Raw genomic sequence first — 72,089 nt, 5'->3', positions numbered from 1 at the left:
AGTAGACAAGTCACTGACCAGTTTTCATGATCACCATGAAGACAGCAATTGTTGTTGTTTTCTAATGGGTGAATCCCCAGTCACCACAGCTTGTCTGAGTCTAGCATCTGCATTCTCTTCTTCTGGAGGAACCTCCTTAGTACAAAAGGAATGATTAGCTTTCTCTACCTACCTGTCTAAGGGCTTTTTCTTTTCCTTTACACCTTGGTCCCCTCCCATCATGAGACTGGTATCCTGAACTGAATGATCTAGGTGGCCAGTTTAGAGAGGTGAACCTGCTCTCCAATGTCCCTTTAGAATGCCTCTTTATAAATAATTCCATCCATTCTCTGCTTCTTTGTATGTATATAACTTACCCTTTGTTATAGTATCTTTTGTACCCTTTTACATCAGATTAAATATTTATGAAAGACACACGTACACTGACTAACCTTAACTTTTTTAAATTATATGTAACTCTTCCATAAAGCATTTAGGTGACATGGACACAGGGGTGACATTTTCAGGCAACCTCAAGCTGGCCTTAATTTTATAAACCTATCTTCATGCTTAACTGACTGCATTGACAAAAGGGCCCATGCACAATACCTACACTGATGCCTGCAAATTAGATTGTTGGGTATCCTGCCACGTATTAGTGTACAAATGACTTTTTGAAATGACACATACAGTTTTGCTGGTGCATGTAGTCAGTTCAGTCAGTCAGAGGTTGGTTCTGAAAATTCTGCCCTCATATAATTTCTCCCTCTTGTATGTGTTCATTAGGTATCCACTAGGGAAAAGATTAAGAACAAAGTGAACAAAAGAAGCTAGATGACACATTGTATTTTAGACAATAGGTGAAATCCAGGCCTCATTGAAGTCACTGGCAAAACTCCCATTGACTTCACTAGGGCCAGGATTTTACCTATTAGCTTGCCACCTCTGTTTGTTGAAGACATAAATGAAACTAGGTGTGGTTATCTCTCAGCATAGATTCTAGTGTTTGGCATTTGTTCTTCATATTTCACTATATACACCTCAGATGCAGATGAAAGTATATGGATAATCTGCAGCTTTCTGAGACCCTAAAACAAAGGTTACCCCAAAAAGACTGAAAAATACCCTGTAAGATACTGAGGAATTCCCACTAATCACATCTCTGTGGGAATAAATGACACAAGAGAGGGAAGATTCAGCTGAATTAGTGATGACTTCATGGTCCCAAGAAGAGACACAAAACAAGTTTTACAGAGATGATTTTCTTGGACTACCTTTGGGTCCAAGCATGAATGTCTGGGTCAATCCAAGCATAGTGATTTGCCAAATTTTAAACAATGATTAAAATGCCCATTCCAGAAGATCTAGGAATCCTAACAACTACTTAAACCATGATGTCCACACTGCAGCATCACATATTCATTACAGATAGCATGTTAATTCAGCCTAAACAACAGCATTAAATAATCATATATAGGTAGCACATTAACTCAGCTAGCCAATAAATGAAAGCAGCAGCAAAGCCCCCTTCCCCTGCAAGAACGTACCTCAACAACCTTTCCCAAAACCCTGTCAAATTAATGGCATTTTCAGTGTGCCATTTAATGTCATACAGTTTCTGCCATGATACATCATTAAAATATCTTACTAAATACAGAACGTGAAAACCACAGAACACATCCCACAAGGAAATCTGTCCTATATATTTGGGCAAAAATGAAGAGAGGGGCACTTTCACTTAAATAATTTAGGATGTATTTCCAGCAATCAAAAATAAGATGTCAAATGGAATTCATTTACATCAAAAGATGAAAGGTAAGAAAGGCACTATTAATATACTAATATAACTAGACAAAAACACAGGCATAGGAAATAAGCAAGGAGAGCTAGATTGCTACTGAAAATTGGAGAGTGAAATGTCCTAGCTGTTACTGACTCCTGCTGGGATACATTTCATAACTGGAATGTCAGTATAGGTGAGTAGAAATCTGCTCTCTCTAGGAGTATATAGAAAAGGGTGAGAAAGGAGAAGGAGGTATTGTGGAATAGATTTTCTGCTGAGCCGGGGCTTAGCTTACTATTTTGTGGGTGCAAGTACATTTTCCAAATGTATCAGCATACAATGAATTGTGGGTGTAGATCTGATTACTTGCCCCTTGCTGATTGCAAATGCACATGACACAAGTAATCAGGCTTGTGCCCATAACTGAATTGTGGATGCATAACATGGGTGCAAACTTCATCCGAAAGAGAGAAATAACCTGACCAAAACTAGTGCCTTACATCCAGAGCATTCGCAGGGTTACTGCAATATCATCTGAGGAGGAAGAGCGTGATGAGAAATCATTTGGGGAATGAGAGCAGAAATGAAAAACAAAGACGTACCACTGGGCATCTGCTACAAAATATCAAGTCAGGAGCTATGGTAGGAATGAAAAATTCATGGCTCCGCTCTCAAAATGCTTGAAACTAGACTGGTACTGACTTTCCAGGGCTACTTTTCCGATCCAGATATTTAGGGGTCCTGTCATGAGCCTGGTGCATGGCTGCAGAGAGGAGTTCAGGAGATGTAAGGAGCCCTTTTTCTCCCTTGTGTAGGTTACCTGCCTTGTCAACCCCTGCATGGGAGAAGAGAGCAGGTGCTGTCAGGCTGCAGCTCTCCCTTCCATGTAAGTGGGCAAGGAGTGGATGGAGCTCTGGCCCCACCCCCATGCACCCAGCAACGCAGCTGAGCCAGTGCAAATGGAAAAGTGAGCTGTGCTAGAAAAAGGGCTAACACAGGGGACACTGGAGGGTTCTCAACAACTAAAACAGTCTGGGATAGAGAGTTCTCTGCACGGAAATCCTAGGAACAGACATGGCTAGAAAGGAAGCTTCAGCTGAGTTTGTATTTTTGTTATTTGAGTTAGCAGTAAAGCCAGCCTAAGGAGGGTAAGCTTGAGCTAAGTACAGTGGTCGAGATCTTTGGTCCTGCTCTGACTACTCTGTGCCCCTCCAGAATCACCAAGCAAGCAACTATACAGCTGCCAGATCCATCTCCCTGAGGTTTCCCCTTCCAAGGGAGTCTCTAGGTGGTGTAGCTGCTACAGTGAACACACATCTGCTCTCAAGCCAGGCACACAGTGCAGGGATGTGACTTGGGTGTCCTAGAGCCCTGGTAATTCCCAGCTGCCAGAACGTCCTTTCAGATCTGTTGTCTTTGGCCTTACTCTTAGAGGATCTGGACCAGTAGGTCAAAGAAGGGTGGGAAGACTGTCTATTTAGAAATGGTACAAGAAGCAGGATTTCTGGTCACCTTTTGTACAAAGTGAGGAGACTGAAGAAGCTTTAAAATAAATGATGCAACACTGATAGCAGCAGCAGCAAGCCTTGCTGCAATTTATAAAGGAGAGTGTTTATTGGACAATTTTTAACTAGAAATGTAATTAATCAAAGAACGATACTAATAAAAACAGATTTTTCAAACAATGTCTTTCAAATTTGAGGTGAGTCCTAATACTCTGAGTTGGCATCATGGAAATAAAACAAACTTCTACACAGAAAAATATCGTATCTCTAAACACTTGGGACCCTCCAGGGCTAAAAGCATGCATTCTTCTCTGGGACTCTGGGAACTACCGGTTATTACTGGTGGAGCTATGCGTGTACAATGCTTATTTTCTATGTCAGGGGTAGCCAACAGGTGGACCGCAGGCCAAATCCAGACCACTAGACATTTTTTAATGGACCTCAAAATCTTTTTATTTACTTATTATTATCATCATTGTTATTTTTTTAATTATTTTCTCTGGCTCTTGACTTTACCTTGACCAAGAAATTTGGACCTTGACAAAAAATAATTGACTACTCCCTATTGGGAAGCCACTTCAAAATTGCTCAGTTTAAACTAGGCCCCTGGTGGGCACAGAGATATGTAAATAGGAGTCTGAGTGTGTATGTCATGCTGTCTCGCTCTCTTTATTCCTTATTCATACAAAAATGTTGTTCACCTCAATGGTTATTTCCTCTGAGTGAAGAGGATCAGGCCTGTTTTTGACAGTGTTTCTGATACAAAAATGCCACATCAGGCAGGTCTACAAACACAGATCTGCAGACTTCAGAAAGCAGGATTTTGTATAACATAGCGGTAACATAAATGTTGCAAGTTAGATATGTGGCTATTGAAAAGCATTGAATTTAGGTCTCCAGGCCAGATCTTGGCCCCTGCGTGCTGCCTGAATAAACAAACTCTGTGCAGAACAGCTACATTGGGGATTGAGAAACAGAAGCCTTAGTCCAACCCAAGGATTATAGTAACATCTTCAGCCATCTGTACATACCTACATGTGTGTTTTGGCCAGTTACCTCCACAGCTGGTGACGTTCTGGCAGTATACCTGTTGCTCCTTAAAAAAAAGAAAAAAGAAAAAACTCTGTGAATCCAGTGTGGCAGCTGCTACATAGATGTGTTCCATGGTAGGCATGATTTGTATATAAGCAGTTTTCCTGCTCCACCTCTGTCATTATGTCTCTGGGCTGAATATACAGGATGGAAAAACTGAAAAATGTTGCTTTCAAAAAATTTGGGTGGATATAGTTTTAAACAGGTAAATTCAACGTCTGCCCTTGTTTGCATTTATATGACTTATTGACTTCACATATCCAAGGTAAACATTTAATCTAAAATTACTTTATTAGTCATTTGTGCTAATTTTTATTTTCTGTATTTTGTAAGATATTTTAAAAAATCGTAAGGTAATACATTGGAGACCATCTCCATGTAAGATAAAACCTGTTCAACATGAGAATCTTTATGAGCTTCCAAGGATTTTCAGTGCATGTTCACATTCCGCCAGAAAGGCTAGCCTACCCTACCTCACTTTCAGATGCAGAAGTCAAGACAACAACCACCTGGGGGGAGTGGAAAAGGGGTGAGAGAGAGAGGAGGTGAGGATCAAAAATAGTAAAGACTTTGAGCAGCATTCTTTTCTCTCTTCGTTGGGTGATCCAAATTATTCGTTTTTGTTTTCCTGGGGGGCTCACAGACTTCTGACTTTAGGAGGACTTCAAGAAGTCACAATGAAATGAGCCTTATTATTTCTTTCCTTGGCCATGTTCCAAATAAGTATCACAGCTTCAGTGTGAGTAAACCCAGTATCCTTGTATCCACTGGCATTTTTTTCTGAAGCAATTTCACCATATTTAAATCACACATCACGGGCAGGATAAGGTGAATTGCTTATACATTTGCATCTAGATTTAGGCCAACATTTTTAAATGTGGGTGCCTGAATTTAGACACCTAAATCCATATTTAAACACCTACATAAACAACAGCTTGGTTTTCAGAGATGCTAAGTACCCACAGCTCCTATAGAAATCAGTGGAAGTTTGCATGTAAGGAACTGGACCTATAGTACAATAAACTTCTCTGGAATTGATTGATTGATTCCTGGAGGAATCTTTTGCTTAATTCCAAATGTACTCAAACATATCCTACATGAGTATATACTCACTGTACATAGGCCCATTCACACAGGTGTTCCACACATAGAAGTCAAGATGAGTTTTGCTGGTGGAAAGACTGCAGGATCAGTCCTGTTATTCTAGAGCAACAGGCACCATGTGATCTGTTTTAGATTTTGAAAAGTATTTCCTGTGTTTTAGATCTCATGTTATTTCCAATCATTTGACTGGATGTGATTTATGTTTCTGTCTACATCTCAGGGAAAAGTCGGAGCTGGTGTCAGTAGTGGTAGGTCCATTGAAGCCAGGTCTGAATTCCACCCAATATAATTTTAAATATACATATTAAACTGCTCATTTGTACTCAGAGGACATCTTTAGAGCTCAAAGAATGTCTTTTAGGATTTGTTAGAAATTCAGTTATAGTGATCATCTATTTTACTTCAGGAAAGAAGTAAAACCTCCCAAATTTTACACTGCAAAGGCAATACAACTGTGATTTCCACCACTTCTTGTTTCAGTGGACAATTTCAATGTTGATGCAGATACACGTTAAAGCCTCCTTTAATTTTGCAATGCAGCAACTACATTCAGTGAAGTGACTTTCATGTGGAAAAAGCATTCAGTTATGAATCTGTTCCAGAACCGCTACAGTGAAATGGGGTTCTGCCTTTTACTTTGCTAAGAATAGGGGGCCCTAAGTCAATGTGCTATCTGGCTACATTTTAGATGAACCTGTTTAACACGAAAAGAAGACCTGAATAAAACAAATAGTATTTGTTCTGTGAATCTGTTCTGATTCAATATTTGGAATTCATATAAATCCAGACCTAGTTAATTCACTAATACCACGAATTCCTGACTCCCAATACTGGGCATCTCTGCAAAAATGTATTAGCATATATCATCAGGAAATCAGAACTTACTGGTCCCAAAGAATTAAGTCCCATTGATTTTAACAGCTCTGCCATTTCAAACCAGCTGAGGATCAGGCCCTGTGTTTTCAATTTTCCTGCTTTTTCTTTAGAAAAAAATGTGCAGAACTCACAACATTCCACAACTTCTCACATCAAATGAAATGTTAAAACATGGGGAAATATACTACTATGTGTCTTCCCTCTTCAATAAAACATCAAATATATAAAAGTAACTATGTTCCACACAGAGCATTTCCTAACAAAGAAGTTCTACCATACCTATATAGTAACAGACATCCCATGTGAGAGAGAATATCATGGTGAGATTCAATTTGCATTGAACAACAGCATAAATAAGTCTGTAACACCCACATAACTTGTTACACTAAACTTCAAAATATTGCTACCACAGGTCCATGTTTATGTCCTCTGTGATTTCAGAACACTTTGGAAACTGCATTGTTCTTGGAGTTTTTAGTATGCGGGTGAGTATATAGAAATAATCTGCCTCCGAGGCGTAACTGGCAAGTGTCAATTCTCACATGCAACAAAGAGTTAAAGTAAACCAAACATCCTAAATAACCAGACTGTGCATGGTAAAGGACATGCAAAGAACTGAAGTATGTGAGCTTCACAAGAAAATAGGGCAAAACATTCCCTATATTCCCTTAAATAAGGAAAACTAAAGGCCATATTCTGCCTTCCTTACTCAGCATTGAAATCAGTGAAGCTATTTGCAGAATAAGGTGCTACTCAACTCAAGTGTGGCAGAATCTGACCCTAGATTAGTGTGTATGTCTGTGAGAATACAATTGATATTTGTAAATGTTCTCTATGTGTAAGAGAGTTGCTTGGTATCTGTTATAATCCACAAGACTGAGAATTTGTCACTTTATCATGAATACCTGTTTGTATTGCCAATTTGGAAAATTATAAAGAAAGGGTTAGCTCTAGAAAGAATAGAATCCTAGAATCTTAGAACTGGTAGGGACCTCAAGAGATCATCTAGTTCAGTCTCCTGCACTTGTGGCAGGACTAAGTATTATCTAGACCATCCCTGACAGGTGTTTTCCTAACCTGCTCTTAAAAATCACCAAGGATGGAGATTTCACAACCTCCCCAGGCAATTTATTCCTGTGCTTAAACACCCTGACAGTTAGGATTTTTTTCCTAATGTCCAGCCTAAACCTCCCTTGCTACAATTTAAGCCCATTGCTTCTTGGCCTACAGTCAGAGGTTAAGAAAAATAATTTTTCTTCCTCCTCCTTGTACCAACCTTTTACATACTTGAAAACTGTTATCATGAATATCCCTTCTCTGTCTTCTCTTTTCCAGACTAAACAAGCCTACTTTTTTAAATCTTCCCTCATAGGTTATGTTTTCTAGACCTTTGCCATTTTTGTTGCTTTTCTCTGGATTCTCTCCCATTTGTCCACATTCTTCCTGAAATGTGGCACCCAGAACTGGACACAATACTCCACTTGAGGCCTAATTAGCATGAAATAGAGCAAAAGAATTACTTCTCATTTTTTGCTTACAACACTCCTGCTAATGCATCCCAAAACAATGTTTGCTTTTTTTGCAACGGCGTTACTCTGTTGACTCATATTTAGCTTGAGGTCCACTATGACCCCCAAATCCCTTTCCACAGTACTCCTCCCTAGGCAGTCATATCCCATTTTGTATGTGTGCAACTGATTGTTCCTTACTAAGTGAAAAACTTTGCATTTGTCATTATTGAATTTCATCCTATTTACTTCAGACCATTTCTCCAGTTTGTCCAGATCATTTTGAATTTTAATCCTACCCTCCAAAGCACTTGCAACCCCTCCCAGCTTGGCATTGTCCACAGACTTTATAAGTGTACTCACTATGCCATTATCTAAATCATTGGTGAAGATATTGAACAAAACTGGACCCAGAACTGATCCCTGCAGGACCCCGCTCATTATGCCCTTCCAGCATGACTGTGAACCACTGATAACTAGTCTCTGGGAACCAACCAGTTTTGCACCCACCTGATAGTAGCCCCATCTAGGTTGCATTTCCCTAGTTTATTTATGAGAAGGTCATGCGAGACAGTATCAAAAGCTTTACTAAAGTCAAGATATATAAAGTTGCTTCTCAGCTTTTGTGGGCTAAGATCAAGTGTGGACTGGAGGTTCATTCACAGGGCCCGGCTCAGCTGTGTCCCACTGAACAGAGCTGTCCGCCACAGGAATCGGGATAAGCGATGCAGGAAGTGTGGCTGTGCCAACGAGATGCTATCCAATGTCCTGTGCAGCTGCAAGCCCCATTGAGGGCTTGGTAGCTGCGACACAACACCATCCAAGATCGCCTGGCAGAGCCATTCTGCCACCCGTGGGGAAGGTTGCTGTAAACTCCGCCATCCCTGGAACCGAGAGCCAGCTGCGACCAGACATTGTCATCACCAAGAGGACCAGGAGAAGTGCCTTTCAAAAACAGAACCCCAGCCTTCGATGATGCCCAAGCTCAAAAGGTAGAGGAATACACCCCTCTGGCCGATACCTTGAGAGCAAAGGGTTACCAGGCCCAGACACATGCACTGATCATCGGAGCCTTAGGTGCATCGGAGCCCAGTAATGAGCAAGTGCTGAGAGAATGCAGAATCAGTCAATGCTATGCTTGGCTGATGTGGCAACTCATGGTGTCGGACACTATCAGGTAGTCAAGGGACATCTACATAGAGCACATCAGCGAACATCAGCTATACCAAGAGGGATGAGCTGAAGTGGCGAAGAGAAGCGCAGTCAGGAAAGTAACTGAAATACTTTCCTCATGGATTGTAATTTCTAAACTGACAACCTACCCTAATTCTCAATTACTGAGGGACAATCTCCACTCATTGATATATTTTCTTTCCACAACCAAATCTCTGTACAACTTTTCATCAGTGATGTACCTAAATACTTGAATGCTAATTTCTAAACTGTATTCTTAAATTTATTTTCCTAAATTTGGGTTATTGCTGATTATGTACTCTATGTATCATATGACTTTTAAAAACAAACTTTGTATTTGTGGATAATCTAAGCACTATGCCCAGATGTACAGACACTCTTTTCTCAACCTATGTATTACATATTTTTTTCTTTTGACATTAGCTTTAATACAATTTTAAATATGTTCTTATCAGTTTAATTACTGAGGCAGAAACTACACCTTCTAGAAGACTCAACTTGCTATCCTGAAGAAGACTACTGCTTCGAAGAGGATTCTGCTGCTGCTGCTTCAAAAAAAGATCTGCATGCTGCTTCGGAGACTCCAGGATAGACTGAGAAGACAAGCTCTCCCTTGGTGATCCCACAGAAACCTTTAACTGCCGCTCAAACCTCTGCTGCTCCACAAAATGCCCAACGGGAAACAGCCTCTAAGAAGACCCTCAGTTCTTCCAGGACTTTCCAGATGAATAGCCTCAATGGGAAAACCAGCACTTCCGGGACATCACTGCCAGGACAAACATCGTCTTCCCAGCTCTTCAGGCAAAGCATGATACAAGAAGAACTTCTTCCACTTCCTCTACTGCCCAGGATCCTGTCGCTGGTCATTGTCCTGCTGTACAAAAAGGTACCTCAGCCGGTGGGACCAGCCTTTCCTCAGAAACTGCCCAGTGGGACCTCAACACCTCACTAGATGCTTGCCTCACTAGATGAAGTTCTGAGATTCCAAATATCTTTGATTTAGTGCTCAATCAAGGTTAGCCTCGTTGTTGTTCAGAGTGGTGCTTATGTAATTAGGGACACTGGGATCACTCTTACAAAAGAAACTCTGCTGGGAAGAAAAACTCACATGAAACATCAATACCCATTTATACAAAATACCTCTGGGGCATCTTGCAAACAATAAGTTATATATTAATAGAACTTTTTCCCTACTAAATCATATTGCTACAGTTAAAAGAAATATCCTCCCTTATATCTCTAAAAGGGAACCTCAGTTTTAGTGGTATGCATTCAGCTAATACATTTAATACCACTACTTATGAACTTAATCGCTTTACCATATCAAACACAGACATTAAACAGAATTGTGCAATAGCTGTATGTTCATGCTAATCAAACCATGGAAAACAGACAATATCAAATTATTCCTTGTAGACAATTCGTGGCTTGCTTTAGATTTTTCCAAACGTTAAACATGCAGCATGTGGATTTGTCCAAACTTGCTGAGGCTTTATGGTGATCCTTCTAACATGCAGGCTTCTAGAGAGGACATTGTCTTTTTTTGCTGTTACAGAAAAAGCAACAGCAAAAATGTTCTTATAAAATGAATATTTGTATGGAAAGTCTGAACAACAGATTTTGGTAGTTTGTTTATCTGGGTAAACTTATTACCTCAGTCCTGATTCCCAGAAGTGTTGAGCACCAGCAGCTTTCATTGACTTCAGATGGAGTTTGAACGTTCAGCACTTCTGGAAATCAGTCCCTTAATGGAAACAAAGACTTTGGGCCAGAATCTTCGTTTGGATGTACTTGTATGGGTTCAATCAATTTTACCCTTTCACAGGGCCTGATCCAGACTGAATTTGCCTCTGCAGCACAGAACCCATGGAAATTATGGTGCTATCTCATCTACACCTATGAACAAATCCACAAAAGGGAAAAGACATGTAGGCTATATTGAAGGTTAACACTTCATAATTCCCAACTCATCATCCCTACACATACAATAAATTTGTGGGATTCATGGAGTATCATGGCTGTTTGATCAAGTGCATATCTAAAGGTCTGAGGGGACATTTATATGCAGGCCAAGCCTTCCATAAGCCCCCTTTCACTCATGACAGCACAGCTCCTTTCAGAGGGGCTGGTCCCAGCCATCTTCCCCTCCACAAACCCACAAGGTAAGGGTTCAGTGGTGGAGAAGGGACAGCTGGGGCTTTTGGACACCAAGGAAGTATCAGAAGGCAGTTTGGATTTTCTGGCACCCAGGAAATGGTTAAAACTTTTGCTTCTTGTTTGTATCTCTGCATTCCCTCCCCTTACTGTGGTGCCAAGATTTTGTGCAGTGTCACTTGACATTTCTTGCCAGTGAGAACAGTCAGCTGATTTCCCCTTCAGGATGCCCCCTGAACAGTGGGAAGGGTGTGGCGGGTAGAAGGAAGATGCCTATCCCTCATGCCTTGCAGAGGCAGGGAGTTGGAGGGGTAGGTTGTAAGTGGAGGGAGCTGAGGTGACTTGGGACTCTGGAGAAGCTAGTAGGAACCAGAGCCAGTTAACAGCAAAGGGAAACCAAGGGCTTTTTTTTTTCTTTTTTTTCTGAGGATGGTAGAGGACCCTTCTCCATCCTAGCCCCTCCTTCCCATTACTATATTTGTCCCATCCTAGTAGTCTGGTGGTACCCCAGACTGTCACGGTCCTCTCTGTTCTTGTTCTTCCTCAGCCTCTGACTCCTCCACCCTTCCCTGGCTCCTCTCTGCTTCCGTTTGGCCCTTGCCACTGTTCCTTTCCCTCTGTGTTTGATTCAGGATTTTACTGATCCTCTTTCCTACAGCAGGCAGCTCCATGTTGCCAGGGTGCCATCAGGAGGAGCAGTGAAAACACAGGTGAGACACCCTGTTCTTAGTGTAGCACACAGCATGACAGTAACTGCAGTAAACGACTAACAGAGGGAACACATGAGGAGACGGCTAAATGTGTGACTGGCATGCCTAATGCATGACACTTGGCAGGTCTATTTTTATAGGCAGGGTCAAAGGTGACTTGAAATTTTGGGATGTATTTGCACTCATTTCACAATGTAACTACCCTTGATAGCACCATCTTCCCCACTGAACTGCTACTTCAATATCTATCTTAGCATTTAACAAGGTGAATAAGCATAGTTAATGGGTGAGTCTGTTAAAAGGATCAGCAGAAAAATAGTTTTTAAAATACCATTTAAATTGTCACTATTAGATGTTAGAGTCAACACCTCATTGAGATGAGTGGGGCAATTTACACCTCTGTTGTAGTTTCTTGTATCAGGTTCTTTCTCTGCAATTACTGCATTGATTTACAGGCCGTTCACTTTTGGAAGATTATCTTAAGCTACGATAAGGGCTAAAACTTTGTTGCATAAAATGTTAGATTATGCCACACAATTTTGTGATGAGGTGGATTCACTTGGAAATCTTGCAGACAGAATCATAGAGCTCTGTTTTTAGGCAGGTTTGTAAAAGGAACCTAGATTTTTTTGTTCAAACTTTATCAAGTGTGTTTTAAAAAAAAAATTTACTGTTCCTAATACAACAAATTAGGTTTGAAAAACTTACTAGATTTTTAGTAGAGAGCCTTAAAATCAATAAGTAAAAAGTCTTAATAACTTCTTCAACCCTTGTTTTCATCCTGGCATGAAATGGGCTCATTACAAGTACACATTAGTTTGCTCTCTATGAATAACGAAGTGAACATCAACACAACTGGGGAATTTACAAAACTGTTCCATTTAATGCAATATAAAACAAGAGGTTTAGGAAGATGCTACATTAACATGTGGGAGATGTGATGAGGAAAATGCAGATTTCTTTGTAAGAACAAGGAGGATATTTGAATTTGTAATTAGGCTTTGAAAAAAAATGTAACATATTGCAGTTTTCAAAAACCTCAAGGCTCTTAATTTGGTAATATAGTTCATGCACTCCAATTTTCCATATAATTTAAGCATACTGAATATTTGGTTTCACACTTTAGGTTTGTCTGATTTTCTGACAAACAAATGTAACTGCACAGTTGTTATGAGAAACTTAATCACTTTTTTCAGCACTTCAGAGACATAAGGTGGAGCCACCTTTTTATAATGTTTTAACATATAAGGAACTCCAGAATGTATCTATTTTTCCTAGCCAAAAAAATAAGTCCTTTATCATCACAAAAGGCAAATGCTGGCCCTTACTCACCTACGGACATGCCCATGGAAGGCCCCAAAGCCCTTGCAGGAAGCTAGACATTGGTACATCCAGGACTTTTCCCTCTCCCCAGCATGTCACAGAGTTCCATAGTGGTTCTTTGTGTTGGAATGTGTAAGGGACAACAACTGTGGGCTCAGGGCATGACGGGGCTAGCAAGTCAATTCATTCTGAGGGTCCACTTGTCGGCAACTTCGCCGACAGCAAAGGGTGTGTAGCAAAGCCATATCAACTACTACTCTGCATTCCCTGTACCAGTGGTGCTGGAACTAGGAGTGCTGGGGGTGCTGCTGCACAACCAGGTTTGAAGTAGTAATAACAAACACCAAATACATGGTTTCCATGTTTTCCATTTTGAGCACCTCCACTACAAAAATTGTTCCAGCCCCCCTGCCCAGTCATAGTGGGCACAGCCCAGCTATCTAAACATCCTGACTGGATAAGGCTGAGGATTCTGATTCTCTGGCCCACAGTCTAGGTCCACTTCATGCAACAGAACTGGAATGAAATGGCACAGTTTGCTCTATGTCTTTTAAAGAGTGTTGGACCATCTTGTGCTAGCAGGGCCATATCGTACTCATTGTTCCACCAGCAGAAAGCGTGAGAGGTCTAGAAGAGTCTGACCTAAAAAGTGCGGAAAGATTAATCTTCCTCTTTTTACTCAGGCTCCCTGGAAGCCCCTCCACAGAGGCTCCTTGGGGCTCAGGTTCTTTGACAGGGAAAGGAGAAGGAGGCAATGAATCTGATAGAACAGACATTGTCTGTGCTGTCCAAACCCAGAAGTCTTTTGTGTGTAATGTAATGATGACCAGGTCTTAATTTACCCAGATTCCTCCACTGTAGGTATGAATTTCATCCCCCTTAGGGACCAACAGACTAGTCTCTGACAGAGCAGCTCTTAGCCACACTTTCAGGGAGCTGCAGGGAGCCAGCATGAAGTAATGAGACCTCTATGAAGATGGCTCTGGACCTCCACAGATCCCTCAGCTTCCACACAGATATCAGGGTTTTACTCCCTCATTCTCCGATGGAAGAATTCCAGGGAAATTCTCAAAGTACAAATATAGAAATCCCTAGCTTTTGTGCAGAAGGGAATAAGGGGGCATGGTCTGGCTCTTCGTTACACTGGTACAAATCTCAAGTAATCCCACAAACTTCAGTGGAGTCACTCCAGATTAACATTGCTACGACTGAAAACAGAATTTGAATCATAGTATTTGGGGGGTGGAGGAGTAGTATTCTAATCATTTAAAATTGTTGCACTGCTATCATTTCAACAAGAAATGCTTTAGCCAATTCAATTCACATAAAATCTGAGCAGCATTTGATCAATTAAGAGATCTGACTGTATACAGAGATTTGGTTTTTGCATGCTGTCTTGGTTAGGAAAAAATCTAGTAATATTATGTATAAAAACATTTTTGAAGCAAATACTACATTAGTTGGGAGCTGTCAGTGATCTCATTTTTCAGGGCACAATTATGCTGGTGAATTTTACCACTCAGATGGATATTCATATCAGAATGCAGCCTGAGAATGTTCAGCTAGTTCCGCTCAAAGGAAACAATGGAGCTTGTAGACATGGTAGGCTACCATTCTAGTTGGCAAGCTTCCCGTTACAAATATTCCCTCCTTTGAATATCTCTTGCCATCCAAGCCCCACATGATGCATATAATTTAAGCATTCTTATTAATGAATTTCAAATGAAGAGCAATGTTTACAAGGAAATTTCAAGTAAAGTATGGGCTTTATCCTGTGACATGCTGAGGAAGCACTTCCACAGAAGTCAGTGAGAGTCGAAGGCCTGATCCCTGATCCAAAGCCCATTGAAGTCAACATGGAAACTTTAATGCTGACTGCAAAAGGCTACGGATCCAGCCTGGAGGGCACTCAGCGCTTCTCAGTTGGCACTCAGGTGGAGGGCACTATCTGAACACATAAAGATTAGTGGTCTGTTAAGTATTTTTTCTACGCTTAGGGTGTAGTCCTGCAGTTCTTTCCTAGGCAGAACTCCCATTGGATTGGCTACATGTTTTGTCTGAGTAAAGGCTATATAGGGCAGGGCCCTAAATTACTGAAAATAAAATGTATATTGTTATATGTTGCTACTATATGTTTTGTAAAGTTTGTATGTGAAAAAGAAAGTATGATTAAAAGTCGATGAGAGACTGTTTATAAATTTTGATTGCTTCATAATTTTAACTTTGAGCAACATTTTTATCATAATTATAGGCTTTCTTAAAGCGTTTATGCAGATTGTTTTACTCAAAAGGGGTTTATTCCATTTTTGTATAAACTACACTCTTTTATCTCTTCATAAAATCAGTGTGGGAATTTCCAGCACCCAGTGCTCAACTAGACAGGCACAACACAAATAACCGAGGAACTTTCCTTAAATGCAAGAGGTATTCTGTCCCTTCTTCCTCACCTTCCCTGTCCAAGATTAGTAGTAGGCCTAGTAATGATAATATTATAATAATATTTAGCATGCATATAATCTTGTTGCTCTCAGTGCACTTTAGACCCATTAGTTTGCTAATTCTTGTACACCCCTAAATGGTATCACACCCATTTTACAAGTGGTTCAACTAAGACTCAGAGAGGTTAAGTCTGAGACTTTTCAAAGCCATCTAAAGGGATTTAGATGTACAACTTCTGTTAATTTCAATGGGAATTCTGTGTCTAAATCCCTTAGGCATATTTGAAAATCTCAGCGAAAGTGACTTGCCCAAGAGCACCAGGACATTTCCTAATCACTTTACTCATTCAAGTAATTCCGTTGACTTCAGTGACTGTTTTTGTGATGTGAATAGTATTTAGCCTACTGGAAGAATAGGTAGCTGATCTAGGAACAGAACACCGGAGTCCTATAAAATTATTATTCCTTCTTGGAAGAGCCGCAATAGGATAGGAAGAGCCTTGTAGCAACTGCATCACCATGTGACACAATCCTGGAGCCTTAGTGTGATTACCTGTAGGTTGCTTCTTTAGTACTACAACACCCATCACTGTGAGTGTAACAGGACAAAATATGAACACTCAATTTAGATATAAATAGGCCTGAAGAACACCTAGTGAGGAAAGTGTCATCACATTACTAAGAAATATAAATAAATGAAACATACTTTGATAAATATATAAACTGGTTTACATGTATTTTTGTTTCTTGTGTTTAACAGTCAAAATTAGACCTTTCAAAGCTTTTTTAAACTTTGAAATAAAATGATCATTGTAAAGCTATAGCTTATTCAAACTAATTGATGTAAGACTATGATGATGAAGTCTATATATTATATCCTCCTCCTCCAACTCTTTGAATGGTAATCACAGGGCCTGATGCTAAACCATTCAAAATGTTCTGTTCACAACAGCTGAGTCTTTAGTGAATTCCTCCGACAATTGGACCAGGTTCAGTCATGGAGCCTGATTCACTGCTGTATTTCTTCAGTCCTGCGCAGTGTCAAACCATTTTAAACAATGGACTTACACCAACATAAGACTGGAATCTAACGTTACAATTATATAGCTGTACAATTGTAAAGTGATAGTACCCAATCCTGCAGGCCTTGTTCAAGAAAATTTCTAAATATTCCTAATAAATATAATATGATAAAATAATGAATGTATGGTGTACCATGTGTGCTGCTATTAAATTAAGTGTGATGGTTGTCACTTTTTACTGACCCTGTTGATTTTAGAACAATCAGGTTTTCTCCTCATTTCTCTTTTCAATGACATGTTATAGCCTCATTCTGATCTCTCTTATAGTGGTGTAAATCAGGAATAATTCCTTTGAAGTCAATGGAATTAAGCTGATACACCAGAGTCAGACTCTATAGTTCTATCTCCTTCCTACAGACTGACACAGGCTTCCTCCCCTAAGCTGTAAAAAAACAGTCTCCTTCATTTCAGTTCCCAATGTTATTGTACAGTCATTCACCACATCTATTGATTATAAAAGTGCCATAATACTTCCAGCTGAAAAACATGCTAATATTAATGCTTGAAATACAGGAATAAATATAAATTGAGTGCTCTGTTTTTCAGATGACATTTCAGTTACAGAGGGTGCTGATGTATATTTTAAAGCAATTTTAAGATACTCAGACTGTCACTGGATTTCATTTCTAGACTTCATAAAACTGCAGCAGTTGATTAAAAACTACATAACTAGGGTCAATTACACTTGGCAATCTGGGGATTAGAACTACTTCATGCCAGTGTACTGGAAGACATGGAATCATGCTTATATGGAAATGTAATAATATACTTACTTCTGAATAGCAAGAAAATAGTATCAATGGCCATAATAGTTAAAGGATAAAATTATTTCTTTTGGGATGACAATAGCAGTCACTGTCTATCAAAGACTATTTGTATCAAATATTAATATTTTCCCAGAAGAGCTGATCACTTCCTTGAGTGAAAATAATGATCACAGAGGTATAGTTTTACAGTGGCACTGCATTTTGTATACCTTCATTGGATTTTGGGAGTATATTATTTTTCTGCATAAGAAAACTAAATAGAGAATTCCAGGGCACACATTCTAGTTCCATGGAAAAATTTTTGGTCCATTCTGTATATTTTAACAAGTTGCTGAACAAGCTGTAGCTATAACTGACTTTTAAAGTTGGTTTCTCGTTTGTATAAACTTTAATGTAAACATGCAAAAATAAAGCAAATTGATTCACTTAATATTTTGCCAAATACAAAGTTTGTATTTTTATTTATAATGGCATGGACATAATTATTCTGCATGCTAGATGCCACTGTGAGTTCTGCTATTGACTCCAGCGGCTCAGGATCAGCCCCAAGAGGGCTTTGAGTAGTCTGATAAATTCATTTTATAGACTCATAGATGTTCATTATCTCTTACACATTTTCCAAAGTCTACATTTTATTATCAGAAATGGAAATGAAGTGCAGGGCAACTTTCAGGTGAATTTCAATTGAATTGGGTCTGCTTCATTGACAGAGGAGTCCATACTCTGATTATGAGCAATTGCTCTGAAAGCGCTATGAGTCCATATTTGCAGTGCAAAGTCAGAATTTTAAGATAACGTACTAAAAACAATATACTTACTAAGGAGGGAAAGATTTTCCTTTCCCCCGAGCCTTAAAAAAATCTGAAGGATAAAGTATATTCCCTTCACCAAGTTTTGTGAGTAGTCAAAATCTTGTAATCTAATGTTCCTGGTACAAATTACACTTCTAAAAATGAAGAATTGATAAGTTATACCACGAGGAAAGCATTGTAATCAAAACACTAATTGATACTAATTTCTATGAGTAATCAAAGCCAAATATGGCATAAAGTTAACAGTAACTATATATTATCAATAATAATTTCATATAAATTACTCTATGAAGTCAGTGTAAAATATGATCATGTAAATGTGCCAGTTAAGTGCACAAGGCTATGTATAAAGTGATCAGAGTGTGTTTAATTTATGGTTAATGATTAATATGAATAATCCTAAATATACCTGTTTGATTTAATCCATTCATTATGTTGCTTTGTTCAGGAACTCTGAAATGATAAAGTGGGCACAAAGGAAGTGATACTAGCAATATAACATGCTTTGTAGGATGAATGATCATTTTTCCCCTTGCTGCATTCTGACCACCTCATGCAATGAACACTTTTGGGTATAAATATTTATGACCTTTTTTAATGTTCAAAGGAAATTTGACAGGGGGTGTCTAAAGCAAAAAAAAAAATCATATATTGGGAAAGAGAGAGACCTTGAAATGACACGTTAAAAAATATCAGCTCGTCATTTGAATATTAGCTGCAGTTAAATTAACTGTAAACGTTATTTTCCTCAGCCTGTCCTTTAATGTAGTGGCCAAGAATCATTCCGATGATTTCCTGGTGTTATAGCGCGGTTCCTTAAACACTGCTGGTAACCTATGCACTCTGCATGGCTCAGCCTCACTCAGAATTGTATCTGTTTTATGTGCCCTTCCGCGCCCCTCACCCATAACTCGAGTTCTGCCCAGAGGAACTTATGGTTTAACAGTCCCCCAAAACTTCAGCTTTATAAATACCTTTCTTTCTCCTTCCTAATACTTTACAGCTAAACAGCGAAACCGTACTGAAGAAATCGAGCTTTCTATTTTTCAATATATTCGGCACTCAGCCCTTGAAATGCGCCATCATATCTGTCTTTAATTTATACCTTGCCAAGAAGCGTTCTCATAGTCCACTGCTAGGGAGATGTAGCTATAATTTGGCGGTCAGATTTCTAGTCTAAATAACAAGCGTACACGGGAGATAGTCAGTGTCTCCGTGTTGTATAGAGTTTACACACTGGCATCGCTTTTTAAAAACCTATATGTGGGTTAAAACTCAATTTTACATCCCACATTTATATGAGATGTAGGTTTGACATCTGTTTGCCAGAGTGTTTTGCACTTAGCCTAACACCCACTATTAAGTGACAAAATTGTGGCAGGCTGTCAAAGCCAGCTGACTGACAGCTGCTCTACTTTACAAAACCCATTCAAATATTTGCAGGGTTTGAAGCTTGCCGTAATGTCGTACCCATTCTTTCGGTTATTTAACATGTAAAATATAAGTCAAAATTTTAAATCTGTCTTCCAAAATGTTTCCATTTTCCATATAAAAAGGAAACGCGTTTGCAGCTGGAAAAGATCCAGTCCCAAACGTATTGCATGTGCATTTTGTTGTGTCCCCGAGTTGCTCGTGTCTGCACCAGCCCGATAAAACTGTCATTTATCAGCGTTTCTTAATAGTGCAGGTAGTTAGAGTCGGTGTGTTAGGGAAGTGGGAGCAAAAATTCACTTAAAAGCAACGGGGGAAGGGAGTTAAAATAAATAGAATTTCAGAAAATGCCCCCCCAAGATTCTGTTTTATTGCGGGGGTGGGGGTTATTTATACATATACGTGTGCGCGCAGGGTTTTTAAAGATCCATTCCTCTTTGAAGAAATACACTGACCCTTCAGAAAACATGCACGGTATTCCACTGCTTTTCTACCATTCACAATTTAAAAGGGGGTCTTGGGATGTTTTGCCTTGGCTAATTCAAGCGCAGCTAAGAAACAATTTACAAATGGCAGCGTTTGTCTGTGGATTGATACCGGCCGAATAACTAGCAGTTACGTGTTCTGTGTCTTGGCTCTCAGAGTCATACCCAATGATACATACAGAGCACGGCTTTCTGGGGAAATCATATTTGCCTTTCCATTTCCAACAAAGACATAACAAATAAAAAGTATTTGCTATTTAAAATAGAAAGCGGCTCTTGTTAAAAGATCTGTAATGAATGTAGGTGACTAAAAGGCATTTTAGATACAGATAATCTTAGAGTCACTGGATAAGAATTGCTGCTGGATAGGTTAACCTCAGATGCTTTCTGTAATCTTTACAAGACAAACAGGTAGAGCTCTAATCTCACTGCAAGTATAGCAAGTAGCCGCTTAAAGTTAGGATCCTTTGTTATGAGGACTACATCCATTCCAGAACGTATGGAAGCAAATGGACAGTATCCATATATAATAATGTTGGCAAGCAGCTGCCTCCAGTGCCCATGCAGGCTGCCCTGGCCTCTCTGATCCCCCTGCAGGGTAGGAGCGGCCACAGCCTCCTTCATGGCTAGCTCAGACTCAGGTGCTGGCCAAAAATCCCCATTACCCCCCACCCCCTTCCCTACACACACACATATACACCCTCGCCCACCCAGCCACCTAGAGCAGAAAAAAAACGGGTTGCTCTTCGCTTTACCTGGAAATCTTTAGCTGCTTTGTGTCCATTTTAATAACCTCTATCGACTGCCTTTCCTAGAGCAGTTGTCATGTTGATAGGAAAGGAACTGGAGAGGAGTATTACAAAAGGTACATGAAGAAAACTAGCAGCTCTATACAGAAAACAGAAGAGATTAACATGAGCATCACAGATTGCGAAAGGTGCAAACCTTCAGTAAAATCCCTCAGGAACAGAAGGGGAAACTGAGAAGGAGCAAAAAGCTTTATCCTCAAGAAACTAAAGGGAGGAAAAGAGCGAGGAATAAGCAGCTCATCCTGCAGATTATATAACCCCAAGGAAGCCATGGAAGGCTCAGTGAGAAATCCAAGTTTATTGGCAACAAAGGAGTGGCAAGGAGGGTCTGGCAGTGTGCGAAGTGTTAATTCGGAGCTGTGGGGCTATTTAAAGACCATGGGGAAGAAAAGAAGGAAATCTAAGAAGCGATCAAAGTAGCAGGGATGATCGAGGGGGTGGGGGGTGAAGGATCCAAATAGAGGTAACTGTGCAGCACAGGTGCCTGGAGCAGCTGAGACTACCGAAAGGATGCTCTTTGCATACACGAAATATTGCCAGGGAAAGGGGAAGGCTGAGAGAGATAGAGAAGGGAAAGTGGGCCAGCACGCGAGGGAGGGGGAAAGACAAGGTTAGAGCAGAAAGTGCATCTGAGCCAGAGAGAGAGAGAAGGGAAGGGAAGAGAAAGGAAAGGAAGGGCTCGGCTCCACCTCCCTGTTCAAAGCAGCGTCCCAGCTGCTCTCAAACCAACTGCTCAATTCTATTCACTGTCGAGACGGAACAAAAAAGTGACTATTTATTAGAGTACTTGTTTGGTATTGTTCAGGGCCACACAAAAGGCGTTTCATTATGTGAGGCGGGGGAGACAAGCCCCTCTTTTTCCAGAGAGAAACAATAACTTGAAATTGTCTTTAAAGTCTTTTCTATCAATAATAAATTTCATTTCCTTCTCTCTCTCTCTCTCTCCCCCGTGCAGTGTGTGGATGGGTGTGAGCGCTGAGTGTGCCTGTGTAGCCGGGCACTGCTGGCTGTGACACAGCCGCTTGGGCTCTTAGGCTGGGCTAGGGGCTAGGAGGGTAGGTATTTCCCCAGCTCGCTCGAGGTGTAACTCGCCAGCGCTGTAGCGAGCTCGCCAGATGTGTGGGTCTGTACAGCGAGGCTTGAGGAAAGTGTCAATGTCAGATTGCCCAGGGGGAAAGCCTGGCCCTGAGCTGCTGTTGGGAGGAGGCTGGAGCTGGAAGAGGAACTGTAAGTGTGCCTGGAACTTTTTTTTTGGGTGAGGGGGGGTCTTCACCCCGGCGGGTGCGGGTGGGGAGGGCCGAGGGGAGGTTTCAAAGCTGAGTTTCCTGAGGGTAGGGCGGCTCCCAACTTGCTTTTGACAGTTAGAGCAGGGGGAAGGGACGTTGCCCTCGCTGGTTTCTCGGCTGTGACACTGAGCGGGCTTTTTGCAGTGTTTTTTTCGGGCTGTGCACCCCCCCCCCTCCCGCCCAGAAGGGAGCGGAGGGTGGGGAGGTTTCTGGCGTGGCGCGGGGCTGCTGCTCTCTCCAGGCTCAGCGGAGGGGGAGGCTGCGAGGTCCCGTCGCCTGAGCGCTGCAGAAGAAGCTAACTCGGCGGGTTTACAATTACATTTAAAAAAAAATTAACATGTCGCAGCGCGGGTGCCATTGAGTGAAAGGTGTTTGGGGCAAAGAATCAATTTAACGTTGACTGACCGGCGGTCCTGACTGTATTAATCTGCCAAAACCAAATCAATAGCAAAGGCAGCCCTCTGCTATTAGAAGGGATGCCCTGCCCCGGATGAGGCGCGTTCAAACGGGCTGCGAGCATTTCTCATGCTGCCTGGTTGAGCAGCACCTACTCTCTATTCTCCCCGCGAGTTTGGGGCAACACATACTTTGATCTGATCTAATTACATTTGGGTCGGAGCCTTGTGTGAAGGTGACACGGAAATCTATTACTTCCTGCGTGTGAAATCGCACTCTAGTTAAGTTTCATTATGTAAAAGGACGAGAGCCTTCAATCAACAAATAAGTACAGCTGAAGAAACTCTAAAATTCTTGGGGATAATCTTTCCTAGTCTTGAGGTTAGAGTGTACCCTCTAGCCCTGAGCTGTTGTAGGTGTTATGTGTGGCCTCCCCTTATGGTTGTCATAAACTGTGACGAACTTTAAAAGGTGAAATGGATTTTTTGTTTTCTTTTGGTTGATCAACAGCCAGTGGAGCAGCTATCGATTGGGGAGGGGACAGGATTTGGCTGAATCTCCTTTCAGAAACAGGTGTTTAAACATGATAGCAACTCCAGTCAATTAACCCATTAAAACCCCGTTTTATCGCATTGATTCCCGCAGGCTGCTGCAGCGGGTTTCGGTTTGAAAGCCTCTTTGTTAAGGGGGAGGGAGGTGAGAGAGAGAGAGATGGGGGAAGGATTTGGATATTTACAGGAATCACTAGAGAAAGGGACGCGGAAAACTCTTCTTGTCATTAAGCAAAGTTGTTGTAAAGTAAACCGCCACCCCCGCCAAACCTGCTAAATAATAGCTCATTGCTGATCACAAAATATAGATAGTAGCTAGTTAGTTTAGGGAGAGAGTAGTTATGTTACCTGCAACATTCCGTTCGAGATAAACTTCATGGGTCAGGCTGCCTATCTAAGGAAAACGCTATGCCTGTACTACAACATGCTTAAAAAGTTGGCCCGAAACTTTAAAAATATGAAGGTGCTCTCCCAGCTGGTGCACGCTTGGGACTAAGAGGATACCCAGGAAAGGGCGAGACAACCCAGCGGTCTGCGGGTAATTTAGTCGCTCTGCGTTGTTGGAACATCCACCTTGACTTGAGCGCGTATATATTGACTTGGGCGTGACAGTGAGGTGCAGTTGGGAGCCAATTTGCAAGGCTTGTCTTCTGTATAAGGCCAATGGTGCCTTGCTAACCGTCAGCCCCTGAAGTGTGATGACACTTGCAGCACATGCAGATAGTAGGAAATGAAACCCTAGGACAAGAGTTCAAAGTAACTGCACAAATCCCTCTTGGGAGACGGACCCTTCAGGGGCGGGGGAAGACAGCCTCATCAGAGCTAAGGGTTAACCATGAACTTGCAATCTCTGGAAGTCATGGAGTTGGCTCCACATGTGCCTGGAAGGGGGTGGGGGGAGGAATGCAGCCCCGGTCCCAGGACTATCCTGCCCAAGTGTTGGGGGGTGTAGGGCAAACGGGCAGTGACAGATATTGGGCGGCTGTAGCCAAAGCGCAGGATACATGGATCCTGCATACAACTACGTTGTGAAAATACCCTCCTGTAAACCAGAACAGCGGGATTTGGTTTAGTGAAATACGATCCGGACTAAACAAACAAACGATAGGAATCAAAAGGAAGGAAAGGTTTCGGCGTTCAATTCCTCAGTTTAGCGATACAAGCAGATTATTGTCCATCAAAAAGGATTAGTAGCTAGATTAATAAATCCAGATAATCAAAGTAAATATAAATAACCCTTGTCATCCGAAGTTCCGTTACAAATAGGTTTAGGAACCCAGAGCTGATTGGACGATAGTTACGTGTACATGGCACTAAGGAAAAAGAGAAAAGCTAGCATTATATTTTGAAGCGAAGAAACCTGTTTTTTACCTGCACAGGTTCATAGACCTGAGAGTATTCTAAATTAGCGGAATCTGTGTGATTTTGTATACATCTTACCTTTTGCATCAGCTTTGCTGGTTTCAGTTAAAGAACAAACATAGGAAGTGGCGAGCGCTTTCATTTTCTACTCTGGACTGTTTGTTAATAAAGCAGCCCCCCACCACTCTTTTTTCAGCCTTTCCAATGATCATGTTATAAAATATTTATTTGTATAGGCGTGTGTAGTTCTGTAGCTATCCAGCATTACAGTGTGCACAAGGTACACCTCATTAACAATTCGTGCAGGTGTAATGTGAAGTATCAGGTAAATGATCTTATAAAATTAGGATTTTTTTTCCAAATCACTCGCACCCAAAGAGGCAAATAAACACGGCGAGAGGGTCTCCTAGCTGCAGCCAAGTAGTCATAATACTCCACTTGCTGCAAAGGAAATAGGATTATTCTCTTTACTTGGTGGAGTTAGGTTGATGCCTTTGGATAAATACGCTAATGGCTTTAGATGGAGCAAGAGGATCATTTATTTCCTCTGGGTGTTTTTAACTTCCAGAATAGAATTGTGAGATTATTTAGATGTTCCTACTTTTCCCCTTGTTTTCTGTTTTCTGAAATAAGCACTGGATGCGACTGAAAAGGCTTGAAATCGTGTCAAAGTGATGTTTTAATCTCATTGAAAAGTGTATTAAAGGACAAGATGTAATTTATGTGAGATGCTTCGATGAAAAGAGAGATTGGAGTGGATGATACTTTCACTCTCCTGTGAACCTCATGTCATGTTTATATTGAAGCCTGTGTAGCTAATCTAATTTGCAATAACTGGGATGGTCCGCCAGAAAAAGCTGCTGTGATTTCTCTTCTTTCTTTATTTACTTATTTCATATAAATTCGTTCTGACTTGTCTACCTTTTTGACTGAGTGAGGCCTTTTCTATTTTTGTCTAACGAGTGAGGATGTCAGATAGAAATATTTTAGTTACAATGCTATCATTCCAGTTTTTCTAGGCGACGCGCCATAAATTCGTGAGATATAGTCTTACTGTTGTTTACCAACAATACTGTACTGTGGTTGTAGCGCTTTCCCGTATGATACATATACCAGAAGCCCAATTTTAAAGGCTAATTTTCTAATAATGCCCGTTTCTTGCCCACTTTACCTGGTGTTTTTCTCGATTTAAAAGTTAAACTTCACAAAAAGATAACTACATTTTTTTTCTGTATACTAGGATGTCGATTATTCGACACATTTTTTGTCTAAAGTATCTTTTGTTAACGTGTCTTGTGAAAAGAAATGGTCTAGTATCCCTTAAAACTGACAAAATGAGACAACATAAACCCTACATTTCATAATACATTTGGTATTTTGCATCCTGATTTGCACATATTACACGTGTGTACTTTAACAGTAAAAAAAAAACAGAACAGACTTGAAAATTACAACTTTTATGTAGGGCAGAAAAGGTGTATTCAGGCTGTTAATTACAGGGGATTGTGTCACTGGAATCTTATCAATGACCCGTTTAATATTACTGTAATTACTGACAAAATAAGACAAGGATGGATCACAATACAGAATACTTCTCTATCAAAACAATATTGTGCTGGAAGTCTGGTTAATACGTAATATAAACAAACATTTTATAAAAGGCTCGTTCTGACAAAACGTGATTAAAAGACGGGTCCTGCCTTTTTTTTTTTTTTGCGAACCCCAAACTCCTGTTGGACTAAGGATCAGGCCCTGTTCAAATAGGTACTAATATCGATATATCCTGTAATGAAAAAAAAGAGAAAAGCAAAGGCAGAGAACTCTCCCATTAGTCTCAGGCTAACAATCCCAACTTCATTTAAGTGTGTCTTGCAGTTTCGTCCTGATCGTTAGCTCTTGAATCTGACAGCTTGGTACTGCTAGTTCATTCACAAGCCAGAGCTCCGATGAAACTTCAGTGTTACCGCAGACTGCAGTGTAGATCAAACATACAGAAGATCGATACTATTTCATTTAGGCGCAACCAAAATATAAAGCATTTACTGAAAATCAGTATCAGATAGAAATGAAGGAGTGACAACAAAAGCTAGGGATTTCTAAACTCTTCCTATCGCACTGAAGAGTAATTTATCAATACTGGCTTGAGCTGGAAAAAGTTGAGCAAAATTCCCTTGGAAAATGGCTCTTCCGGACCTCATTTAAAACCATAAATTTACAAAACCATAATTACAGATGTATTTAGTAAGTGATCGAATTGTTTATTAACAACCATTTATTCTTTTTTTAAAATCAGACTAATGTACTGAATACACTTTTGTATTTAGTTTAGTATCCCTATCTAGAGAACTGTTAGAAACGTCCCAGGAGTACAGTCAGTTCCATTTAAGTAGCTTCAGAGCTACATTTATTTCCCAAGCAGCTGGAGTTGTTGCTTGTACTAAGGGAATCTGCTTGGTTTTAATAATATTTCATCAACATTTACATTAATCGTCACACGTTAATATCCATCTGTTTTTCCTTTCTATGTGTATGTCCCATTCTTTTGTCCTTTACGGATTCCTGTATATTGTCATTAAGTTTTGGTGACTTTGGCGTTTGCTCATCAGTGCGTTGACATTGAAAAAAGAGCAGTGGTCCATGTTTAGGAAGCTCTGTTTTCGTTGATTTTGAGTGGAAACAAGATCGAACCCAACTTCAGAGATAGGACAAATCATTCCCGTTTCCTAGTAATAGTTTGTATGACTAACAATAAAAAGCTGCCGTTCGAGTCTCATTGAGGTTTTTATTTTAACCGTAATACGGACAAGAAAAAAAATAGTAACGAAAGGATTTGGAGAAGGATCATGACTGCTCATTTTGGGAGGGTACATGGTGTGTGGTTAAAGTAAGCTTTGCCTTTTGGAGCTTTCCCTTGATGGCACAGCTCGCCTTGGGAAAGGGGAAAGACATTTCTTGACGGGGGTTTAGCCTTTTCCTTCTTCTTTCATTCATAAACCTGGTGGCTGTAGACACAGCTTGAATATTGACGTCTCTTCCCCCAACTGCTCCTCCGTTAACCCAATTACAGAATTCATCAAGAACTGTGTTGAATTATCTCTTTCCATACAGTATCAGCATTAGCCTAATTAAAAGCTATAATGTCTGATATAATGATTAAATCGTTAGCTCTGCTGTAGGGAAGCAATATTTTGTTTTCCCTTCAATTAGAAGCTGATTGAGGTTTTCAGAGCAGGTCAGCTGTGAAATTTGAATTATATGTGCGAGTACTGTTCACAGGGTGAGCCCCTACTCGAAAGCTCCAGAGATTCTCCAAACGCTTTCACCCAGCGAGCAAGGAAGCGTCAACAGAAAACACACAGAGAGATGATATATTTGCTTTAGGATTGTGGAGTCAGGATCTCCAGATTAACTGTTTGTACTGGAAAGGGAAAGGACTTTATTTATTTACCCTTGTCTCAGTCGCTATCCATCCCAACTGGCTATTACTTTGAGTCCAAAGCATGATCACATTCTTGCAAAGTTACCGAGACACTAAAGACTTGTTCTTTTGCTCCGATTGCTTGTCGCTGGTCCAGAGGATGCTCCGAGCTGGATTTCACAAGCAGAGTCGGTTTTGATTCTGCACTGGCCAGGAGCCTGTTCAGTAAGGGCATGGGCGACCTGGAAGGGATGCTGCTTAAAGCCAAGGCTGTGGGGGGACATCCGCAGGGGGATTGTCACGGGACTGCAATGAGACGGGGAAGAGGCTGAATCCGGGGGTGTGGGGAGAGAGGACTAGAGGTGAGCTGGAGGGGGCGGAAGCAGCCGGCTCCGGGCACTGCTCTGGGCAGCGAAGCAGAGCCAAGGCAGCGAGGCGGTGTTTCTGAGTTACTTTGCAGCCAGCAGACGGCGATCGCAGCCTGCGCTGGGGATCTCCTCCAGAGTCCAGCGGTCGCTCGCTGCAGCCCGCAGCTGGGTCCTCTGCTGCAGGCGTTGCTTCCTCCTCCTCCTCCTCCTCACAGGGGCCCAGCAGCTCACGACCTCTGGCAGCAGCCACAGCGCCGGCTTCTGGCCCGCTGGGGGAGGTGCAGGCGGGCTGCAGAGGAGGCAAGGCGGGATCCCCCAGCTGGGCTCCCTTCCCGCCACAAGCGTGCTCACGCAGGAGGGAGACACCGCCTGGGGAGGTGCGGTTCGCAGCCAAGCGGAGCCGGAGTTGGGGGCGGGGGGAATCACTTGTGGCTCCCGACGCAGCGCAAGCGGGACAAGCCTGCGCTTCCTCCACCCCTGGGCTGCGCCGGCGCCGGATGCGGGACCTTTCACCCTTTCTGCCCAGCTGCCGGCGTGGGGGGGCGGACGCCTCTGCTGTGCAGGCTTTCCCCGACATTTAGGTTTCCTTGCGGGATCCTGGTCCCCGAGGAGCGGAGGCATCAGCCCTGCATTTATTTCCTAAAAATACCGTCCCCCGCCCCCGCTCTCCTCTCCTGCCCCCGCCAAACTTCGGGCTGGCTTGAACTGCACCTCTCGCTGCAGAGAGCGAGTTTAGGGAAATCTCTTCCCCGCAGCCAGCCCAAGTAGCTGCCGCAGCCTCCGCTCCCGTCGGGGCGATGCCAGCAGGCCATGTCCCTCCTGCTATTACACAGCGTCGCGGAGTCCACTGGGCTTTTAGCTTCACTCTGGGAAAGTTATGAATAGGGTGACCAGACAGCAAATGTGAAAAATGGGGATAGGGTAGGGGGGTAATAGGAGCCTATATAAGAAAAAGACCCCAAAATCGGGACTGTCCCTATAAAATCAGGACATCTGGTCACCCTAGTTATTCAAGGCCTGGATCTGCTCTGTAACCCAGGACATACCGGGAAGTGGGGCCAGAGAAAAGAACAGGAACTTAGATGCCTGCTCACTACCCTGGGCTGCTCTTTATCCCAAGTCGATGTTCTAGGAGAACACCACAATCGCCTGTCAGGATACACAACAACCAAGTGCAAATATAGTCAAGGAGCTAAACTACACACACACACACACACACACACAATGAAGCTCTGACTGTGAGTGCAAAGATTGGCAGTCAGCCCTGTCGCTTCACAGCTAGCTGTGCTGTCTGTCCCGGGGGGGCATGGGGGTGTGCGGGCTGCAATCATACAGCGCTATTCCCCTCGAGATCCTCAAAGGGATGGCTCAGTGTGACATGGCGTCATCCAAATAGCATCAGTGCTGGGCAGAGCTCCTCGCCCTGGCCTGTTTGTGTTTAGTTTGCTGGTGGATATTTTCTTCGCGGCATTTTTGTAGCTGTGGAAGGAGAGGAGCCGATGAGTTGTATTGTTTGGGGTTTGTTTGTTTACTGGAAGAGGGGGTGCTTCCAGGGAAAGTAGAAAGATTACGGATGAGCTAGTGTACGGCTTTTCTTCTTCCTTTGCCAGACTCGGAGTCTTGGCGCTGGGTGTCCTGCTGCTGCCTGATTGGCACACCCAGCAGCTGTCAATCAACTGTCACTTGGCAACAAGTTACACCTGCAGTTTGAGTTTAACGCTCATAAATGCAGGCACCCAAAGTGCCTGCAACTGGGCCATAGTAACATAATCCATAAAAGCTTTATTGCGGATGCTTTGAACACTTGCACTAGCGCAGTATATATAATGCAAGGCTAAACATCTACCGTCAGTTGAAATGCACGGGGAAACAAAGGGCAATATCATATTTGGAAACAATTTGCGAGAATATGATTGATAGAGAAAAAAAATCTATACTGAGTCAAAGTCAGTTATCTAAATTCCAAGGATTATAACTTCTTCCTGTGATGAACATTAGATTTCTGGGCATGTGTTAAACGAATTGCCGGATTCCTATGGAAAAGATGGCACCAAAACTGTTTCATACAACTTATTTTAAGGTCTTTGGCTATTTTAAAATCTAATTTCAAAAATAAAATATCACTCGGTCCTTAAGTGACAAGAACAGTTATAACTTCTTATAAATCATTGCCTTTATCTGTTGGTTTATTACAATACCCAACTCTCCTTTCTTTGTCAGCTGTCAAAGGGGAAACGTATTTATTTCTTAAACAATTCCCCCCCACACACACACACACACGCACACATATTAATTGGTAACTTTTAAAATACATTATTAAACAACTAAACTGTTTCGCTTGTTTTCCTCCTACAGATGTAACAAACTCATTATCATTAACTAAAATAAACAAGCTACTAAACACGGAGGGCCCGATCCTATAATCTTTAGTTAAGTAAATCTCCCATTGATTTCACTAATGACTTCAAGGGAAGTTTTGCATCAAAGAAACAAACAGCAGATTGCAAAATACCGCCTGGATCCTGCTCCCATTAAAGTCAATGGCAAAACTCTCATTGAATATAGTGGGAGCAGGAGCAGGCCTCATACATTTAATCAAAAATGTATGTAAAGTAATATTAGTCCTCTAAATGAATCAAAATGAACATGAGGAGATTACTACTTAATGTCAAGTAATCTAAAATGAAAATTGTTTAATCTGGACACAGAACATCACGCTGTTGCCTTGTATATTATAACAACCCTACCATACAAAAGTTCTACAGCAATAAGAGTAATGGCGATGATTGGTATTATTTCTGTAATCTGGACAGCCATTAGGGTCACGAAAATTAACACTCACATAAAGTGGGAGAAAAAGAGGAGATGCCAGGTGTCCATTTCCTCCCACACGATGAAATATTGTTATGATCGTGATTCATATATGTTTATTTGTACTGTAGAATGGGCATTTACAGGACGATATTAATGGTATACAGTCACTTTCGTTTACATACCCTTATTTGCACCGCAATACAAAATCACTGGAATCTGTCTCACTGCTCAGCCAGGGAACAAAAATGTTCCCTTTAACGTTTTCACAAAGAATGAAGTTGTCTATGTTTACTTTACAGAAATGCAAGATGTTTATATATACATTTAGGAGTCTCAGGTACTTTAACGCCCCTAGATCTAAATATATAACAATAGCAATTTAGGTGATTAGCCTATATTATGGCCTAGGCCTTTGTGTATTTTCAGTCCTTGGAACAGCCATGTCATTAACTTGGGTAGAAACATTTATGGTCCGAGTTTACAGTCATCATTCAGGCAATGCTTCAGTAGATATAACTCCTTGGGAAGAATGGAGAGATCTCTACGACACAATTCGGATATCTGCGCTGATACAGACGTGGAAGGTTTGTCTGAGTAACGGGTGCGGGATCGGGCCATTGTCTTTTCAACTCCACATTTAACATAGTAAACATCGAGTTATAGACTGGCATATTGATTTTATTTATGAATCTACTGAGGTGTGCTACTCTATACAAACCACTGTAACAGTTGCGAAGCGGTTGCTCTGGAAGTCAATAGCGCAGCAGGCTTTAAACAAGTGCGTTCATATGGATGTACTGGATTGATTAAAAGGTCTGTTGAGTAAATATATTAGAATAATATAGGCTCCCCCAACCATTTCACCACCCCCATCTTTTAAAAGGCGTGAGAGAAAGTTCAGTGAGAATATAAGGAAGCGTTAGGTCTCTAAGGTCACGCAGGCAGAAGATTCAAATGTAAGGCTACCGCTCAGGAATGCAGACGGTGTGTTCCTGTGGTTCTCCAGCGAACACATAGGCACGCAAAGCCATGCCAACAAAACATTTCATGTATCCACCACGCACCATCGTGTAGTCCTGACACAGGCACAAACGCACCTGCCAGGGTTAAGGAAAGAATGTCATCCCTAACTTTGTAATTGCCTGACTTTTGTAGGCTAGCACTCTATGTGTTTCGAGTACGGGGTATTATTGTTGCAGGATTATAATGGTATTTAATTACTATTAACTCCTCTTTACCTAGCAGGGCAAAGCAGGGTAGCCGTGACCCCAACTCTGGCCCCTCCCAACCTCCCCTCCACCCCCAGAATAGTTTATACTTCTCACCTCCGGACGTCACTCCTCAGCGCGCCATGCAAATAATCCCCCGCCGCCGCGTTCCGATTGGCCACGGCAAACTCATTTAATCCCAGTTCGGTGCGCGGTGTATGGCTGCTGGACTCCTCTCTCTGTGTGTCTCTCGCCAGCTCCTCCTCTCCTGATTCCTCCCGGGCAAGAGGAGGGAAACCACAGAGAACAAATTACTGTGCAACTTCTCTCTGGCTCCGGGGTTTTTTTTTTCTCCCCCTCCTATTTTCTTCTCCTCACTCCCTCTCCCTCTTTTTTAGTTATCGTTTAATTACTTTTTTCGGTGGCTTTTCCTCTTTCTTCTGCTCTGTTCACCTGGGAGCAGCGGACGCAAGTCACACACAAGCTCTCTAGAAGTTAGCAAAGAACAACAACAAAACAGCTCTGTTAAGAATAAGGGGGAGACAGAGAGAGAGAGGAGGGGTGTGCGTGTGTGTGCCGGAGAGAGAGGACATTTCTGAGTGCTCTGCACACTCCTCCTCCTTGCAAAGTGAAGCAGCAAGTTTGCCTTGCACCTGTTTGAGCAGCTTGAATCCAGATCGCCAGCAAGCCCTGAAAGTGGTTTTCAAAGGAGAAAGTTTTTTTGCCTAAGGTGTTCCCGGGTGGGCTTTTTTCTTTTTTCTTTTTTTTTTTGTCTTTTCTCGTCCCTTCTTTCATGGCTCTCTATGTTTGATATTTTTATGCTTGGTGCCGGTGGAAAATAAAAAGCTACTTGAATGTACAGCATGATGATGGAAACGGACTTGCACTCCCCAGGCGGAGCCCAGGGCCCCACTAATCTAACGGGCCAGACCGGAGCAGGAGGCGGTGGAGGCGGCGGCGGCGGTGGGAACAAAGCGAACCAAGACCGGGTCAAGAGACCCATGAATGCCTTCATGGTGTGGTCCCGGGGCCAGCGCCGGAAGATGGCCCAGGAGAACCCCAAAATGCACAACTCGGAGATCAGCAAGCGCCTGGGGGCCGAGTGGAAAGTCATGTCCGAGGCCGAGAAAAGACCCTTCATCGACGAAGCGAAGCGGCTTCGGGCGCTGCACATGAAGGAGCATCCGGATTATAAATACCGGCCCCGCAGGAAGACCAAGACCCTGCTCAAGAAGGACAAGTACTCGCTGGCTGGGGGGCTGCTCAGCGCCGGCTCGGCAGGGGGCGGCCCCGCCGGGGTCGGGGTGGGCATGGGGGTCGGGGTAAGCCCCGCCGGCGTGGGCCAGGCGGCTGGAGAGCCCCGGCGGCACGGCCAGCGGGGGTACGCGCACATGAACGGCTGGGCTAACGGCGCCTACCCGGGCTCCGTGGCCGCGGCGGCGGCGGCGGCCGCGATGATGCAGGAGGCGCAGCTCGCCTACGGGCAGCACCCAGGCAGCGGCGGGCACCCGCACCACCCGCACCCGCACCACCCACACCCGCACAACCCGCAGCCCATGCACCGCTACGACATGAGCGCGCTGCAGTACAGCCCCATCTCCAACTCGCAGGGCTACATGAGCGCCTCGCCCTCGGGCTACGGGGCCATCTCCTACGGCGCCCAGCCCCACCAGAACTCGGCCGCGGCGGCCGCGGCGGCCGCTGCCGCGGCGGCGGCTTCCTCCGGAGCTCTGGGCGCCTTGGGCTCGCTGGTCAAGTCGGAGCCCAGCGTGAGCCCGCCCGTCACCTCGCACTCACGGGCCCCGTGCCCCGGGGACCTGCGGGAGATGATCAGTATGTACTTACCGGCCGGAGAAGGAGGGGACCCGGCTGCGGCTCAGAGCCGGCTTCACTCCCTGCCCCAGCATTACCAGAGCGCCAGCACGGGGGTCAATGGCACGGTCCCCTTGACACATATCTGAGCCGGGAGGGAAGGAGAGGGACAGAAACTTGCATTGAACCCGGCTGAACGGTACCTCTGTCTGCCTGACGGCCGCCACCACTCCCCTCCCCAGCGCACACACCCGCCGGCTCCCTTTTTGTACAGAAAATGTTTGGATGTTCTTGTAATAATAAATAATAATTAATAATAATTAATAATGAGGGGGAAAGGTAACGATTGCTCTAATTACCTTTTTTTAGGACTAGTTTGTGAAACTAGTTTTTGCGTTTTAGACTGAACTTCTGTGTTTTATTGAGACTTTTGTACAGTATTTATCATTCATCCACGAGGCACAAGCGTTTTATTTGCTAAAGAGAAAAAAAATCACAAAAAGACAAAAAAATAAGAATAATCACACAAAGATCTAGGCGATGCCAACTTTTATACCGCAGAAGCGTTACCCGCTTCTTCCTTGGATCGCTTCTTGTGTAGGCTTTTTACTGCCTAATTAAGATAAAGTTGATGGGGAAAACAGTTCTCATTTATTACACATGTACTAAGACAAATCCAAAACCACGCGTAAAAGTTTTTGTAGATGTTATTGCGGGGGTTTTATTTGTTTGTTTATTTATAAAACTTTTTTTCCCGACTGCAACATTATTCTTGGTTTTGTAAAACTTTATTGTACCTTTATTTTTATTTTTTATTTTGTTTTGTTTTGTTTGTTTTTGTATGATTTCTTGTAAATGCATTGTGAATTAATTTTTATTTTAGGCGTTACGAGGGAATTGTGTATATAGTTTACTAAAAAGCCTTTCTGCTAAAGAAAAATCCTAAGGATGCGTTCGTTGACTACTGAGTTAAATAAATTTCAAAGTGGAAAAAGTCACCTGTTTTTTTTTTCAATAAACCCGAAAAGTACTAATTTTATACGCATGGTATGCCTTAAAATATAACCGGTAAAACTAGAAATTGAAAAGGAATTTAAAAAAATATGATCAGAAAATAACATAAAACAAATCCCGTATTGTGTTTAGATTTCTCACAATCTATATAAAACTGAAGGGATGAAAGTAACAAAAGTAGTTAGCTTTTTTTTAAAGATTATTTTAATAGCTGTTAAGTATTGTTAAGAAGGTGACCTATTAAAATACTTTCCATAGTACTTATGGTTCATTTTGTTTATTTTATTTGTGGAACTGACTGTCCAAACCTGGAGTGACTTCATGGCTAGGAAACTTTTCTACCTTGAACTAGGTTAGGGGCTCTTATCAGGTCTGGATGATCTGCCTTCCCTTTCCCTCAGATTTCAGACTGGAGATCCCAGCAGCGATGGGGAAACCTTGTCCCGGAGGGATGCAAAGGCTCCAGCGTATGCAAAGTTCCTCTCTAATCACCACAACAATTGCAAGAGAAACTGATTGGGTTTGAGTGTAATGAAAAACAATCTCTGTACCAAAAATATTAAAAGAAGTCCTGGCCCTCCCAACCCCCCCCCCGCCCCAGGGGACTGCAAACAACGCTGGACTTCACACACACACACGCACGCACGCACGCACGCGCACACACACAAATCCTGTGTAACTGGAATGCAAGTTCTTAAAAACCGGTGTGAAAAGCTGTTAAGCAAAAATGAGGTATTTGTTCCTAACAAGATCCTGATGTTGTTTAATGCTTTGAAAATTTATTATATTTTTTTCTACGTGTTTATCGGTACCTTGCGATATTCTGGAATTAAAAGTTTGCTGTAAACTTCATTTAATAGTAACGACAGCACTCAGTATTGCATTTAAAAATCATATTGTAGCAAATAAATTTTGAAATTAGTCGTAACATATTTAAACAAAAAAGAAGAAGAAATATTTTAACGTCCAGAGTGGAAACATTGTTACAGCAGGCTTTAGAGCATCTTTTTATTGGTGGTGAATAAGTAATTTATCCATCCAAAAATGGGGCACTGCTAGTTGGTTAATAAGGAGCGGGTTCGGTCCGTATTAGAGATTGCACTTTAACTATAATGCTAACATGACAATTGACATATGTAATTATTTGGAGTCATTTTGATAATTTTGTTTAAACCACTCATTCGTTAAAGTGCGAAATTTTACTGAAAGATGTCTATTGATTTCTAACAAGGTAATAAAAATCCTTTTTGTAACTATTTGGATCCTTTATTAAACCGTTGTGTATGCAGGTTTAGATTTTCAGCAGAGTAGGTTTGTGAAACGTTCAGTGTACAAACACCGCACACACAAACCGTACCTTATGGGAAAGCTCTGTAGTTGTGCTCCTTCTAGCCAGGCATGATCTTACATCTTTCTAATCTAAAATAATCACATTTGTACTTTTAAATATGCAGAATAAATTGAGTACCTGTTGAACTATTTCTTAATACGACACACACACACATACACATATTTCTCGGCTCGTAGTGCAATATGAGTGTATACTTACACGTGTGTGTTTTTAGGGGTATATATATATATATTTAAAACGTTTGGTGCACCCTTGATAGCTGCCCTTCCTCTAAGAGTTACAGAGTAACTGAAGTTCAGATTTATTGGGGGGGAAATAAGTCACTAAATTTGCATAAACAAAATATAATTTGAAAATGCTGTTGTATGCACTGTTCTACATACTAAATTATGTAACAATCCTTTTTGGGGAAATAAACATTTTAACAGTTCCAAACTAAATATAGAACGATTTCCATCCACTCTTGGCGAGATTTTTCTTTTCTTTCTTCCTTTTCTGTCCCGTCACTCTTCCTTCCCCTCCCCCATTTAGCATTAGCCCTATAAATAATAGAAATATCTGCACTTTTAATTTATCGGGATTAAAAAGAACAAACCCGAATACAGTTAAATAAATATCGAATATTCTGCGCATTCCTTTCAAGGGAATAAAATCCTCTCCATGCATGTCAAAGAGAGAATTACATGATTATGTAATGTATTATCTGCTCATGGGTTATTAGTTTTGCTCCATGGATTTTTTTTTAAAATCGTGTGTAGCTATAGACAGCATCTACAAGCAACATTAAAACAACTTTGTTAGGCGGAAAAATATGGTTAGGTATGGTAAAATAGTTCATTCTTCGGGCCCTTTTCTTTGCAAGTTATATATAAATGAATAAATTAATATGCAAAACTAAAGATAGGTTTAAACGATTTATGGATTAAGTACTTTACATCGGAAATGTATGAAATGTTCATCCTATAACATGATTGACAGAGCTATTAAAAACACCTATATGGAGGAATTAAAAACTACGCATTTCGTTTTCAGTAAAGGAGGAAATTCCAGGCACTATAAAGAAGAGGGCGGAAGGGAGAATATCGTTTGTACTGAGCTCTGTTATACGGAGCTGGGGGGTTGGATTCAGGGCTTCCCCCCCCAGGGGTAGAGATGCAGCTCTGCCCCCCCACCCCTGGACACTGTTGCCCCTCTCTTGGCTCGTGGCCTGGCTCCGGCCCTCATCTAGACCTCTTGGGGAGAGGGACAAGCAGGGTCGGAGGCAGAACTTGCTAAGGCTGGGGGCGGCGGTCGATTCTTTCTAAACTTCAAACGAGAAGGCAAACTTGGCCTTGACTCGCAGCTCTTTTCCCAACGGTTGGGGGAGGGGGTGGCTGGGGAGCCCGAGTAGCTGAGGTGAGGGTTGTGCTGGGCTCTGGGGATTAGAGTTTCCCGCAAACTCCACTCCCCCCTGGTGGGGAGGGCACCGGGCAAGAGTCCGAGGGCCGGTAAAAGTGGGGGAGGGACATTGGCGACTGAATACGCTGAGCTCTTGGGGGAGATACTAGGCTGCATGAAGTGGCCCGTTCAAACACTCTCTTTGGAAAGGGGGTGGGTCTCCAGAATCTACCCGCAAAGCTGCGGACACCCAGAGCAAAGCCCCTCGATCGCCACGCCGGGGGAGGAAGCTCGAGAGATGAGCCTGGCGGCTGGGCGCGGACCCTCCCTCCCAACTGTGCTACCTCCTCCAGGCAACATCAGCCCTCTGGGGGGACGGGGGAGACAGACGCTGAGCGCTTGGCCGCGCTATAACGTTTTCTTCTTATTCAGAAAGTAGACACCTCCCCGGAACCCCCAGCTAATCCGGGCGGGCGGCGGGACACAATAACCTGGGACTGCACCACCGCTGACACCGGCAGCTGCTTCTGTGCTTTCCCTTCACCCTGATTTGCGGCGTGATTTGTTGGGGGAAATGAGGTGGCCGCTCGTGTTCCTGCCCTCTCCCATTTCCCTCCACTCTGCGCCCCGATTCCTCTGCCGACCCCCGCCCACTCCCCTGCCCTCTGCTCCATTCCTCCCGCTCACTCCCTCTCCCCTTCCCTTCTCCTTCCCTTCCTCCTCCCCTAGCCCCCGCTCATCTCCAACAGTCCTTTAGCGCTGCCTCCTGCCTTTCTCCTCTCCTCCCCGTGCCTTTGCTTCCACTCCCCCTCCCCCGCCCCACCCCGGAGCCACATGGCAGACTGCTGGGCGGCTCTCGCAATACCCTCTGGTTGTGCGTGTGCTGGGGGCAGGTGCTCGTGGGCAAGGAGCCCCCTCCAGGAGAGGCCCAAGGCGGAGGGTGCCGGGGAAGGGGAGGGGGAGGGATCGCCTCGGCCTTCGGCGCAGCAAACCAAGGCGCCACAAGTGGCTGCGGCTCAGCGCTGCGGCGGCGCGGGCAGCTCCAGCCGGGTGGCAGCAGCCGGGCTGCTGCGGCTGAATGACGCAAGGGGCCGGGGGAGGGAGGGCCGTTTGGAGAGCGCTGGATTAGCGAGGAGGAGAGAGCCCTGACCCCGGGATCAGCGGCCAGTCAAACCCATTTACACTCACCCAGCGGAACACTGACGGCTCCTGCTGCAGCAAGCGGCAGGCCGGGCAACAGGTGAAACCGGCGTCCCCCCGCTGCGCCGGCGTGGGGGCGGGAGGCTCGGGGGAGCGGGAGAGTGGGCAGAGCCATCGCCGCCGAGGGAGGGAGCGAGGGGACAGGAGGCCGCTGGGGCCGGGGAGGGTGGGACGCTGCCGATCGCAGGAGGGAGGAGGCTAGCCTGGTGTGGGGAGGGGCACAGGCCAAAGCCGGCGGGCAGAGGCACTCCGGCAGTGAGCCAGGCCCTGCCTTGTCCCATGATGTCGTATTTGGCCCGAGCTTTCCCCCCGTTTCCCCGCAGGGCAGCAGATGAAAAGGAATCTATGTTCCTCCCCAGCGGAGCGTCCGGAGTGCGGCTCAGCCAGGGAAAGGCCAGGGCCGGCATGGGCCAGGGCACAGCTCCCGTGGGCGGACAGCGCCGCGCTGTGTTTCACGTGGGAATCTGCCACCTCCTAGATCGGGCAAAAGGGCTCCGAAGGAGACCAAATCTCACTCCGTCCATTCAGTGCCCACCCACCTGGACTCCTCCCCCGTCCAGAGCCGCACGTGCTCCTGGAGGGGGTTTGAAGAAGTGCCAAGGCGCACCTACACAAATGCCCCCCTGCACTCGCGTGAGTGTGTTTGTGCGCGTGCAACTGGCATGTGCACGCGCTGAATAAGGAGGCGCCTGCACCCGAAATGACCGCGCGCCCCACCGCCATTGCCCAGCTGGCACGTTCAGTTCTGCCGCTGACCTGACTCAGACGCCGCCGAAACCTCCACTTGCCCGCCGTAGTGCTTCTCATGGACTTCTCAGTTGGCTTCCAGAAGTGAGATCGCCCCAGACGTACAATGAGCAGGAGATAACCCTGAGGAGCAAGCACAGCCTGGGCAAAACAGGAACTAACGCCATCCTTGGAAAGAATCTCTTAAGAATGTCCCATTCCACTTACAGTGAAGCTACACTTATTTTAAGGGTCTGCACCATGTATTGAGAGGAGATCCCCTTGCAACGTCTTTTAATCAAACAGAACTGGTGCCCCCTCACTCTGATTTACGTTCTTTACCACTTCCTGGGCTTCATAGGAAGGAGAGACCCGGATCAGCCCTGGAGAAGTGCAACTCCAGTGGGGAAGAAGGAAGGGGGTTACAGCTGGTGGTCACAGGGGTAGCTGGTGGTCCGTGGTTGAACTGCACCCCGCGGGGGCGAGAAGAATGTACGTCCCACATCAAGGGAGCCCCGCATAACCCAGAGAACTAGAGTGAAATGAGCTCTGAAAAAGGGAAAACGAATCTCACAGGAGGAATAGGAGTTAGAGGTCTCACAAGGCTTGGGGAGAGGGCGAAATGAGGGAGGCTACGGGGGACCCAAAGTCCAGGGAAACGCAGCCCGTTGCAAGGCTGAATAAGAAAACGGAACCTGAACAACTCGATTTCTTGCAGTTCCTGTGGGGAGAAAGGGGTCTGTACAGGCCAAACGAAATTTATGGTGACATGGAAAGGGAGTGCTCACCAGGTGGAATGAAGACATTACAGAGATAGGGGGTTAGATCCTTTACTTGTTTACATTGTCAAAGCTCCATTGAAATCAATGGAACTATTACAGTTTACACCAGCTGAGGCTCTGTCTCGGGGATCCCGCGCGGGTTAAAGGAAAGTAGGTCCAGGAAAACGAGAAAGAAGCTCTGCAGAGAGGTAAATATTTAACCACCTCCAAGCAGACAAGGTTTGATCCTAGCTTATGTCATCACCTCTAGGACAATTCCTGAGTTAAGACAGCAAAAGAAGGGAACCTGCAATACGGAGCTGAAGTCATTTTATTCCCCAAAACATTAAAGGGGAGAAGGTTTTTTAGTGCGGGAATATTTTTTATTGCCCAGAAAGGCAAGGCCCGCAGAGGTAGTTGTTTTGTAGCTGGAGACTTCAAAGTTCAGACGTGGTAACGGAAACTGACTACTCCAAAGAATACAATGAAATATTTGTCTGCGGGAAAATATGCAACGGAAGCTACCTAACAGAAGTTTTGAGGCCGTCGTCGTGACAAAAAATGTTGCTGGTTTTGTGGGAATTGGAAACTATTTTGCAGCTTTGCGGTTGGATCAGGAAAACGCTGGTACATTAAGGATGATGGGTATGTATGGTGAGAATCACGCTAACATTGGGCAAATTGGCCTGCGTTTGCGTGAGGACTAAAGCAAATGGACTCAAAATTGCCTCCAACACACGCATGGAAGGAAGAGCGGGAAACAAAGTCTGATCACTTATGTAACACTTCCCGGAGTTTGCCAGCAGCAAGATGAGGGCGGACGTTGAAGCTAAATGTCTTGGAAACGAGACTCACTGAAAATGAAAAGAAAGCGGGAAATATCTTAGGTAGTGGAACATGTACAATTGATAAGAGAACATAACTCTGGAGAACTGAAGAAGTGCAACTTTGAGCTGACAGAAGGGGTCCTGCAGCGTGCAGGGAAGTGTGCCTCTCTCTGGAGGAAAGGACTGTGCATGGGCTGAAGAAATAGAGCAGAGACCACCACGAGGAAATCTAGACTGGAACTAGGGCATTTAAAAAATGGAGGCACTGTCACCGGAAGGAGAGATCGAAAGTTTAGCAAGGGATAGAACTCGCCATAATGACTGAAAACGAGCGCAAACAGCGACACCCTAGATTCTGGGCAGGATAATTTACCAAAGGGGGGTGGGGAATATGGAAACCTTGGTTTTCTGGGCCACATTATAATTGCGCACATTTCACAAATAGCTATTTTATGAAGGCGGAATGCATACAGAGGAATGACATAGAAAGACTATGTTGCAAGAACTTTTTTCTTCATTTGTTCTATCTTAGTTAGGTTTGCAAAATTTAATGGGAGACTCTTCAAGTTGAGAGTTTGCAAACTGTCTTATCGTAAAGGAGACAACGAGTCCTGGGAAGAAAGGCATAATTTTTCAATCACGGTCAAATATAACGCGCTAATTGTAAAAAGGCCAGGCTCTGGGACACTCCAAATCACATTAGGTGTAAATACTCTCTTTGTTTCTCAGAGAGGTTAGCTCAGTGGTTTGAGCACTGGCCTATTAAACCAAGGGTTGTGAGCTCGGTCGTTGAGGGGGCCATTTAGGGAACTGGGGTAAAAAAAACTGGGGATGTGTCCTGCTTTGAGCAGGGGGTTGGACTAGATGATCTCCTGAGGTCCTTTTTATTCTATTTCTCCCCTTTAGAAAAAACGTGAGTAATCAATTATCAATGTTCTGGTTGGCTAAACATATTGAAGTGCTTCCTAACTTTACCTATACCTAGGTAAAGAGCAGACAGAGAGGTTTGTTTGTATTATACGTATGGAGAGTCTACCACTGAGTCACTTCATGGCTCTCAGTCAAACGGTACGTAGTACAGGGTAGCTGGAATTCTTTCCAGATATTAGAATTGGAATTTAGAAAATGAACAGGAAAAATAAAACTCCCATGCTTTGAATTTACTTAAACCTTTAAAGGGGAGATTTTGAGAGAGAGAGAGAGAGAGAGAGGAACACTAGGGCAAGAAGCATCCTTGCAGAACGAAAAGTTTTCCAGCTAGGAAAGCTATACTGGGAAGGGGGGTGAGTGTATATTATAACTAGGTACCACTCCCCAGCGAGATGCAGATCCCAGATGTAGTGAGGGTGTTTAGCTAGAGATAAGTAAACAGCCAAAAATTATTCACAGGAAAAAGTATAAACAAGCAACAAACAATAGTGTGTCACAAATATCATTAGATGGAGAGGGAGGTCTGTAAGCAGGCAGTGCATTCTCAAACTGAGTACTTGGTAAGCCACACTCTGACAGCTGGGGGAAGGATAGTTCAGTGGTTTGAGCATTGAGCTGCTAAACCCAGGGTTGTGAGTTCAATCCTTGAGGTGGCCGCTTAGGGAAGCGGGGATTGGTCTTACTTTGAGCAGGAGGTTGGACTAGATGATCTCGTGCGGTCCCTAACAATCTGTGATTCCCCTAAAAATCTCAGAGATGGGGGAGACCAGTGAGGTGGTCTTTTCCAGCCACGAAAGTTGAGTGGTGGTGAGGGTAGCAAAATGTTAAAGAAAAAAAAACAACTAGTTTAGCATCTAGCAATATAAGAATGGGAAAGGCAAAGAAAAATAAACACGCAAATTGCATTTTTCGAAACATTCTTGTGCTGAGCATCCAGTTAATGTGCTAACTTTGGATAGCTGGAAACCATGGCTAAGAAAGATGCCATTAACATTTCAACTAAACGCTCCTTCTAATACAGCAACGCATAGGTCATAATCTAAATAAAGCCTTTTTATTTGTTTCCCTTTCAATCTGCAGCTGCAGGAGTAAGCCACACATGATTTTCACGAATATACCAACATTCTAGGAGCTATAAAGTGAGCCTAACTAGATAAGTGGTCCAATCTCCAGATGATAAACATGTCAAAAGTTCCAAATACTTAAGATATGAATACCATGTGTTTATTGACAAAGAAAGAGGGATAAATTCATAGACATATTTACTGATGTTGGATTTATACTTTTGTTGTAAAAGAGACATTGCAAACATTTTAAGAAGACGCAGGAAATACCCATACAAAGATCCCATGCTATTTGGCAAAATGGTTGGGCAATAGCTGGAGTGGTAGTTTTCATTACATTTAAACACAAATGCCATGCTTTTAAAGGCAAACTTCAGTGTAAAGTCACCAGATCGTTACTCCTCTAATTACTAACGCGCTGTAGCATGTTCTTGTTCTGTACATCTCTGTGTGTTTATAACTGAAAGTAGCAAATGTTATTTAAGAACTCGCTTCAACTTTTCTATTGTACCTCTGAATGGAAGCTGCCATTTTCCTGCTAACAGACACGAAATTAAAGAGGATAGGGGAAAAAACTTGTTCTGCACTGAGATAATTGGGTACAACCCTGGGTTTGGATTACTACGTTTAGATAAATTTCAGTGCAGTATAACCTCTCCTCGCTGTACCTGTTATCTGAAACTCCTTGTTCAAAATCGGGTCATGTCCCTAGTGTCGATTATTTACACTGAAAATTAGGTTGATTAGCCAAACCTTGGTTGTCAAAAGGTATTTAATGTCTCCAGTTACGTTAATATGGAGTTGAGAATGGGAGCGGGCAGGGTGTAAGTTTAGCTTTGTTTTAACTTAACTTGTATTTGTGTCCTTAGCAATGTCAAGGAATTTCACATGAAAGCCTGAACTGGTCCCATCCATCTCTGCAGGGCGCCTTCCATCCCTGCGAAAGACCTCTGTCCCATCACCCTCCCGCTTCAGCTCAGCATATTAGACTCCACCACTCCTCAGAGACCAGGTGGAATCTTCGTGCTCTTGGCTGGTGATATCTGGAACAGAGGTCGGACTGCACGGGGTAGACTTCGACTAAGTCAGGTTTCGTGTCGAGGTTGCACTCCAGAGTGAGCGGGAGGGTGATGCGGGCCAGTGGTCTAGCCTGGTCCGACAGTACCACACTGGAGAAAGGTAGTGGGAATGCACAGATTGAAAATCCGCTTTCTTTCAGGAAAGGCACAGTTTATCTGACATCGTCTGAAATTCGTGGCCCTGGCTGTAATTAAGCTCAAATCCGCATTCTAAAGCCAGCGCTTTTCCTGTTATCTTCTATATAGGAGTTTCTTCCTTCCCCGATTTCCTATTGACTGGCAACAAAATGGCAACTCCGAGGCACTAAGTTTTTACCTGTCTTTTTTTAAATAACGACAACAATATTTCCTGCTGCTTTTGCGTGAAGTCAGTGAATGTTGGAATTTGGACAGAGCATTGGAGTTCTCCGTTTAACTCCAGTGCTCTGTCCAAATTCCAACATTCACTGACTTCACTCAAAAGCAGCAGGAAAGAAAACCTGCTAATATGTGAGATTTGTGACCAGGAGACATTTTTCCCGTGCATAGAACACAAAATAGAAACGTTAATTTAAATGGACACTTGAGAAAGAAACAAACACATTCACAGGGGAATCTTGCAGTACAATAAACGGCCAAGGGAAAACTCGCCTGTTAAATGAATAGCTCCATTAGGTCAATACCTTTCCTTGTATCGAATCAAAGATACCTCAAATTATAACAGCGTTCTCCTTAATGTTACATCTTAAATATATACATTTCGTATGCGTTTTACGGAATATTGCTGTTTTATCAACACAAGAACAATGACGCGGGAGATGCAGGAAGGAATGCTGCTGCAAGATTTGCTACTTGGATAATTTCTTCAAGGACAATTTCTTTCCAAATAGTGCCTAAGGAGATACAAAATCAGAATTTAGTGTATGTCTAGCATAATCTTTTAAACTTCAAAATAAACACAATCCCATAAACACTATTCTCAAATCGTCCAAGTATTCTGGAAACTTTACAATACAATTATTGCAAAGTACTAAGATCAGTACCACTGACCCTTCAACCATACTGCACAAATATTGCCAAATTGAATTCCCCTATTATTTCTCGGAGCCAGCAGACTGCGGGAGTGGGGGGTGAAGAAGAGCTCTTTTTTTAAAGTGAAAGACATTTCAGAAGCCTATAGGAAAACGGTCCAAAGCTAGCTAGATTAGTATTGTCTCTTGTTCAACCTACATGTCTCCTGCAGGTTATTTTTTCTCTAGTACAGATGTAATTTAATAGTTGAGGTTGATATTGTTTCACTTTCAGCTATCTGCGCTATACTCCGGTCTCGTTCCACGCTAGACGATTACCTTACTATCCTATATGCACAATTTAAAGGGAATTACCTATTACTTCAATTATTTGTTTCTTATCAACTGATGTTACACTACAAGGATTTGCATTGAAAGGACACAAAGAAGGAGCAAGTCATGGCACATTGCCAAGTAAAAGAGTAATGTTCTGGTGAATTTAAACTAAATAATTTACTGCTGTATAAAAGTGGAAAAGTGGAAGGTGAACCCTTTGACCAATAAATCTCTTCTGCATGTGAAACCCTTATCTTGTCCCCTCCAATATATTCCACACTAGGAAGCCATCATCATTGGCTCTGGTTTGTTATTTGTAAACCTTGATCTTCTGCACTCGGTGTCCTAAATATGGATAATTAGCATCAGTTTATCACGCCTCTGCATATTTTCTCTTCTCTCCAAACATGCATGCTTCTATTGGCTGCCATTCTGTCACAGAAGATTATGGAGACAGATTGCAGAGAATGAATGTGCTAAACGAGATTAGGAAGGAATAGAAATAGCAACTTGGCCAATAAATTCCTCGTGAGAGCCTTATCATACAATTACACGTTGACTTGTTTCACACACTCCCAGCCTCTTAATCCAACGCCCCCACCAAGAATAAAATTTCACTAATTTCTGAATTACTGCATAGCCTCATGACTTGTCACCGAGAATGGCTGGAAGAAGCAACACGGTTGAAAATAGCACATCCAACTTCCAAAAGGAAAAGAAACGTCCAAGGCAGAAATAGGTGGCGGTTTAAACCATTTGTAGGCATATTTAGAAGTGTTCGAGCCTCCACGGTTTCGCGTGGCAAGACTTCACCACGAAACACGGGCGCCTTTGCTTTTACCTCCAAACCATTGTTTTTTAAAAAAGACACCGAGCTGATGCTGTTAAATTGTTTAAAATTACCGTTTGCTGCACTGAAATATTACTGCTAAACACTGTACAGAGGCGCCAGACAGCTATTGCAAAAATACTTACTTCTCTTACTGGTTTCTTCAACGTCGCTGAAATTAATGTTGTCAATTAGGAATAGGTTAAGGGTATCCTAACACTGTTGGGACAATATTCGTGTGCAGTTACATGAGGGTAGTTGTCTACTGAGATCTTTGGGAATAGTTGCAAGCAGTGAAATGGATAAGATCTTTTCAGCGAGGAAGTATTAAACCATGACATATTATTTAATATTAAAAAATCAAATCAACCCACCTATGGAGGTAGGGACAGTGAAAAAAAATCTATTTTTTTAAGACACTAAAGACGTATTACTCACTCCAGCCCAGAACATGTATACGTCTTGCATAGCGATGCTACTGTTTGTGGTACTGTTGCTTTAGTTATTTTGGATACATGGAGACAACAAAAAAAAAATCAGAAGTCCCATAGTGACACCCCAACTCAACGGAACTAAACTAAATACAATTAGATTGTGTCCTACAACTTGTTTAATGGTTTTAGCAGATTTAAGATGTTGACAACTTTCTGTTATTATAAAATGACTGCTTTAAGGAGACCTTAGCTGTATGAAGGGAGTTATTTTTCAAACTAAAAGTGAGTCGATAGCTGCCTACGCATAAGCCAGACCTTCAAAGCATGAGTTAAACTATGAAAAAGTAGTGTCAAGTGCTTGCAAGTTGAGTGGCACCATTTATGCTGTACGCTAGCCCTGTGTCACGAGATGCTGAATAAGTTTAATGCAGCAAGACTTTATATTTTAATTACTTCGCAATAACAGGTGTAAAGTAAAAAGCGACAAAGAGTCCCGTGGCACCTGATAGACTAACAGAAGTATTGGAGCATGAGCTTTCGTGGGTGAATACCCACTTCGTCAGATGCATGTAGAGTAGATTCCAATCAATACTGAAGAAAAGAAAATATGGCTAATTGGGAACTTTTCTTAAAACAGCTAATCCTGGTGGGAAAGAATAAAATACTCTATATAATATATTGTATCATAAAACTCTACCGAAAATAAATGATACTGGAATGAAAGTGGCCACCTTTGGAATTTTGGGTAACATGACACCCTGAACTGCAAAACAGAGCATACATACCTGTTGGTCAGGCATTTTGCATCAGTGGGGCCTGGAGGCAGGTACCCTCACCCTCGGGGATAGTATCTGTAGATACTTTGCTATAAGTAAACAATACATTAAATCATTTAAAAACCCTTCCTGCAAATATATATTTAGACCCAAGACAATGGGCATGTATGGAAACTCCTGTCGCAACGTCCCTGGGCCCCTAACACGTCGAATCAAAGAGGATTTTGTTTAGATGAGTCTTACACATTGTACAGCTTTTTAGTGGTTTGTTTGTAATTCAGCTTTCTCTTACTTTCCCACTGATCCTTGCCCAGGCTTCCTTCCCCACATTGCAGCATGTCCACCTGCAAAATTGTCTACAGCTGCGGGTCACCTTCCTCCACAGCCTTAAAACCATAATGTTGCTGAAAATATTGAGACGATAAGCCTGACCTGGGGAAGGTGATAGATACTAAGTGAGGAAGCTCCGATACCTGTGTGTTACAACAGCAGTCTTTGCAATCTGCCATCAGGTAAAGTGATATTAACAACGTCCCCCCGCCCCCAACACACACACTTTTTTTTCTTTTTCTTTTTCTTTTTTTTTTGTGTATCCCCTGAATTGGTAGTTACATCAGGGAGAGGCGTTTGCCATTAATCTGGGAACAAACTGCTAACCTCGGTGACTGGTATTTTAGCTTTTCTTTTCTCACTTTTCTTAGTGTGGGGAAAGCAGTAAAGCTTGTGTGGACTGATTGTGAGGGGCTCTGCTGGAATTTGGCAGCCCAAAGGCTTGGAGAGCAGCCCCATGCTGACTGCTATTCAGCGGGCCAGTTTTCCGCGAGCTTTGGAAGTTTCACTCAGCCGTGCACTCAATGGCTTCACAAAGCTGATTACAAGCTTCAGCGCATTCCTGAAGGAGCCAAAAGCGACGCAGGTGCAAACGAGCCGAGGGAGCCCCTTATCCCGGTGACAGAATGGGACAAGCTGGGAAAGGCTTGGACCACACAAATCCAAGGCTCACCAGGCAGCAGCAAGCCTGCCTTGGGAACCGGGAGTCATTAGCCGCTCCATTCAGCGGGGACCCAGAAGCAGCGGCACATACCAGCGTTGGGGACAGCTCCCCGGTCCCTCTGTCCCAGGAGACAGCAGCAGCTCTTCACCTGACACCTCCTCCCCAGTTTATTCCATCCGCCTTCCCTTTAAACTAGCGCATAGCTGCTACCTTGCGTCTATTACTCAGCCTCCTTCCGTCTCCCTATTGTAACTCAACGTACAATAGCTTTTAGCCTCACAGCATGAAATATCTATGCTTGTTTCTCTTTAACCCAACACACATGAAATCTCCCTTCCCCCTCCTTCTTTATATAAAATATTGCTCAAGGGTCTAACTTGAAATCCAGCATGGAAAATGAGCTGATCCTAAATGGCAGCCTCTTGATTGAAGTTCCTTAACACCACATTTTAAAGTGTGTCTTTTAATGGAACATTTCAGGGAGAAATAAGCAGATCCTGTATCGGTCTCCCCAGCCCTCTAGGTAAATCCAAGTCCCATATAACCTTCCTGCAACTGTCAATATCTAGTCATTGTTTTCCTGCACAATGAATGCAGCCCCCAGTCCCTGGCCTGCCTCCTTCCCGAGTGAGAGTGGGGATGAGGTGGGAAGGAGTCGAGGAGGGGGCTCTTTTTTGGCTGAAATGAGGCGTTGCTGGATTTTATTTGGGGTTACTGGGAGACGCACCCTCTCCCCCGTTCCTGATTCCCCTCGCCTTTCCCTCAACCAGGCGAAGAAGCCGCAGTTTACTTTGCGGTGAAATTTATGACGGCCCTTCCCTGCTATCAGTTACTGAGAAATCAGCCTTTCCTGTAGGAAGGAGAAATAATCAAGTGGCTTTCAGTCTGGGGAACCTCGGATTCGAGCGTGCACAATGCAGCAGGGGAATTGCAGGACTGCTGGTCACTAGTTTCATATGCAAATAGGACCAGCCTCCAAGTTACTAGGATTTTTTTTTTTAAGGACTGTATTATTGTGTTGATTTTTAACAAGCTCCCTCTCCCCCACATGCCCTCCCTTTTCTTACAGCGAGGGGCTCATTGTTGCTACCTCTTCCTTGGGGTGCATTTCCTCCTGGTTTAGCGGCTGTCCCGCCTCCATGTTAATTTCGCCCCATGGAAATGAAGGCAGACTGGCGGGTCGCTAATATTAAAGAGATCTCCCAGTCCCTGGGCTCTCTCGCCCTTGTAGTGGCCATGCCCTCGCATGATCGTGGTGTGCTCCTGGCATGGCAGAGACATGAAATCTCCCCCTCCCACTGAAACCCCCAAGTTCTCGTTTTCTTTCCTGTTTGCGGAACGTTGGGGGGGGCAGGCAGTAGTGCGTTTGCTTGTGTGGAGCACACCGCCTGCAAGCGGTTGCCTTGGCAGAAAGGTGCAGCTTTCTGATGTTCTTTTGTCTGATAACTAATTCAAGTTAATGCGATCTTTATGTAAAGCTAACAGCGGATAATTGTCTATTTTCTCGCCAACAATCTCCATCACAATCACTTATCTGGAAACCTGCGGTTGTATTAATCGCTATATTCCCCGAGATAAGCGTCTCTCGAATTATCAGTAAACACTAGAGGGAAATTAAACAAACTCCAGAGCCACTTACGTTTCCTCTGCAGCTTTAACCCCATCGATTGGGGGTGGGGGTGGGGGTGGGGATAAACAGAAAATCTGGGACCTAATACAGAGCTAGGTCGGAGTAGATGAGAGGTAGGGGTGCAGGGGAGATGGGCCTGATTTTGTTTGTTTGTTTTAGGTGACTTTTGTGTTTGAGAAATACAGCAGCAAGCTCTGTTCAGTGTCTGGGGCTCTGCCTTTTGTAGCATGTGGGACTTTACAGGGAATTCCTGTTAATTACGTAATTAAGTGTATTAGAAGCTTCAGGGGAAAAAAAAGAAGGTAGGAGATAATGCATCGAGAGATTAAGAAAAGTTGTATGGCTTTAGTTGGGTTATACCAGGGAGGAAGGAGCCCTTCCTTCTGAAAATTTCCATATTAGCAATTTTTTGGCAATATTTATACTAGAGAGTTATTTAAACCTCAGGAGAAAAAGAGCGAGAGAGTGAAACTACGGTGGGAATATGTTTTACTGCTTAGATCCCATCAGTTCTGTTAGGTGTAAAGAAATTATAGCAAATCGTTCTGGAAACCCCTCAAGGGAAAACATACTCGTATGGCAAAGATTTTGTCTTTTTGAGATGAAGTCAAAACAGCAGTGTTGAATGAAGTGTGTGCGTGTGTCTGTGAAGCCAGGGACAGTACAGAGTTTTCAACTTTTGAAGAGGGGAACGCGTTTAATGCGTCCTCTCCTCAATCCTGATCCTCGCAGATAACCGCTTTCTATCTGCCAACTCAGAAAACACTCCCTTCATTTTTCTGGAAAATAGAGGATTTCAGAGTGAAGCTGCGCGCTGCTTATTAATAATCACTATCACATTTAGCATTTGTATAGGGGCTTTATATGTTCATAGCGCTTTAAAAACATTAATTAGTTAATCTTGCCATTTGGTTATAGAGCAGGCAACAAAGAACTGTAAAACAGGACTTTTGTCCTGTGGTTACATTTATTTATAAGCAAACTTTTACATATAAAAGCCTTTAATTAAGCAGCTCTCTTTTTGGCCGGGGGCGGGGATGGAGGGGGAATAGATACTTCTGTGATATTTTTATATGTAAAGGCATAATGTTTCCATTAACAGCTGATTAGCTCTTTCTAATTAGTAAAACTGCTTAAACTCTGCGGTCGTTTGTTCCTCTTGAGCTTCAGGTTCCCAGGGTAGCTTTTTCTTATGGCATTTGAGAATCATCCCACTTCATCTCTCACCTGAATCTTGTCATCTCTGCCATCTTGAAGTGATCTGTGAACAATGCAGGTCCCTCGGACAGCCCAAGCTGGTCAATCAGGCAGAACAGACTATGCAAATGCAATGGAAAGGCGAAGCGATGGAGAACACTGGCTCCCATTGTCTTGAGAATTTCAAAGCGAAGCCCAGCTGCAGCAGCGTTGCTGTCTCGGACCTTGGTTGCTACTCTAATGTCATCATTGCAAAACATCAGATTTTGAAAACTATACACTCTGAATGCATGAGCAGCCCTCTGCAAAGATTTCACTGTTCCGTACCACGTTTGTGAGGCACAAAAACCTAAGATTGCTTAGGGAAGAAGTCGGGGAGGAGATTCGAGCACCATTATTTGATAAGATTCAGTGTCCTCTTATTATTCAATCAAATACTATTAGACAGCTGTTGTGAATCTGATGTTAAATGTTCTCCCCTTAGTTTTGTTGCAAAGTGCCCCCATTTCCTGGTGCCTCTAGAGTCAAATCAGTTGTCGGTTATCTTTAACTTAGTTTATATTGTGTCGTAGCAGTTTTTGAGGAGATCTAACTAGCTTGCTCCAGTCTTGGAAACTGCCAGTGAAATATTCCTTAAATCTTTGCTTGCAGTTCTTAAAATATGTAAAGCATTTCAGGGTCAAATAGACTATGTCTCTGCAAGTAATTAATCCAGAAACGTAGTTATGTTTTAATGAAGGCTTTGGCATTTTTGACCAATCAGTTTTTAATTATCTTAAATAGCTGTCCCTATTAAATATATATTAAAGCCCTGCTTAAGATCTTCAGTTTCCAGTGTGAGGACCACAGTTAAATTACTTAGATGCTACATGAAAATAAAACTTCATCTTTGTAGAGTTTAAAGCGGTTGAATTGTTAATGTGTATTTTTCAAGGACTAGATCGCTGAACATGTTTCACTTACAATTTCTTTTCCTTTTCTTTTGCCTTTAGATGACTTTTGTGATCACCATGTGGTTAGCTGAGGAAACGCCTCTCTCAAACGCCTTCATGTCAGGAGACTGCATCTAGGAGCATCCGTCTATGTAGCCAGTGTCTCGCCCCCTCACTTTCTCAGTTATCTTTCAGGAACGAATGCACATGTATATTGACTATCTTACATTATTCAATGGTGGGATACTCACACATTTTAATGCAGACTTTAATTTAGAACAGAGTATGTTTAGTATTCACATGAGAATGGGGAAGAAAGTATCATCTTGATAAAATAACTAATCTTCAGTGAAACCTAATCGTATTTTTTGCAGTAGCATATAAATTTGAACTGACCTTTTCTGTTCCCTACCTTAACTCTCTTACTGTAAAGGAGGTGATGTTTTCGTGAACAATACGAGTTCCAGGAAAGGGGTCAGACAGGTGTTAATACTGAAGTTATCTTGGATTAAGGAATTCCTATTAAAAGTCATGAGCCTCTTGAATTTACGCCTCGTCATTTTCAGAATAAAGTGACTGTGGCGCTAAGAAAAAATAGATGGGATTACCGGAAAGAAAAAAGAACCCCAAAAGCAAATGAGCTCAATACATTAGAACAGTTGTGTCATTTGATCTTCTGGCTGCAAGCTTTCCACTTAAGCAAAGAGAAACCCGTTTCCAATCCTTAGTACACAAAATAGAAATTATGGTTTAAAAGGCAGCCAGAGAAAAAGTCAACAAAAAAAGGCCAGTCTCGTGAAAATTACCGAATGAGGAAAGGGAACACACAGCCCTCACTCCTCCAGCCCATGCCTTGTCACTGGTCATGTTTAAGTGGAAATTGTGTATGTTTTAAATTCTGCACCGTTTCTCTCAAATAGATTCCCGGGAGGATATCTCCCCAAGGCCTTTTCTCCACAGTAAAGCTGACCACTGAACAAATAAGACGTTCAATGTCCGCAGCCGGAAGACGCCCTGGGTATATACCTCAGTTCCCGCTGGCCTTAGCTAACCCGAAATGCAGACCACCACAGACAGCCAATGCTGCTTATCGAGGAGGTCTCAGAATCCGGGTCCCAGCCCCAGCAGGGAAAATTTGTTCACATCTTAGCTCTCCACTGCTGTTTTTAGTCCGCTAGCTCAAGCCAGAGTCAGTTGACCCGGGCCAGCCGCGGGTGTTTAATTGCTGTGTAGAAAGACGTACCCAAGTCCAGCCGTGGGATTTGTTTTGCAGTGTAGGCATACCCCTCAGCCAACAGATAAAGCGATGTTTCCATGGGTCCACCACGGGTGCATGGGCCACATACTCTGCTGGCATAAACCAGCGCAGCTCTAACTGGAGCTCCGCCACTTGACCCTAGCAGAGAATTTGGCTTCCTAGCTAACTAGTACGTTGGGCAGAGGGGACGATTGTAGTTGATAAAGAGGTTCAGCTGTCCCTCCGCTCACATGTTGTCTCTTATCTTGCTGGTCAAGACCCCTCTCTGCCACCTCCAGCCCGGGAAGGGAACTCCATTGAAAGACCCTGCCCAGGAACCTGGCCAGTCACTATAGTCTTTAGTATTACTTTTTAAAACCGGGCCTTGGCCGGCCACCTGTGGTGATGCGCTTGTTTCTGTTTACACTGGAACCCCGAAGCAGATCGGGAGCCCCAGCGCGAGGAAGAAGCTTAAAGGTGACGAAAACTTCCGTCTCTCCCTGCTGAGCGGGCTCCCCTTCCAGAGAGCAGCCGGGCTCTCCCTGGGAGCGAACCCCCTGGCGTGGCAATGGCGAGCCTGGATCTGTGTCTTCCAGGGGCTGGGGGACGAGGATGGAGCGATGCTAGGTCCGGAGAGAACTTAGTCGAACCAGGAGGATGACAGCTGGGGAACTGGGGAACATTCTCCCTTGTTTCATGCACCAAAGTCCTCCATTAACCCCCTCTCCAAAGCATACTTTCTCCCCAAGCCCAAAGCCTTTCAGAAAGGAGCATTGCCACATCCCTGCGCCACCGCACTCCTGCCCAGGCGCCAGGGGCAGCGCTCTGAGCTGGTTTGATCGGGTCCTCATTGGCTTGTACCCTCTTTGTATGCTTGTACACTCCGGAGCATGCTGCCTCTGCCTCCCGCCTGTCATACCATTACATGATGTGACTTTGGCACGGGTGGCTACCGAGTTTCCCAGATTTCATCCCCTACAATACCCGGGGTGGCAGTCACATTATTGATAGGACGTCCCAAACCAACTTTAGCTAAACCTGTATCCTTCCCCCCGCCCACCGTCACCCAGAGCGTCTTCTTCATCTGTTGGCTCTGCATCTGCTCCCAAGCTAATATTTAAAGCACGTCAGCTGGACTCTTACAAAACGCAACTTCATCTGTGCTCACAACTTTCCACTTCCGCCCCCTTCCCCCACCCGCAGCACCCCTGGTACATTCAGCCACAGTTATCTCTGCTCGTGCACTGACTGTATTTTTTTATCATCCGAGGCTGTGTAGTGCCATCTGGCACACGCACACATGGGGGACGAAAATCATATAGTCAGTGAATGGAGCATACAGGGGTATGCCTTTTCTTTCTTCCCGCAGTGTCTGTTTAAAATTATGCAGCGGGGCTAAATGAACAATTCGCCCTCATGGCAAACGATCAGAAATACCAATCATGAAATTAAAAATCACTGTGGAGAAGCGACTCCAAGAATGGACAAGAAAGTGCTTTCCTCTGAAATATTGCCTTGTATGTTTCCTTTCACCTTACGTCCTAATAAGGAACAAAATTCCTTCAAGATGTTATGCTATCTCTGTTTCTTTCTGGATCTTTATTGATCTTTCAACTAGCCTATTCAAATATGAGGCATATACTTTAAATAAGTGGCGCATATTAAACATCACTCCTCATATACACGAGTTCATCACACTGTGGATCAGGTTGCAATCCTTGAGCCCTTTCTCAGTTTTACTGCTATTGTACAGTGAGCGCAATACAAATGTTTCCAATAGGTTCAGTGCAAGCTAGAAGCCAAAGCATAGCCGCCTTATTTCAAAGCTACTGTAGTTTTATAACAGAGATATATAATCAAAGCGTCTTTCTTTCATGAGAATGCAAATAGTGTAACATTATCGGAGATGCCTTGTGGAGAAAACTACACAATGTATTGTATTACTTGATTCATTTTCTTTCAATTTTTACTTTAATTCTGCCTAATTACTGTATTATGATCTAAGTCAGCAATCTTAAATTAACTATCAACTAAACTTTTGAAGAACCCCTGCAAGTGCTAGATAATGATGAAATTTAAATTATTACAAGTTATTGTGTAATGTCTACACAGTGGAAAAGCGAACCTGATATTTTCATTTCACTCGCTCACATCTCATTAGGTTTTTCTTGTTTCATTTTTCAGCAGACAATTCTCTGCTTTTTCTACGATATTACAAATAGAGAAAACATTTGTGGGTATTTTGTTTTCCGCATTGGAGGAAGACGGTGCCAAAAGGAGAATGAAAATATCTCCCATCCCAGCCAGGATTCTGAACTAGGCAGACTTATTCAGATGGGCAGCTGAATGATACATACATATCCATGCATGCACATACGCTGTGATAAGGCTCTTTTCTTATCCTGTTGAAACAGACTAGTGGATTTCAGGACACCTCGTAACAGCTCTGCGCATGGATTTGGGTCTGATCTCACACATTTTAACTTTAGGATACTCCTGGTTTAGGACCTAATCCAATGCCCTTTGAAGTCAATAGAAAGATTACTTCCATGGGCTTTGGATCAGGTCTTTACTCCAGTGTCATTTAGATCAGAATCTCATCTCTTCTTCTCTCTATATTTATTCTCCCATGAACTCTGATTAGTTATGGAACAAATTAGAAATGCTCAATTAGAAAAACAAGGTCGAGTTTAATTTATAGCAAATAATGCTTGATATATAATCAGGGGTTGATTGCAACAATAAAAACTGTATTTTGCTATATGTTTCTGATTACCTCCTATTATTTTAGGGTGCAGGGGGGGTATTTTTACGTGTGTATGCTCGTTGCTTTATTTTTTGGCTACAGTGGGGGTGGCGGTTGTGTAACTAACAAGTGAAAGAAGAAACTATTGTCAAATACAATGTATGACAAATTCATTGCAACAAGTCAAATCATTTAAATAATGGTTTTTCAATAAATGCCAAGAGCGCAATCCCACATCTTCCTTGATTGAAGCTGCTATGTAACGTGTAAGAAAACGATGAAGGGAGACTTTTTATGCAGTAGTCTATGGTGCCTGTTACAGTTGTTAAGCACTTCATTAGAAATTCAGCAAGTCTTACCAAAGGGGGTCATAAACAACCGCAATTAAAAACTCAACTCTCTCTCGTCTTCGTACGGTGACGTGTATAGAAAAATTTGTTTGTTTTTTTTTTGATGACTCATTAGCTCTAATTAAACTTTATATGTGGAAGCTAAAATGAAAAGCAAAAGGAAAGCCTCTGTTTACTGTCAGATGTTGCCGTTCTACTTTGGAACCAAGAGAACTGCTTCAAACACCACCAGTAAAAGAGATCTTAAAGAGAAGGCACCAGCATCATACTGCAGTGGTAAAACAAAACCCTTCTTTGCTGTAAGTGTTGACCGGAAACAAAGCTGACAATCTCCACCTCTGTTTATTTTATACTGTAGGGCCCAAGTTCAATTACTGCCAAGTCTTGTAGTAAGGGTCCTAGTGTACAAAGAATACAAAGGTTCTACATTTTCAAATATTCAGAGTGGCGGTTCTCTGGATAAATAATCGAAGCTGTTCTACATTTAGTCAATGATCAGAGTGATAGTTCCACATGTTGAAATTATCTTGTGCCAGCTACATTGATTGAAAAAGCACTACAGACAAAAATGGTCTTATTACAAGATGTTTCAAAAGTAGATAAGAGTGGAAAGATACCCTATCATAAATGAGTGACCTTATCTAGATTCTAATATGGTGGTAAGTACATTATAAATGGCTGGCAACTGAAACAACTCTTAATATAAACCCTAAGTCCCGGGAAAGTTTTCAATATTACAAATGGCTGGAGATGTTATTTCGTAACAAATGCTTTCAATATAGGACTCAGTTTTTCCTATTTATTTCTCTTGTCCTGTCCCTCACATGGCCCGGGGATTAGGCGAGCCTGGATTTATTGCAAACTTTGTTACTGTTTTACTGCGATTGTTTGGATCATCCCAGGCAAATGTGACTGCTGAAACTAATGACTGAGCATCCACTGTGTTAGTGCTCTTTCCTGGTTATCTAGTTATTATTTATTTCCTGCTTCTCCTATTGTTTCTTTTTTTGTGAAGAGTCCTGTTAGCTGTGATAAAATTCCATATAACATGGCTGACACGCCACAGGTTGGTTAAAAAGGGTAAACTGAATGATAACAGAAAGAACATATAAAGAATCCATCAGAGCAGTCAGTAGGACAATACAATGTATTTTCACTAGACACCTCTTCACTACTGGATTAGTCACTTCACAAATGAGCAGATGACACATAACTCACATGAGTGGGGACTCAGTTGTTTAGGTCCTTTGGTCACCAGTGTAAATGAACTGGCAGTGCACTCACCATTATATAAGCTCTTCATGTTTATGGCGCCACCCTGTATTTCTTGCACTTTCAGTACTCACTAGGAGTTTGGAGTGTGTAAGTAATTCAGGAGAAGGCGTCAATCCAGGGAGTCATATACTTGGTTGGGATTGTTTTTAAATGATTACTATGGATATGAATAAAGACACTGACATAGCCAGGTGGTCAAAGCTAGGAGGCCAGAGGTACACTGAAATAGTTTTAAAAGGCAATCTTTCTGTCAGCACACAGGCTAGTGCATGCCAAAATGCTTTTTCTCCTTCTGTGCTAGATATCCCTGGAGCTTGTCTCCAGGGCTCATGTTAGCAAGATTTCCAGTCAAAAGATCAGATTCCCTTTCAAGGACTAAGCGAAACTGACAGCATGAAATCTGAAAATTCCTGATACTGTTAATAAGGAAAAGGAGAGTTTGTAAGGCTATTACAGTGATTCTAGGAGCTACAGAATGGGATCCAAGAGTCCAAGATTCTAGCTCAGGGGTGGCCAACCTGTGGCTCCGGAGCCACATGCGGCTCTTCAGAAGTTAATATGCGGCTCCTTGTATAGGCACCGACTCTGGGCCTGGAGCAACAGATGCCAACTTTCCAGTGTGCTGGGGGGTGCTCACTGCTCAACCCCCGGCTCTGTCACAGGCCCTGCCCCCACTCCACCTCTTCCCATCCCCTCCCCTGAGTCTGCCATGCCCTTGCTCCTCCCATCCTCCCCGAAGCCTCCTGCATGCCACAAAACAGCTGACCAGGAGGTGGGGGAGGGAAGCGCTGATCTGCGGGGCAGCCTGTGGATGGGAGGTGCTGACAGAAGGAGCAGGGAGAGGAACTGATGTGGTGCTGCTGACATATTACTATGGCTCTTTGGCAATGTACATTAGAAAAATCTGGCTCCTTCTCAGGCTCAGGTTGGCAATACCTGCTCTACCTTTTGCCACTTAACTATGTAGTTTCTGACAGCTATTATATATATTTATCAAACCCTTCCCTGAGACCTGATCCCATAATTATTGACTGAAATAAATGAAGTTCAGATCCAAATTCTATCCTCACATATAAATGTTTAACTTTGGGAGATCTCTCTCTGAGACTGGGAAAGAGGAAATGTTATCATATTCTGCACTTTGCTGTTCATGCGCATAGATCTATGGGTAGGCAACAATTTCCATGTCTGGGCTTTGGTCAAGCAATGATATAGGCCTCTAATTTTGCATTTATGTATCAATTAGGCATCTTGTTTTGCCTGCCCAATCCAGGATTAGTCTGCCAGAGGTAAATTCAGACCAGCCCTAAACTGGCACAGCTCTATTGGCTTCGGTGGAGTTGCCTTGCTGAGGGTTGAATTTATTCCAAAGTCACAGAGCATTTACCAGACATAAAAGAGATCATCATAATTTGATAATCACAGTCTGAATCTGAATCAACAGAATTCCTACACTTTGCCCATCTGTACACAGGATCAGGCAGTAGAACTGTTCTCAGATCCTAAATAAGGGCCTGACCCAACACCCCTCAAAGTCAGTATATAGATTCCAATTTTTTTACTTCAGTGAGCTTAATATCAGGCTTATGCATAATATTCTACCCTTATTCTACATCATTGATTGTTCTGTGCCAAAAAACAGGTTAGACTATGGCCCTATGAGTGTTAGAGTCACAAATAAATCAATTTATCCCAGCAGTACCATACAGAATTATATATCTGGCCACTGCATTATGTAGTAATATTTTATTGGATAAGTAATTGTTATAGATTTTTTAAGGCCAGAAGAGACCATTGTGATCACCTAATTTGACTAGAGATAGGGAAAAAAATTGGATGAACCTTTTTTCAATGAAAAATGTACATTTGGGTTGACCAAAACATTTTCTGAATTCATGTCAAATTGGTGAATTGTTTTGGCTGAATTTTTTTTTAAAAAGTCAAAACATTTCATTCTAACATTTCCCAAATGAAATACTTTAAACTTTTTAAATTCAAAATGGCTTTTCATTTCCAAACAACTTGTCATTTTTAATTTTGTTTCCTTTTTTAAAAAAAAAAATCCTCAAAAATGAAATGAAACATTTTGGGATGAGTGAAATGTTTCACTGAAATTTGTTATACAAATTTCATTTTGGGTCAACCCAAAAAGGATGTTTTTCAATTTGACCATTGAATTGTTCACACTGCTCCAAGTCTGATCTCCTTCGTAATCCATAGGCCTTCCTTGAATTAATTTCTGATTCAAGGCCAAAGGCTGTAGTTGAACTAGAGCTTAACATTTAGAATAGCATCTCACTCTTGATTTTCAAATGTCCAGTGATTGAGAATCCACCACAATCCCTGATAAATTATTCCAATGGTTAACTATCCTCACTGTTAAAAAATTGTTCCTTATTTCTAGTCTGATTTTATCTAGCTTCAACTTCCAGTCACTGGATCTTGTTATACCTTTGTCGATGAATTGAAGAGATCTCTATTATCAAACATCTGTGCCCCAGGTAGCTACTTACAGACTGTGAGCAAATCACCCTTTAACCTTCTCTTTGATAAACTAAAGAGATTGAGGTCCTTGTGTCTATCACTAAAAGATGTGTTTTCTAACTCTTTAATCATTCTACAGATCTTCTCTGATCCCTCTTCAATTTATCAACAACATCATGGGTTATTCCATTTTGTTCACTTAAGTAAATTATTCTGAAACAGTTAAGCAAAATTAAGACTATTTTAATCCTGAAATAGCAACTTGCATTGATTTATTACTGGAGAAATAAATGCATAAACAAATGAGCGAGCTGGTATCTTCAGCTTCATACCCCTTGTGTGAATGTTTTTCCAAAAGATATGCTCTAAGAATTATTTTAGGGAAATTCTACTGCCTGTGTTGTACAGGAGGTTAGACTGGATGATCACAGTGCTCCCTTCTGGCCTGGGAATTCATGACTCTATCCTGGGTATATAGAAGGATGGGAGAGCGGATGAAAGGGAGCTGTTGTGTTGTCAGCATTGTTGAAAATCAGTCTATTTCTTTGGGTGTCTAAATATGGACTTAGGAACTAACTTGAGAGACCCATTTTTTGGAAAATCTTATTGTCTCTGTGTTGGATGAAATATAAAACTTAAGTCCTACATTCATAGATTCTATGGCCAGAAGGGACCACCGTGACCATCCAGGCTTGACCATCTGGGGTTATGAACAATCTATTACACTGCGTAATCATAGAAGTGCTGACCTATGTGTTCTGGACAAATTCCAGCTCAGTCAGTCACTATGGTCCAGATCCTCAAAGGTATTTAGGCACCTAATTCCCACTGAAATCACTGGGAGTTAGAATCTAAAATATCTTTGAGGCTCTGGGTATATCTGTCTACCTAAATTCCCATTCTGATTCAATTAGATATGAAGTTCTTCATTTTTTGCCTTGACTATTATATAGAGTTCCAATTGCTGGTATGCTCTATTGTTAAAGGAAAAAAGGCAGAATCAAGTCCATAATGTTCTACCCCGGAAGTAGCTGCATTTCAGTAGTGAGTGTAATAATAGCTGTATGTCCTATATAGCTATCTCACAGGGCTGTTGGGAGGCTTAATGTTTATAAAGTTCTTTGGGAGTCTTTTATGAAAGGCACTATGGAATTGCAAACACCTAATTTTATTTATTAGTAATTATAGTCTAGCAACCTCAAATATTCCCTGTAGCATCAGCTGAGGAGAGTATTCTTTGTTTTCTGTCTTGGAATGTTGCCGTGTGTGCATTGTTTATATGCGTTGTTAAATAGTCACTGGCTTTCACCACGGAGATGACGATGTCTAGTGCTGTATCAAGTAAATTTCCGTATATGTAAATTTGTAAAAGCACTTTCAAGTTCTTCTAGGTAAAAGACGTTATTTGCTTTCATCAAGAGACTAAGATATTTATTTATATTATTCATCCTTTCTATACAATCTGTGATTTAACTGAAAGGTGAATAAAACATGTTGCTGGAGTTCCATATTTGTCTCCCATTTGAAGAGACTCATGTAAGTTATTGCAGTGAAGCTCACTAAATTGGCATGAGATACAGCTTTTTCATACAGCAGCATTAAAAAAAAGTGTGCATTTGGCATTTTTGGCTTAGCCACACCCTTATTTTGTGGAGCTGCCCTGAGAAACATAGGAACTCATTATATGCTGGAGGAGCAGAATATTCTTCATAGATGATTCTACATTTCTTTAATACATGTCTGTATGCTGGAGGAAATACTGCCTCATTATACTAACAAATGCTACAGCCAAGACTTCAGACAGAAACATAAATACCAGTTGCCTGATAGAATCATTCTCCATGTTCTATGAAATGCATATTATTCAAAATATATATTTATGTTTTTAACAATATGTTGTATGAGAAGAATAAACTATTTATCTATTTATATAGTTTGTTCTTCTCATAAAGCATATTGTTTTATTCTTCTCATCATGCCAGTCACAGAAAACAAGACGGGATAAACACAAAAGCAAATAATTACTGATCCATAATGGATAATGAGTTTAGGTTAAATGCTAACTGTGTGCTAAGTCTTGCTTCTTTTACTCATGCTATTAGTTCCAATGAACTCAGAAAAAGACTACTCATCTGAGTTTGGAGGAATTCAGGGTGCATCTGAAGGGTTAACAAGCCAGAGAGTAACAAAACTACGTTTCCCTCTTCTGTGGGTTTTTATGAGAAAAGGAAAATAATGTCCTAATCAAGTCTTCCAATTGAGGCCCAAACACTCCTTCTGCTTCTATGCGTGGCAGAGAGCTGAAACCAGGAATTGAAGTGCTGAAGGAAGGTAGGGAAAAGAAAACAGCCAACTTCTACACCTATGGCCGGACTATAGAATCCAAAGTAAGTTTGGGTGAGTGAGTGTTTTTCCAAAGACACTGGAAAAAAAACCAACCAACCAACCTCTGAAAAACAAAATTAAGCTATAAATTCAACGTCAGGTGAAGCAAACACTCACTTTCTTAAACATTTTTCCCATTTTCAGTTTTCCTTCCGCTCATTTCCTTTAGGTAGTTTCCTTCTTCTAGTTAGCCTTCTCCCTGTATCATTTTTTATTCAGTGTTTTCCCTCTCTCCTCCTTTCTCCCTCAAACTCTCCCAACTATTCTCCCTCCTCTACTTCTCTCTCCCTTACAAACTCTTCTTGGGATGGGGGCTGTAGACTAGATCCTCCTCACTTTCCAAATGCAGGTGATGAGAGACAGCTGAGTGCTATCCTCTGCATGAAAGGGAGCTGGGCTGAGCCCTGAGGCATGTCCCAGAGTCCTGAGTACTCTGTTCAGAGTATTAAAAATGAGACTCAAAGGAGAAAGAACACAGAAAATCAACCCTAACAAGAGAGGTTTTTAAGTGAAATCCTTTTAGTTTTACCACTTTAACTCCACTGAATGAGGGTGAATATTGAATATTTGTGCATCCTCTGGTGTTTGATCCTCATGTCTGGTAGTTTCAATATTCTGCTCAAATTTCTACCCAGTTTTGTAGTCAATTTATTGCAAAGTCACTTCTGTGTTTCACGTAAGATATGTCCTGGGTCCAGCAACAGTCAGTGGCAAAACAAGTTCAGACCTGATTGTAAATGCCTGCAATAGTATAAATGACAAACCAGGAGATTAAATTCAGAGCTGCATACATGTTGCAGAGTCCCACCTTGGAATTATCCTAAACTAAGAAAGCTCTGGCTTCCACCCAGGTCTCTACACCTCTGCCAATTAGCTCAGCCGTGCAATCTTCCTGGCATTGCAGAGACCAAGACATATTTTTAGCTGAACACTGTGCTCTCTCCCCTGAATTCCTGGATCCCTGCTGAGCCAATGGAGCCCCAATCAGTGGGCTAGCTCTGATGCTGCCCCTTCACAAAATTGCCTATAAAGCCAGATCAGCCAAGGGAACTTTAATGAGCTCAACAACTAGGGGCTTTCACAGTAAACTGCAGAAGTGAAGTGAATTCATGTCTGAAACATCAGCCCTTTGATTCTTGAACATGCTATTGATTAGCTGTTTGACATGCAGAATAAAGATGCACATAGCTGTTCACTTGGCAATAGACTAGTCATACGGTGTATTTGGATGTGTTGGTATTAATATTTGTATGGAGTCTGGCCAGTGTTTCACATTTAAGTTTAACAAGACTCCAATGCCTGATAAAAGATGTTTTCTTAATTTTATTACCTCTCTCACAGTCCTACAAAGAACTTTCCAATCCAATTCAAACACAATACGCACAAGCAAAACATGAAGCCTTGTCAATTAAAAATTAAATACATTCTGCCAACAGATCAAATGTTTCAGTAAGCAAGAAATGTATTAGAATGATGCAGACGACATTTAAAAATGCAGGAGATTGGTACTATAGCTCAAATGCTGTTTATTTCTTTTGGGAGCACACTAAGGATTTGCATCACACTGGAAACACTTTTGGAGCAATCAGTGACTCATGTCCTTCTACAGCCTCCCCTCTTCCTTCTCCCCTTCCTAGGATGATCTGGTTTTATTCCTTCACTAGTTCCTATGGAAGATACTCTCTGAATCTATATTATATAATTTATTAATGATTAGTTGTTGTTATTCTATTATCATGCTGCCCTTTGTCAAAGATGACAAAAAGAAACATCTATCCATTCAGCTAGGTTCCCCACAGCCCCCACATCCACAGCCACTGCAGGAATAGAGCTGGCTGAATTAATCATGGCCAACAATGCCATGACCATTTCTTTTTTGGCAAGTTGATCAGAACAGTTTCGATTTTACAGATGTGTTCATTTTTCATCACTGTTTGAGGAATATATGCCATATATAGTATAGTTCAGCTGATAGGTTGCTGTATGTATTTGTTTTTTATTATTTGTCATTTCCACTGTGTGATCAGTCACCTTAGTTGCATGGTATTGTTTCTTGTCTGTCATTGGATGAGTGTAGCTAACAAAGAAAGAGAAGGCTTTATGAATTAGTTGTTTCCATCTTTCTGGGGAGTACATCCCCTGTTCTTTGGGTTGAATGTATAATTGGATATTTACCCAACCAAAGTTTTTACACAGAATAGGAAGATCAGGAAGTGGAGGGAGTGATCAGCTCCCTGGGCCTCTGATTCCTTCAGGAAGAGAGCAGGTCTGCTTTGTGGAGGCCAGCAGATTTACGGATTATCTTAGACAGCTTTAGGCTTTTTCTTCTGGGCAACTTTGGTCAGCCCGTGCCTAACACACCACTGATAGAAAAATCTGCCAAGTGTATCACAGTGGGGGCCAGCTTTAATATTCATTTTCGTTTGTCAGAGTCGCAAAGAGGTTCACTCTTTCTCAGACATCACGTTGCTGTTAACTCAAATTCAATATGGCCAAAATTCAGTTCATAATCTTTCTTCCACAAAACACTCCTCTACCTCTATTTTTTGATATACCTAACAATATACTTATAAGCTGGGAACAAACTTAGATTCCACTCACATATGGGCCATGGCCAAATGATGGCCATTTTCCCCACCCTAACATTTCAGAAATCTCTCCAGTCAATTTTGTTTCCAGTCAAACTGCTTGTCCACACCCAGGGGTGCGTGCAGGAATTTAAATTTGATCACTTTGGAGGGGAGGGCACCTTAAACACACACAAATGAAAGGTTTGTGTGACCACCCTCCCTCCCAGATTTCTCAGGACACCTCTGGTGGGATGCTCAGTAGCAAGGAGGGCAGCAGCGCTCCCTGGCAGCGGAACTATCTGAGTCTCTGCAGCCCGGGGAGGGAGGAAGCAGAAAAGTGGCTGGCTGCCAGCTGAGCTCCTTCTCCCCTCATCCCTACAGCTGCTGCTTCTCCTTCCCTGCTGCTGGAGTCCCAGCACTGCTACCTGCTTTACAGGCTGCCCACTGATGCAAGCCAGGGGGTGGAGGCAAAGGCAATGCATGGAGATTTTGGAGGTGGGCCATGACCCTGCTTGCCCCCCTTTGTGCACACTCATGTCCACACCCAAATCATCATTGGCTATTGCAATCTTTCCCTTGGGTCTTTTAGGCACTAACTTGTCCCTTCGAGCCATCAGCATTCTGTTCTACTCAGACTATTGTATCACCCCCATTATTATGACAAAACTGACTGAGGCCAAAGTAGGAGGTGTGAAATTCAAAGGTCCAGCTTTAGAGACTCTTGAGAATGTGGATGATAGTGCCTTACTTGAAAAGACTAGTAACCAATTACAGCTAACGCTGGAAGAGCTGTGAAAAACTGTACAATCTATACACTTAAGATCAATGGGGGTAAAACCAAAACGCCTATAAAACAGAAACAAATGACCTGTCAATGCTTCATGTAGATGGCAGTGACATTGAATGGGTGGATAGTTTTATCTGTCTGGTAGTTGGTTGACAGCAGGAGGTTCTATAACCAAAGTCATGTATGGGATCCATCTTGCCTCACTGTCAACTCAATATCTTCAATGGCCTCAGTTTGGGTAGTGGTATTTTTGGTGTGACGACTAAGCTATGAGTCTTCAAAGCAGTGGTTTCTGCTTCTGTTATATGGAGCAAAAACACTGCCATTAAAAACAGCTGAGGAGAGGAACCTAAACAGTTTTCCGTGTCAAAATTATGGTGCATTATTAATACTCACTGGTTTGACTTTGTTACCAACAAATTGATATTAGATGTTCCTGGCAAGTTGCAGTCTTATACCAGATTAGAACAAGACAACTGCAAAGATAGGTTCATGTTCAGTGTGCCAAAAAAAACTTTATAGAGCTGAAGTTGAAAGAAATAGAGCACAAGGTTGACCACAAATGAAGTTGGAAGATACAATTTTGAGGGATGCAGATGAATTCCACGTATCTGGAGAGGAGTGATTAGTCATGAATAACATATGTAATGTATTTTCCTTCTAAAAGAGAGAGGAAGATGATAATAAAGGAATAATGTCCAGGCCTTCTGGGGACAAGGAATAGGGAGAGAATGGAGTCACAGTGCTTAAGACCAGAACTTGGAAAAGGAAGACAATCTTGGAGCACTAATAACGATACATTCTCCATAACACGCTCCATGCAGAAAACATACAAAGCAACTGCCTACCTTGAAAAGAATGCACACAATCTTTTTAATGGAGACAATTCAGCTTCACTTAGTCAGATAAGTGTGAGGAGGGGAGCTCCAGACAGAGAGATCAGGAGTGAGAGTGAAAATACCAGACTCAGTATTAGGCAGCGGGCACTCAGCAGACAGGCAACACATAAGACAACCCAAGTCCGCCAGCAACAAGTCAGGACTGTTTCTCTCAAATGATTTTATTGCATTTGATTGCACAACAGTTATATTCATCTATGTCTCTGTATGCATTTAACATCTGCTAACAGGTGGGCGAGAAGCCCCGTTTTAGAATTTGTTCATAACCTCTATTTTAATTTAATTTAATTTAATTTAAAATTTGTAATGTATTTTGAGGAACATATGACTTGACATGGGAGATCCCTGTGCTTTATTTCCTTGAACGCAGTGCTTTGCAAAAGTACAGCATACTTATCTATCCCAACAGGCCAGCCTCACTGGGGCAAATGCTAATGAGAAACCATCTTGTGGGAGCTGGGGGACATTGATATTTCTCTTCATGTAATACGTAGGATGGCACTGCTTCTGTTCCTCGAGTCACATAGGTCTAGCATTTAATTCATGGGCTTTCTACTTCCATCTGAAATGACTTTCATTTCATCACAAAAATAATTTTGGCTACAAGCTTGAAATTAATTTCATACAAACAGCATTTTGCTTGTCTAAATGTTCATGGAAAGTCAATACAAGAGGGGTGTGAACTCTGAGATTCAAAATGTAATTTTCAAATGTTTATCGCTAAATTTTCTCACTATTCTCCCAGCTCTCCTCAATAGTTAAATGTTTAGAGCTGGATGCTAGTGACAGTAATGCTTTGGGGATATGTATGAACCATGCTGCTCATGTTTGTAATCTTGTATCTTCTTTGGCATGATACCTTGTTATAAATCTGATTGGGCCTAATTCTGTGCTGCATGACAGCTGATGAACCCCACTGACTTACAAAGAGTGTCAGTGAAGAGTGCGACCCACAATTCTATACAATATAAGAAAGATTTGCATTCATTCTTGGTTTTTATATGGTCTTTTGCACTGTTACATCTGAGAGTCTCATTACACCATAGCAATAGGAGCTACACATTTAGGAAAACTTCTTGGACCCATTGCAAAACGTCTTAGGAATTGTCAACACATTTGAAATGATGAAGCCTTTTACTCTGACCTTGCTACGGAGCACATTAATCTTTCCTTCTGTATTTATATAAACATGTCAACGCCTTATCTGGAACAGAACAATCTGAAATAAGAGCTGCAAAGCAATTCTTCTCATTCTGGACTCATCGGCTGCAGCCACAGTCTTTTTACATCATTGAAACTAGAAAAGCATACAGTATATTAAGTATAACACTAACATGAGCTGTGTCACAGGATTCCACTTGAGATTATTTCAATTTGAAAAATGGTGTTAAATATAATCAGTTAACACAATTTGAAAAAAAAAACTTGATACCAGGTTGTAATATCATCACTCTGAGACATACAGTTGTAATCTCATTTGGAGGCAAGTAATACTGTCAGTGTTGTCTTTATGCATCTAAGGTCTATGGGCACTGTAATTTCAGAGTGTACTTTGCAGTGGTAACTATTCTGCAGTAATATTTTCAAGATATCTTGACTTTAGTAAAGCTTTTGATACTGTCTCGCATAACCTTCTCATAAACAAACCAGGGAAATGCAACCTAGGTGGAGCTACTATAAGGTGGGTGCAAAACTGGTTGGAAAACTGTTCCCAGAGAGTAGTTATCTGTGGTCTCAGTCATGCTGAAAGGACATAATGAGTGGGGTCCTGCAGGGATCAATTCTGAGTCCTGTTCTGTTCAATATCCTCATTAACAATTTAGATAATGTCATAGAGAGTACATTTACAAAGTTGGTGTATGAGATCAAGCTCGGAGGGGTGGCAAATGCTTTGCAGGATAGGATTAAAATTCAAAATGATCTGGACAAACTGGAGAAATGATTTGAAGTAAATAGGATGAAATTCAATAAGGACAACACAAAGTACTCCACTTAGAAAGGAACAATCAGTTGCACACAAACAAAATGGGAAATGACTGCCTAGGAAGGAGTACTGTGGAAAGGGATCTGGGCGTCATAGTGGACCACAAGCTAAATATGAGTCAACAGTGTAACACTGGTGCAAAAAAGGTGAATATCATTCTGGGATGATTAGTAGGAATGTTGCAAGCAAGACAGGAGAAGTAATTCTTCTTCTCTACTCTGCACTGTTTAGCCCTCAACTGGAGTATTCTGTTCAGTTCTGGGCACCACATTTTAGGAAGAATGTGAACAAATCAGAGAGAGGCCAGAGAAGAGCAACAAAAATTATTAAAAATCTAGAAAACATGACCTATGAGGGAAGATTGAAAAAATTGGGTTTGTTTAGTCTGGAAAAGAGAAGACTGAGAGGGGAGACGATAACCCAGGTGTTGCCCCTAGCCATCCGACATCCACACTCAAAATCCTTTCACCTGGTGGTGCTTTTGTCCTGGGCTAGCTGGCCTGGCTAAGGGTCTGGATTAGAGTCCAGATGCTGTTTTCACTTAGGCTGATAACCCAACCATTTTGCAGTGAGTATAGAGGCTGAATCATTCCAGTGCTGATAGTCCTCCAATGCCTTCCCAGAATTCCCTGTGTTCCCTGAAAGACAGACAAGTTCTCCACAATTCACACACACACAAAAAAGTCATAGAACAGATCAGCGCACTGCAGCGTGAAAAACCATGAGATATGCCCCCAAAAGCCTAGTGACACAGATGGGGGAATGCAGCATCAGTGAGAACACAGTAACTTGAGTAGAGTTTTGCTGTAGGGACACTCTCACCCAGCCCAGGCTAATCTGGGTGCTCAGATCTTGGTATCAATCACCTGGGCTAACTCTGCAGTGAAGATATACTCTTAGGTGCTGGGGTCTGGGGCCTGAGTTAGAAGCCAGTGCCCTTAGAATATGTCTACACTGTATTATAAAACTGGGTCTGTGGGTTCTGGGCTTGCAGACTCAGTGTTTTGAACCCCATGCTTGAGCGTCCATGTTGCATTGCATTATAGTCATTGGACCTGGGTCTCACAACCATGCTAATAAATCCATAGTGCACTACACCAGTGGTTCTCAAACTGGGGTTGCTGCTTGTTCAGGGAAAGCCCCTGGTGGGCCAGGCTGGTTTACCTGTCGTGTCTGCAAGTTCAGCCAATTGCAGCTCCCCGTGGCTGAGATTCACCGCTCCAGGCCAATGGAGGCTGCGGGAAGCAGTGGCCAGTACGTACCTTGGCCTGTGCCACTTCCTGCAGCTCCCATTGGCCTGCAGCAGCGAACCGCTGCCACTGGGAGCTGCGATCAGCTAAACCTGCGGATGCGGCAGGTAAACAAACCGGCCTGGCCCGCCAGGGGCTTTTCCTGAACAAGCGGCAGGCCTAGTTTGAGAACCACTGCACTACGCAGACCTTGACTTTGGTCTGCAACTTGAGTTGTGTCCACACTGCAAAGTGAACAGGGCTTGGACTTGAGTTTCAGCAGGACTTTGTCTCAGACTCACCCCCCTCAGTGGGTCCTAGGACCTGGATCCAGAGTGCTTGCTGAACTGAATCAGACAGAGTTGTGTGTGGATGGTGGCAGGGGTTGGACTCAAACCAGAGTCTGATCCTGGACTTACAATGGAGCATAAATGAGACCAAGGCCTAATCAACACTGCAGCATGTGTCTAACACTGCAGCTGAGTGTGTGCCTCCCAGCCATGTAGGCAGACTCGCACTAGCTCCATTCAAGCTAGCACACTAAAAATAGCAGTGTCAACATTGTGCCCTGGGTGGCAGCTCAGGCAAGTCATGAGAGTCCAAGCCTATCTGATCCCCTGGATCTGAGCTCAAGGGGTTAACCCAAGCCATACCCATGATGCAGTATCTGCACTGCTATTTTTAGCACACTATCTCAAGTACAGCAAATGCCAGACTTTCTACCCAGACTAGGAGGCTTACCCCCAGCTGCAGTGTAGACATATGTTCACAGTCAAGTGGTCTCAGTGTTCATCACAATAAATGTTAATGAATAGTGTCCTTGAGTGCAATCAATTGCACTCAGTCTGTGTTTACAATAATGTAATTTTCCATAGAGGTGGTACTAATTAGGTGCATGAAGTTCACTATTTGCTGTCTCCCAAAGTTCAGAATCACAACATGCTGTTACCATATAACTCAGGAGTGAAAGAACTGATTTTTTTAAATCTGGTTTTTAAACAGACAGGATTACAGAGTGGATTGTGTAGGGAAACAGAGAATAGCTCCACAGGAGCAATGATTCTTCCTATGAATCATCCCACCTATCTATCCTTTTCTTATTATATTTTCCTTAAAGGTTAAAAAAAATGATTCTAGGCAGATAGCTGTACTTTAAAGTGGCTGTAGCTGGCAGCTCAAGATACCCTGGCCGCTAATTTGCTATTTGTCTTCTTACTTCCAGACAGAAAATGTATTTTAAGCATAAGAAAACACATTGTTAAAATAATAAACATACCTTCCCCCTAAAATATTAAATACAACTAAAAATGATGCACTTTTAATATCTGGAAAGGGAATGGGATGGAAATGGTGGCAGATTCTTTTGAGAGTAATGTTTTGCTAACAGCAGCTCTTAACAACAGAAGTTACATATGGAGAGGTGTTGGTAT

The 72,089-nt window shown here is 42.6% G+C and overlaps 1 protein-coding gene and 1 long non-coding RNA gene across 2 annotated transcripts; both read left to right on the top strand.

The window, feature by feature from the left end:
• The first annotated feature begins 22,053 nt into the window (after positions 1 to 22,053).
• Positions 22,054 to 53,258, top strand: LOC116831671 (uncharacterized). The gene is made up of 2 exons (XR_004375268.1): positions 22,054 to 22,279; positions 52,774 to 53,258. It is a non-coding gene; the product is annotated as an uncharacterized LOC116831671 (long non-coding RNA).
• On the top strand, positions 32,694 to 35,604 carry SOX1 (SRY-box transcription factor 1). Its single transcript, XM_032791841.2, has one exon. It carries the CDS (start codon positions 33,310 to 33,312, stop codon positions 34,414 to 34,416), a length of 1,107 nt encoding a protein of 368 aa, XP_032647732.1. The 5' UTR covers positions 32,694 to 33,309; the 3' UTR covers positions 34,417 to 35,604.
• Positions 53,259 to 72,089: the final 18,831 nt, after the last annotated feature.

Source organism: Chelonoidis abingdonii, chromosome 1 (assembly GCF_003597395.2).
Source record: "Chelonoidis abingdonii isolate Lonesome George chromosome 1, CheloAbing_2.0, whole genome shotgun sequence".
NCBI classification, from domain to species: domain Eukaryota; kingdom Metazoa; phylum Chordata; order Testudines; family Testudinidae; genus Chelonoidis; species Chelonoidis abingdonii.
The sequence above is the reverse complement of the archived record's forward strand: the minus strand, read 5'-3'. Positions and strand labels throughout refer to the sequence as shown.

Excerpts from the sequence above, each read along its gene's own strand:
- SOX1 (XM_032791841.2), top strand. The coding sequence starts at position 33,310 with ATGTACAGCATGATGATGGAAACGGACTTGCACTCCCCAGGCGGAGCC.